We start from the raw sequence: 72,089 nt of genomic DNA, 5'->3' as shown, positions 1-72,089 counted from the left end.
TCAGTATTAAAACCCATGGTGCTATCATACCCGAGGATCAACAGAGTAGGGGTTAGTTCTAGTCTATGACCAGTCAGTCAGTCAGTCAAAGCACTTTATTCTATTACTTAAAAACATAAAAGAGAATATAAACACTTCATAACAAATATATACATCCAATCATAATTACAATTGTCATACGATGTACAGAGTATAATAAAATTCCATGATAAAAAATTGGCATAATATCTTAATAACGAATAAAAGTCAGACAAGGAAATTATGAACAGCTAGTCTTTTTGGCCTTATTCCGTACAGCAGCCACCAAGAAGCTAGCAACACCAAAAATGTCACGAGTACAGCTTAGCAACTGCAGATAAATAGGAGCGGGCCTAACTTGTAAAAAAACACGCCTCTCTCAATATTGGAACTAAAAACTTTTTCCTAATATCCGCATAGTACTCACAAAACATAATAAAGTGCATTGTGTCTTGGGTAGAAAAGTTGTCACAACTGCAAGGGTTAGAAGTTTCAGGTTTGCCCCAGACTGGAAAAAGAACCAAGAGACAAATGAATTATATTAAATAGGAATTTAATTAAAAGATGACGATGAAAAGGGATTGTAAGAATTTTTAGGTACGGCTCAAGTGAGGGAGAAGTAAGTAACACATAATTAGCTCTTACACAAGGTTTCTTCAACTCCAATTCCTCACGATTCAATGATAGCATAACCAAATAGTTTTTCGTTGTCCAACTTAAATCCTTTTAATAAGATCAGGTGATGTGTAAATCTCAGGGCGCCCGAATTTTGTAAACATTTCTTTATTATAAGTTAACCAGGGCACCCTATCAACCTTCTCCATCGAAATACAATCATTTAAAATAAGGTAATTTAATGTTATTTCTCTGTTTATCCAGGTCTTTATCCAACAAATCAATGGGGCAACTTTCAACTGATCAGTAACATACCCCAGCCCTAATTCTGTGTGCAATGAATATGTGGGAGTGGATTGCGGTACCGTCAAAAGGGATCTTAAAAATGTGTTTTCTGCGACCTGTATCTTCTCTTGTGGTGTAAAGCCCCATATAAAAGCACCATACTTGGCAATAGCCAGGCATTTGGATTCATAAACATTCAGGATTGTCTCCATGGGTCTTGCCCCCAACCGCTTTGCAAAGCCCATCAGTGCTGCCGTGGAACCTAGCTACAGCGTTACTTTGGATCTTATGTTGAGGACCCCATGTACCCCTTTCATCGAAGAGGACCCCAAGGTATGTGAAGACGGGTACCCTTGTTACCTCTTCACCTTTGCATTAAAAGGGTTTTAGTTTTAGTCCCGTGGGGCGTTTACCAACAACCATCACATGTGATTTTTTGTTATTAATCTGCAGGTCCAAAGATCCCATAAAGTCTCCAAAGGAGTCCAGCAACCTCTGGAGACCAAGGCAAGTACGGGCCAATAAAACTGCATCGTCCGCGTATAGAAGATCAGGGATTACAGAATCTCCTATACGCGGAACATCCAGAGAGGCCCCCTCTAAAGACTTGTCAAGAGCATTGATATATAGAGTAAAAAAAAGGGGCACCAGGATGCAGCCCTGCCTAACACCCTGCTTAGAACTGAAGTGACTGGTGCATCTACATTCCCTTGTAACCCTGACTGACGCTTAAAGACCCTGATGAAGAGCAGCTAAAAAGTTTACCAAAGATGGGTCAATCCCTATACTCAGCAAAATTGATCAAAGCTTTGCCCGGTTGACCAGGTCAAAGGCATAGGAAAGGTCCAAAAAGCCCATATAGAGCAGCCCATCCTTGGCCAAAGTGAATTTGCTTATCAAAAGATACAAGTTCAAACATTTGTTGAGGGTACTTCACTTCTCCCTAAAGCCCTATTGAAGGTTGGAGAGGACCCCTCTATCCTCCAGCCAATCCTAAGTTTCTGCAAGATGACTCTGCCCAAGATTTTAATCGCAGTCTATCAAAGAGATAGGTCTGTAGCAGGAGGGGTCCCCCTTAAACCTTTTTTAAAAACTGGGATTATTATTGAAGTAGCCCATGATGCAGGGAACCCATTTATATTGGAAGCGTTAAAAACATTAGTTAAAATCTTAGCCCAAAATTTGGGTAAAGTGCCGTATAGGTCCGCTGGGACGCCATCCGGGCCAGGGGCTTTATTTTTAGACATCTCGAGGATTGCTCTTTGTACCTCGTCCTCCTTGAATATTAGGGGTAGTAATGACTGTGTGAGCGTATTATCATTCTCTTGGTGGGTAAGGCCCTCACTGCCATAGATCTCACTGAAGTGTGAGAGCCATTTCTCATCAGAGTTGTGATCTTTTGTCCTGTAATGAAAGGATGGTTGATGGTTGCCCAGAATTTACTACTATCCCTTAGGACGTCTGAAGACAAAAGATTATTCCATGCCTCTGTTTTAATATCTTGCTTACGGTTAGCAATAGCCAACTTGTATGTCTTTCTTAATCTAGAGACTAACACCCTGTCTCTGGGTTTTTGCTTTAGTGCTTGGAGAAGAGCGCCGTGAGCTTTGGTGTAACTGCAATCAAACCATCTATATAGCTGATTTGGTCTTTCATTATTTTTAACCTTCAAGTCCGTTGAGATCTGGGTACAAATGGAGATGAAGGCTCCAATGATCTCACTACTAGGAGCAGAACTATCTAGACATATGGCCAGATTTACGTCAGCCTTATTGAAAAAGTCCTCCATGAAGGCTTCGGGGACCACCCTAGCCCAATTTAGCCTACTACCTTGGTCTTTTGGAATTAATTAGTTAATCTCAGTAGTTACCCTGTTCCTTAGATCACTAACCTCCCCCAGATCCAATTCCAGAGGAACTGGGTTATGATCACTATAAACAGATGGAACTACTTTATAAAGAATGGCCCTAGCTAGCACATAAGAGGATAAAAAAATATAATCAATGACAGTATCAGAATCTTTACCCTTAAATGTGGGGACCCTCTCTTCCCCCAGACCGGATGCTACCTCAAAATGGTTCAGGTTAGCTAAAAGGTCCTCCAGGGCCTCTCCCTGCCTGCTATGTTCAAAATGCGGGACAACAGAGCCTGGAGGTCCTTGATGGCTATCTAAAGTACAATCCCAGCTACATGGACGAATATTAAAATCACCCAAAATAATAATATTGAATAAAGTGTCATGTGCTAATTTATAAACTGACAGAATACCAGCCAGAGCATCTAAATGGTAATTGATCAAATCCTTCTCACTGGCAGTATAAAAATTAATTATTAAAATATTAGAAAGATCTGAAACGGCCCACTCGAGAATTAATATATTATTAGAGCCAGACTGCAGCATTTTCAGGAGTCCTCTCAGTTTTAACGAGATAAGGAGGATTAACCCACCTTTTGGCCTACCCCCTAACCCAGGGATTGCTGGAATAACAAAGCTTGTATACCCATCCAGGCTAAAAGTTTTAGATGTAGCCCTGTTTCCTGGAGGGCAATAATGTCATGTTGCTTTACAAAATCAACCCAGAGTTCATTGTTTCTTTTATGTCTAATTCCTGCCAAGTTCCAACTAAGTATTTTACATGTAGGTACGTGGCTTGACACCCTGGGTTGTTCCATTAGATGTTGGCTTGGATCATATAGTCATTCATTGTCCTCCATACTTGATAATGGGGAAAGTGATTTAGAAGAGCTATATCTGTATCCCATTGGATTGGTGGATTACAGGTATTGGGGGAGAATTGGTTCCGAACTCTCCTCTCTCTGGGAGGACCCTCTTACTGGGTTACCTTGGGGGGCATCATACAACTGATTCAAACCAGAAGATTATTCCTCTGGGAAGGCAATGAGGGTTGTGTGGCATGCACCTTTATATGTGTGTTTTCCGGAGGATAAAAATAGCCCAAAGGTAGTGGCCTGATACCAGAACAACCAATGTCTGAGGCATCCCAAAACAATCTGTTCCCCACATTGCACTTGTTAAAATTGACCACCACACAGTCCCCCTTTATACTCTTGGTGCGCCTCCCAACCCATCCAAACCGTCTAGCCATGATGATCTGTGATGAAATATCTAAACCACCACTACTAAGCTGGGTACACCAGATTTTAGAGTTCCTGAGAAGATCTTGGGTAGACTCTGCCATGTCGTTATTAAGGGGGGGAACCCCAGTTAAGACAGCCACCAGAGGGGCGGCTTCTGGTGGAAGATCTAGGGCAGGGGTCTCCAAATCGGTCCTGGAGGGCCGGATCCATGCCAGATTTTTAAAATTACTACATGTATCTCAATGGGGATATCCAAAAAATCTGGCATGGATCCGGCCCTCCAGGACCGGTTTGGAGACCCCTGATCTAGGGTAAAGCCACTTGGAGTAATAGACCTGTTACTACTAAGGGCTCTCCTAAAAGATTTCACTCCGCCGACCTCAGTAAGTCTTGCCCCTTGATTGTTATTTAGGGGCCGGCTTCCCCTTATTTGCTGAGGAGTATTTCTAGTAACCCCTGATCTTTCCGGGTTAGGTGCACTAATAAGACACTCTTGGGGTAAAGTCATTGTAGTACTATCCTTTTGACTCTTCTCAGCCCTAATATGATTGTGATCTTCCTGTGAATGTTTAACCAGACTTTGCCGCCCTCTATACTCTTTTATAAATTCATCAATATATTCACATTTCTTTAATAAGCCAGCAACACAAGTGTTAAGAGTGTCCACAATGTCCTTGGCTGTACCTACGAGAACGGGTTCCAGGCAGGAATCGAACAATTCTTCCACTAGTACCGCCAATTGTTTGCGTCCGTACCTTGTGGCATACTCCTGATTTTGGCCATTTGATGGACTTTTTTGGCCGCCTTTGTTTCTCCCCATTACATGATGCAACTTGGGCTGGGGGATTCCCCCCATTGTCAGAGGCCAAACCCTTGCTTACAGGTTCGACACATTTGTTCACACGTGCTGACATGGGGTTCTTAATGACAACTACAGGGCCCAAGGGGATAACAGACTCCGGGACGGGCGAACTAGTTAACTCATCACCTACTGTAGTGGGGAGGTCCAGGCTCAGTTCCTTCTCGGCGTTGGCAATTTCAACACTTAAAACCCCCACTGCTGAAATTAGATATGAATTGATCGACTCAGATTTCCTCTGAACTTTTTCCTTTTTACCCTCCTTTTCCCCACTATTATCTTGCTTTCGCTTACCCATCGATGGAACCTTAAGGGGCGGCCCAGCCCGGCCTCTTCTGGCCCCTGTCGGCCACAGACGGCCTGTCCATTGCCCGGGCTTACCCCGGCGCCCGCCCGCATGCATCCGGTGAGGCGGGACCAGGTAATATGTTAAATCTCCCCCGGTGTCGGGGGGGAGGGGCCGCTTGTCCTCCGCTCACCCCGCAGCCTCCTGGGTCGCGTAGTCCTGGGTGTACGCGCTTGCCCCCAAACGGCACTGGTGCGATGCGTCTCCCGCGAAGCGGGAGGCTCGAGAAGTTTATCAATGCCCCCTGTGACAGGGGGAGGGGCCGCTTGTCTTCCATTCAACCCACAGCCTCCTGGGTCCCGTAGTACTGGGTGTACGCGCTTGCCCCCAAACAGCGCCGGTGCGATGCATCTCCCGCAAAGCGGGAGGCGCGAGAAGTTTATCAATTCCCCCGGTGACGGGGGAGGGGCCGTTTGTCCTCCGTTCACCCCGCAGCCTCCTGGGTCGCGTAGTCCTGGGTGTACGCACTTGCCCCCAAACAGCGCGGTGCGATGCACTCCCCGCGCCGGTGCAATGCGTCTTCCCTGTCTCATGACCAAATAGTTCCTCCCAAAAACCTAGCAGCCATTCTTTTAATAGAGCCAATTTGTTGCAGTTATACAGCAAATGGATCAGGGTGGCAGGTCCTAACCCACATCTGGGGCATTTATCATCTATCCTTTTCCCCCATGTGTACAGTTTGGAAGGTATAAAATAAAGATTAAATATAGTTGTGTACAGTTGAGCTTTTAAGCTCGAAGATAAAAGTATTTTGGCAGTTAAAGAAAGGCTCATATAGATCTGGGATATTGTCAAGAAACAGACTATAACAATTCCTAATTCTGCTAGACTTCCTAGTTATAGCTTCAAAGAGTGGTATCTTATCGAGCTAAATCTTAGGACTATATAGGGTGAGGATGCTCCTAATCTGAATAAATATAAAGTATTGGTTATCCGGTATACCAAAGACCTGCTGTAGCCTAGAAAATTGAAAATCTTGCTCTCCCCCGCAGAAGTCCCCAATTGTTCCTACCTCATACCTTTCCCACTACTTCCCCATACCGTCAATAACCTGGGATGGAAATAACGATGAACGCCATAGGGGGTTATATTTACAAACTTTCGGAATTGCCATAAATTTAGAGACCTTGAACTATAGATTACTTTAAACCGTACCTTCTTGTAATAGCTCGGTTCCAGTTCTCTTAGTAGCAGCCCTGAAGCTTCCTTCCCAATAGAAAGTTTGTATAGTGTGGGTATTTTTGGGCCTCGCTCTAGTTCATTATTATTATCCATGCCAATGCCCTCCATATACTATCTTTCAGAGCCAGCGGTATTGCACAAAACAAATACAGTATTTTCTGTAACATGGTCATTTGAAAGAAAAATCCCCCCTACCTATGATAGACAGATGTAGCCTGTTAACTCTCCTTAAGTTATTCCCTATAGATTTGATCAGAGGTTTGAAATTGCATTTACTAATTTCATCCACCTTACCGCTTATTCGGACCACTGTATCTGCTTTCCTATTGTCGTTGAAATCTATGTTATCTGTGCATAGCACAATCATTTTCCCTTTGTTCAATGCGTATCCAGAGAGGAGCCCATAACTCTCAGCAATCTTCCTTATTTCTTCAATTGCCTCAGCTTGATTCGAAGTTAACACCGCTGCATCATCAGCGTACACCAATACTTTCGTCTCATACCCACCATTGATTATTGGTTTAATCTTCCAAGTCTGTAGAAGCTTAACCACTAGGGGATTAATATATATAAAGCAAATAAAATTGGGGAGCAAGGGCATCCCTGTTTGGTCCCTCTTGATATATTAATATTATTGGATTACTTCCCCATAAGTTGTAGTTGGTCTCTTGGTTGACAGTACATTGCCTTAAATGCCTTTATAAACTGCAACCCAAAACCATTTAGCTCCAGTATCCCCCATAAAAACTCCTGATCATAGGCCTTTTTGGCGTTGAGGAGGATCATAGCCATCGGGCCCCCATCCCGGTTATGATGTCAAAGAGAGAAATACCTCTACGGGTATGATCAGTTGTTCCTTTGCCAGGGATAAAGCTGTGTTGCCAAGGGGAGACCAGATGTTCTATAACCCTCCATAGCCTATTGGCCAGGATTTTAGAATACATTTCTGTGTCTGAGTTGATCAGAGAGATCGGCTGATATGAAGATGGACTATCTACTGATTTTCCTTTTTTAGGAAATATTATGATATCTGTCTCTTTCCAAGACTCAAGGGGGGTTCCATTATACTGTATGCCCCTGAACAAGTCAAGAAAAAGAGGTGTTATAGCTGTTTCAAGGATCTTATAGACCTCCAGCCAAATCCTGTCGGGACCAGCAGCCTTCCCCAATGCCATTCCTAACAGCGCTAAATGAACTTCCGCTAAAGTGATTTCTTCTTCTAGCTCTTCTCTAATTGGCCTAACCAAGCCCCCTCCAGCTTCGGTGCCAGCTACCAGCCCTGCTATGACCTGTACAACTTCTGTTCGATCTTTGTTAGTATCATCCTGGTACAGGACTTGATAATAGTTTTGAAACCCTTTGATGATGTCTTCTGGATCTGTATATGCTTGTCCGTCTATTGTAATTGAAAATATTGAGTTTAAAGATATACTTTCTGCTTGATACGAAGTGCTAACCTCCTACCGACTTGCTCACTGTTTTCATAGGTGCTATTTCGATGGGCTGGATATTCCTCTGCTGATCTCTGTGTTAACCAGTTATTTAATTCCGCTTTTAAAGTGACTATTCGATACTGGATTTGATCCCCCTCTTGTCCCAGTATTATTGTCAAGACATGCTCCTCTTCAGCCCTGGCCAAGTCCCACGATAGTTGTTGGTTCTTAATCTCCTGCTGCTTCTTAGCCCTGGCAACAAAGCTAACAGTATTGCCTCTAATAGCGGCCTTAAAAGATTCCAACACAACCCCCCTGCTAGCCTATATCTGTTAATATCAAAACATTCTTGCACCCACTTTTTTAATAAATTCAATATATTCACTGTTCACTAGCAGTTTCCTATCAAACTTGCATTTACTCCATGGTCGCTTAAAGCTAGCTGTTTCAAATTCTAAGTTCAGAGGGTTGTAATTGAATATTATTTTAGGAAGTTTCCTCATCCCAGCTCGATCTAATAGATTCCTTGTACCATAGAAGTAATCAATCCTGACATATTTTTTGTGCGGACAGGAAAAATACGTGTAGCCAGGGTTAGTTGGTTTTTTTGTAGCCCAGATGTCCACTAGGCCATGGCTACTTTTAGGGGAGTTTAATGCCCTGTAAAGTCTAGGTTTTTGACCAAAATATCCCCCTTGCCTCTGCCTCCCGGATCCAATATCCAGAGAGATGTTAAGATCTCCACACAAATTTAAGGGTTTCGCCATGTAGCAAGTTCTACTTCCAAATCTTCAAATATCTGGGGATCTTCTTGGTTTGATCCATAGACCAAGCATACTATACCTCCCACTGCAAGTTCTAGTATAGCCTACTTCCCCAGAGCATCCACTGCGTTGCGTTTGGCCAAACCTAAAGATGTCTTTGCTAAAATGGCCACCCCTCAAAAATTCTGAGTTGTACATCCCAGGATGTTATACCCTCCAACCCTCAGTACTTTTCTTTTTCCCCAGGGAATGTGTGTCTCCTGTAAACATACTACATTCATGGAATTCAACCTCATGAGCTCAGCACATCTTATCCTCTTTGCCCTATCATTCAATCCTGCAACATTCCATGAGCAGATAGTTATCTACACCATCTTGGTTTTGCTTCTGATTCCCGGATTCCTCCTATTGGTAGTCTCTTGCTGGTTCCCCCTCCATTTTTCATCTCTCATTTTGCCTCTTATCTTTCTCTTTTGGCTGTTTCTTTGTTTTGTTGTTATTACTAGATATGCATTTTTATCCCACATTTTACCCACCACCCTTCCCTTTCCCACACCTTGCTTCTGTATCCCCCAACTCCCCCCACCCAATACCCCAACACCCCACCTCCCCACACGAGGCGTGCAGACTCAATCTTGAGTCTTTTCATGATTGGTGTGTTACACAGAGCGAGAGCACAGATGCTAAGACCTTCCTATGCTATTTAGTTACATGCTGCTTTCCAAAAACCCAAGCTCCCAAGTTCACCTGTACCTTAAACAAACATTTTATTTATTTTGTATTCATTGTAATACATACATTCTTTTTCCTTTTTTTTAATTCTGTGTCCCCCACTTAATTCCCCCTTGTGAGTGATCATGGTCTGTTTAGTACATTGAAAGCTGATCCGCATCTAGCCGGACATCAGCCCCCTTAACTCCCTCAGGAACCCCAAGCACCCAGAGGTTGTTTCTCTGCTGGGGGTTCTCAGACTACTCCAGCTTTCACTTGACGTCAGCTAGCTGTGCCTCATGACAATCTACTAGCGTTTGATTCGTTGCAAGGTCAGATTCAGTAGAGACTATCCTAGACTCGAGTCAGTCAGCCATTCCCCAAATGCACTGCAAGTCTTGATCAGTTTTCGCACAACCCCTTGCATCTTATGCAAGGCAACCTGGGCCTTGCATCCATCTTGGCGCATTTCTTCACATTGTATTGAACTCGCCTGGAAGATAGCCTCTAATGTTGGAGGAGTTGGCCCGGATGGATCGGAATCCTGTTGGACGATAGGCATAGGATTGGTACATTGATTTGTGGGAGTATAATCCCAGGCCAGCTCCTCCCCTCCCTGTCTCCTTTTTTTTCCTCAGAACAGTTTTAGATTTACAACCTTCTGCCTCCTCCAAATCGCTATATCTCAAATCTGTAGTGTCTACAGATGAGTCCTCAGACCATTCCCCACCATCCAATACGGAAAAGAAAACTTCACTAGGCTCCTTATCCAGTTCCACATGCCCAATATTATCTTTACTAGCCTTAGAAACTTCTTGAGGCTGACTTGTATAAACAGTGTTGAGGTCGGTGCAAGATGGTTGCTCTTGGGGTGGTGTGGTTGAAGTGTCTTGCATGTAGGCTTGCTCCCCCTCAGCCCCCCAACCATATCAGCCTTTCCTGAATCATCTGAGTTAGAGACTTACACAGCCTTCTCAGCAATTGGCATATTGGTCGGTACAATCGGAAAAGTACACTCTACACCCCCAGTAATAGTCAGAGTCAGAGGTTGAGGGGGGTAGCCCCCAGGCCTACCTTCAGTGTTAGCCGGCCCCCAGTCCTGACCATCTGTCTCCATAGAGATGAGATTCTCTCCCTCACTCCGCTCTTCTTGCTCATCTTGCTCCTCGCTCGGGACGTCCCCAGCGTTCAGTGCATTCACAGTCGCTTCCCTTGTGACTGGGAGCTGTTTTCCCGGCCAGCCCTCTCAGCAGATCAACCACAGTAGGGCCTGCTGGGTGTCCTTTCAGAGCCACCCGCCTCTTCCTCTTTTTTCCGGGTCGTCCACCATCCTCCGATGCCCTCGTCTCCTCCCCCCCCCCGCCGCTGAAGCCGCAGTCTCCATGCCTGCATTGCCAGTCTCCGACATTCCCCTCAGCGGCAGCTGGGCCGTTCTTGCCTTAACAGCCCCCGCCGCCGTCTTAGGATCAATCTCAGCAGTCCCAGCAGTCTCCACAAGCCCAGCTTCAGCTCCGGATGCCGCTGCCTGGTAGGATCCTTTATGGTGGATTGTAGCAACCTCAGAGATTATTCTGGCAAAATGCCATAGCACCGCCAGTCTAATTGCAGTTCCAGTAAATGTAGCAAACTCTTGCTGGACGTTTGGGAATAATGTACCTCTGTGCTCCAAATTGCTGGATTCATCCCTCCGAATTCCTTGGTGCAGCATCATAGATCTCTCTGACTCTCTGTGCTCTATGTGCACCTACTGTCTCAAGCGAAAGCCATCTTGCCTCGGTGCCCACTGGAAAATATTTCAATGAATTGCACTACAGCTTTAAGACAGTAATAAACATTAAATACATTCTACAGATACAAATATATTATACATTGTAAAAACACTATGACAAAAACCCTGTAGAAAAACTTGAAGATATATCTAATTATAACATTTATAATTATTTAAATTGTATTAAAAGAGAGGCATCATTTGATAGGGGGAGCCATCATCCTAACCAACATGGTTCAGGTATAGCGCAGGAGCTAGCGCTAAAGCCCACTCCCTAGTGTGTGAATTTTTAACTGTGTCTCGGACAAGATCAGAGAAAGCAGATGCATTTACAGTTTCTCCCTCGGGATAGTCCTTGACAAATTCTGGTGGCCAATCCCATTCAGCAAAGAGAATGTCATATCGAATGACAAGTTCTCCTAAAAGAAAACATTAAGGGTACATGGTATAGCCCGTTCCATTTGGAGTTGCATCTCGTATAATCGATGCAGTACACTCACTTTCATATCAGGTCTTTCCACCTGCACATAGTCATTTAATGCTGATGATGCCAGATAATTCATCAGGCTCTGGCTAACTAACGTGACTTCTGCTGCGCTGTCCAGCATGGTCAGAGCCAACTTCCCTCTCAGAAGAAGTGCCCTCATTATCTGTGGCATGCATACATGTAATGCCAGCCACTTTCTTAATTTTGTTTCAAATTATTTTTATTAGAATTTTTATTAGAGAGTGAAACAGAAACATGACAAATACAACATTAGTCAAGTAAGAAAAAGAGAAAAAAAAGCAGCCCAGAGTTACAGATCTCACATGTCGGTATCAGCTTCTTCACTAGGTCTGAGGCGATAAGCTTTTAAAATCCACACAATCACTACATGTTGCAATCAGTCTATTTCTTATGAACGTCTATCAACTCTTGTAAGAGGGTAACCTGAAAAGGAAACTTACATATAATTAAAAAAGAACAAAACTATGATGTCATGGTGCAAACCATAATACTGTTATCCAGAGTATGGGGAAGCCGGGAGTGCCACTCAGGTAGCTTTTGCACTGCATATCTATAGAATTATTAGATATGGAACAAGTTGAGCGCCCTGAGGCATGGGGCGCAGGCTGTCAGTGGGATCCCCTCTGAAAGGTAGCTCACTAACGGAGACCAAATATAGTTGAAGCCTTTTCAGATGTCATCAACAAAGTCAGCCATGCTCTCCAACGTCAGCACCCGCCACAGCCTTGCATGCCATCGGGCTAGAGATGGTGCATCCTGTTTTTTTCTATGCAGCAGCAACTGCCATTTTTGCTGCCCTCAGATAAACTCACATGAAAGATCTATCACCCTGTGTTGTGCGTTTCAAGGAAGGATCCCGTAAACCGAACAACGTGTGCTCCAGAGAGCTGGGAATCAGAGAGCCCAGAATAAGTTTAATTTGGGATAGGACTTCCTTCCAGAAAGGCTGAATGGAGGGACAGTCCCACCAAATGTGCCTGAAGTCGGATGCATGCCGCAACTCCGCCAGCCCCGACGCAGTGGGAAAGATCTTGTGCAGTTTCTGAGGGTAGAGATACCAATCGTACATAAGCCTATAATGCGCTCCCCTGAGGAAAATGGAGCAATTATGTTTCACTATATCCCTACTGACATGTTCCCATTGCTTATCCGCTAAGGAGCGCGGGGTCGGTCTAGGGCTCAGGGTTTGATTAAGAGCGTATAAGAAGGAAATGCATCCCTTGGAGGTGGGCCCAGACTGGGCGAATTTCTCAATGGGGAGCACAGCCCTGGTAGCAGCCAGCCCCACCAGGGGTTGCTGAACCCAATGTTTCATCTGCAAGTAATGATATTCTTCTTTGGCAGTCACTGCGAATTGTGACTTGCATTCTTGGAAGGTAAGGAGTTCACCGGTGTCAAATAGATGAGAAATCATAATCACAAGGCACCCACCAACCCTTCAGGCCTAAAAAGGTCCTTCCTTAAGTGCAGGGGGGAGCAGAGCATTAAAATGGATAGGTGTGTAGGGGAGGGGAAGGTCGTAAGTTGTAACCTTTTAGTAAGGACATCCCAAACCCTCAAAGTGGTAGAAGTGGGTGTACTGATGTAAGCTTTGAGTTGTCTATCCTGCTTTGGTTTCCATGAAAGATCTCAGATAGTATGCCCCATTACCTGTCTGTCTATGTGAAGCCAATGCTTCTCCAAGACTCACAGTGACCATTCCGTGATTACCTGCAGTTGGGCCGCCTTTTGAATATGCCTGAAAGTCCATTAATGCCAGGCTCCCCTCTTTGCGTGGTCTCGTGAGCAGGCCATAGGGCAGGCGTGCCCTTTTTCCTTGCCAGATATATGTAGTAACCATGTGTCGAAGCTCCCTGTAGAGACCGTTCTCCACTGCGATAGGCAACCCCTGAAAGAGGTAGAGAAAGAGGGGGAGAGCATTTATTTTGATGGCATTATTCCTGCTAAGCCAGGTAATGTATGCCACACTACAATTACTGATATCAGATTTTAGCTGACGGAGGAGGGTTGGGGGGAATTAGCTTTATACAGGTCTTGAATGCAAGGGGTGAGCTTAACCCCTAGGTAGGTGATCTCTTCAGTGGTGCAACAAAATGGCGACATCTCTTGTACCCATCTCCATGCTTCTTTGGGGAGGGTCAAATTCAGAAGGAAAGACTTAGATAGATTCATCTTATATCCTGCAATTCTCTTGAACCTCAATAGTTCGTCTTGAATAGCCGGAAGTGAGATCCAGGGTTCTGAGACTGGGAGAAGCACGTCATCAGCAAATAGCGAAATCTTATGATCGTCTGTGCCAAAACATATCCCTCTTATGTACAGATTCCCCCTAATCCTGTCGGCCAGGGGCTCTATGCTCCACTTTCTTAATTTTTAATTGAGGCTTGGACTGATTAAGTTTATCTTCCTTTTTTATTATTAAGAAGTCAGAAGAGCATTGTGAGCCCTTCTTTGGTTTCACATACTCCTCATATTGCGCTCTGATTATTCACCTCTCTCTGAAAATTTTTTCAGATGACTCCTGAAAGTACCAAGATGAACATGTATCAGTATCCTGATTCCTGTCAGGCATTTTAATATTAACACGGTTACACAAATTCTAGCACTTTTCAGTCGCTTCCTATTGAGGAGATCCGCCAGTCGATTTAGTCTTTTCTTTATATTTCTTATTATCCGTGTTCTTCTTAGAGGAAGAATTTGATGTCTGCTTTGAGGTTTTTTTTTTCAGAATTACTCTTAATTTGTGGCTTACTATGTCTGGCTCTGAAATTATCTCTACCTATTGTGCATAGGTTTCCTCAATGCTTTTTGATAGCTCTGCTCCTGTTCTCTCTGTGTCAAGCTTGTGAGTCGTTGACGTACAGCCAATGCAGTTGCTTCCCCTTTAATGTTACTTAACTTTCTAACAGATACTGCGGAAAAGTAGCCCATCAGTTTCATCTCCAAATCCAGGGCAGGGGGTGCTCCTTACTCATTTTGAATCTGATTAAGCATTCACAACAAGTGATTCTCAAAAGCAGTCTGCTGTTTGCCACTGGAGTATAAGAACAGCCCAGGGCTATTTTCAGTCGGGGTTACAGAATTTTTAAAAGAAAATGATGACAAAGCTTTGTCCTATATCGTAACATATACCTAATGAATGATGACCTTTCAACTTTTTTTGGATAGAATAAATATCATAGCTTTGGTATTTGATTACTTGTGCTACCAGTTCAATAAAAAAAAAATAGCCCACCCCAATGTCCTGTTTCTAGGATACGAGTTATCATACGTAGGCAGAAACCTAGCAATACATTTCCGTGGGAAGTGTGTGCTTCTACAACCACCAAATACCAGTAGCGGCTCATGGAAGGAGTGCAGCGTGGCAGTGAGGTGGGGAGGGGCAGGGTGGGGGGGGGTAGTAAACTCTGGCTCACGGCCGACCAGAGTAATGTAAAGATATAAATAAATCAAATTAATTTAATTGCGCATGCAGAAACGCCAAAAGGTTAAAAACACTTATACACATGTGTAAACACTACCGACCTGGCGCAGGGTCAAGACAGATTTGCATATGGCTGGGTACAAACTGGAATGGCATGGTGAGCAAAAAAACCGATGGATTTATTCCCAGATCTCTCTACTGGGGTGAATGTATGACATTGTTCTGCATTCTCTCCATTAATTGTTCTTCTTGCATCTGTATAATTGCAAAGGCATCATGATATACATATGTCACATTCAATGACAGAAAAGTTTCTGAAGACAGTCTAAACTGCTGTAGTGAGACAACGACCCTTGGCTCAGTGTAAAGGCATTATTGTCATGACTCCAGTTCCAGCCTTAGGAGCTGTCACAAAAGTCTCTATTCCAAGTGCGAAAGCTCTACATCCACGATTAATACAGTGAGCCAACTCACAAATTTGACTCTACACTACAAACACAAGCATACATACAATATGATAATGAATATCCTCTGCCAAATGAAGTCATGCCACTAAACCAGTATGATTACATCATCTATACTGATGGTTCAGCACCGCCTGCCATAGGGGCAAAGCACTACTACTCTACAACATCTGAGCTATTAAGGGTAGAAAGGAGGATGGTGCATTCTGCCCTCAAAAAACCTACACACATTCACTAGGGGATTGCATAGTGCAGATGGCTTAACTTAAAGCTCTAAATCTGACACTTGAGAAAATGGATCACTAAATCCCCACACTTATAGTGGATGATTTTTATTATTGTGTCCAGTCTTACAATGACTACTTACAGAATGGATTAAGAGATTTCAAAGGGTACACCATAAAGCACAAGCTGTTTTGGGAACAGGTGGCAAAACTCAAACACTGTTTGTCTCAGACTTGTGTCATACACACACCGAGTCATCAGCTTGAAGAAATGCATATTGTAGGCAATTCCATAGCTGAGGAAGCTGCAAAGGCAACAGTGCAAACTGCTGCAGTCTATGCATTTACTGATTCAAGTATGAGGATAGATCGAGGCATCACACACGTGCTGAAAGATCTCCAACACAATACTCCTACCAGTTCAGTGCAAAAAACATTATATCAGATTCTTGGACTGGGGGATCGAGTGATACCTAATTCAGATCACATGTGTGGGGGCCCAGAACTCTCCAAGATGGTTCAATCTCAACATGCACCCACTTCAAATTTTGCTGTGGAGAATCCTTGTGTTTTCACCAATAGCAAATTAGAGCTCTGTCGCTATCCAATGAGAATAGTTTACTAGGTGGTGTCATCAGTCATAATATATTTCTTCTTCCAATTCTAACTGTCTGTAATCTCGCTGCCATGATCAATACAATTGTTACCACATTTGTTACATGAGGATAGGTTCTCATTAGTACCCTCTTACCTAAGTTAAAGGATGAGCAATGAACTCAATGTGTGAACAATGGTTAGTCAGCAATATGAAAGCAACTATCCCACAAAAGTCTCTAAATCATCTTTTAACATTTCTCTTTGTATATACATTTGACCCACTTCCACTACTGCCTGAGGTAGGCTACATTCATTTTACATTTGACCGAAAAAGACATACTTATTCCCTCCATGGATATACATTTGGATTACAATTGCGTCACTTATCGTGTTTATTTGGATTGCTTTTATGACAGTTGAACTGGTTAACTTGGTTTTAACGTCCCATTCCTCATCACACAAAGTATGAAGAGACCTTTCCATGGTGAACATTTCTGCTGTTGTGGTTCCTGATGCAATAGTTTGGGATAAAGTATCCTATAATATCTATGGACCTACAGAAGCAATTTAGATTTCATATGTATCAACAATTTGTTGCTTGACTTTATCACTCCTTGTGCTATCTCTGATGATTGGGACATCAATACAGTATGTAAAATAGTTGATGATCTACAGCATTCAATAGTTTTTAATGGAAATGAAATGTATGATAGTATGGTTAATTATGATGAAATGTTCTGTTCTCACCATCATGGTCACCATTTCCTGCACAAAGCAAGTACTCTGTGTGCAGTATTTAATTACACACAATGAGGACACTGTCCTACAACACTACGTGGTAGCTCAAAAGCATTTGCACAGAACTGTGTACATTGTTCGAGTCAAAATCCAGCTGACCAAGAGCCTCATTATTATAAATTGATGCCCTCCCAGGCTAAGAAAACTATGCTTACTGGCACCAAGCTTATTATTCTGCTTCTTTCATTTCCAGCAGTCTGTATAAGGGTTTGACTTTTGGAACGACAATGTTGATAAAAAAAGTCCATTTGAGGAACTAAGGATTTGCAGGTTCAGTGGAACAAGGTTTTATTTAGATTATGCCTTATACAGCTACAAGGGTTTTTCCTGGACAAGAGTGTGCAGCAAACATCCTGTTGTGGACTTGCCAAGATAAAAGATTTAAATGCACCAAACATTCCCACATTTGCACTGTTAACAACCTGGCAACAATTCAAAAGGTACACAGAGGAAACATCAGACAGCATGCTTCGCACTGGAACATAAATTTCTTTATCAACCAATCAAGAGGGATAGTTAGTGTAGCTGGTAGAAACTAATAGATGTCAGGCCTCTTTTTGACAACACCAAAGGATTGCGGATTAATAGACCAGACTCACGTTACGTGCAGACACACCACTCGAGTGGTAAAAACTTAGTGTTAGGCAGTTATGACTAGATTACTTTTCTTTCTTTAATAAATGTATTCAGAAGCATAAAACATCCATAAAAACGTTGCACAATGGGAACAAACATCAATATGCAATTCATACCATAGGACAAAAGAGCATGCATAAAAGAAAATACAGTATAAAAACTGGTAACCTGGTAAAATTATTAGATCATATTGCTGCCAAATTTCAGAGGGCCGAGGCTTGAATGCATGTCCCATCCAGATATTCCAAAGGGCTCACTATATAAAACGCTTTCCTAATTAATTAGTTGCTAATCACCCTGGGCGAAGCACTACGCTACGCTCGCCTAGTTTGCGAAGTTTGCACAACTTCGCACTACGCGAGCTGCACGTAGCACAGTGCGAACACGCGTAGTGTAGCGTAGCGTAGTGCAGCGGTCATTTATTGCTTGTTCGCGGTCCTCAACGTCATGTTCGCGACCGCGAGCAAGCAAAATGACATCCCAGTGAGATTCTCAACGTGGGGAGGTAAGGTCTCTCATTGAGAAACTACCAGTTCGCATTGAGAAAGCTGCCGCTTGAGTAAAAATCTACTCGAACAGCAGAAAACTACAGCTCGCACTGTGCAGATGCAGTTTTCAATGATTGCACAGTGCCGGATGCTTGTCCGCACTGTGCAATCATTGAAAACGCATCTTGCACAGTGCGAACATGCTACTACCCAGCTCGCTACGTGAAGTTTGCGTAGTGCAAAGTGCACTTCGCGTAGCTTCGCGTAGGGCTACTTCGCGAACTACGCCCACCCTTAGTTGCTAAGAAAAAGGTATTAAAACCAGTCTCCATCAGTCAGCGTTAGAAACATATGAAATCTATTACAGATTTCACCAAGTATCAGTAATGTAGGAATTAATGTACAACTATTAAGGAAAAAATAAAAAAATAATACAAGATACATTCATGTTTAGGTAAACTGATTCATCAATTTCACTTGTATTCAACATAAGAAAACAAAGCAGCACAAATTCCCATGGCACTGTTGGCCTATGCTTAAGCAGAACCAGTGCACAAGAGGAGGACAAAAACCTCATTTCAGGTCCACCACGCCCTCCATCTTATCTGGTCCTAAGGTGCATAGATCTGGTACACTTAACACCTTAAGTGCTGTGCCCGTTCAGCCGCCGACGGCACCACTACCTCCGTAGTGCTGCCGTCGGCCGTTGAACGTTCGAACTGCACCTGCGCAATGGAATGTCCAGCACTGGAGCTGGACGTTCCATAGCTGCTAAGGTGTTAAAAGAGCGCAAAGATGCAATGTATTACACATTCAATACCAATTTCTTTTAGTCACGTAGATCTCACTACCTGGATCCCTAAAGAGTTTGCACCCAATGCCCTATTAAAATCAAGGGATAAATAAATATTCTTCCTGGCATAAAAAATAGCCCATAAAAAAGATGACATTCCACAACTAATCTCCTACCGGCAGGGCGCTCCTGAGGTCTCACTGCACGCTGCTCCCGCTCCTGGGTGGGGAACGCTGTGTGTCTCGCCGCCGCTGCTCCATCCCGGCGGCTGGAGACTACAGCTCCCAGTGAGCTTAGCGGGCACTTCCTGCCTCCCGCCTTCTTCGTGCCCGGAGGCGCTTCAAAGCAGGGACGCTCCCTCCGCGTCGCGGATGCGCGCGGGCGGTGCCGGGCGGAGCCCGGGCAGAGGGCGGGCCGTCTGTGGCCGTCTGTGGTCTACAGTGGTCGGGCGGGCCACCCCTCTAACAACAACATCATGACTGTGGTGAGTCTAATACCCGTTATCATGGAGTCAGTAGATAAAGCTGTTTCCCAGGATGATTTTCCATTTCTCCCTCCTACTTTTGAGTCCCTACTTGAAAATGCTCTTAATTTGGTTACCAACGAAATCGCCGATACAGAAAGAAGAATGTACCTGAGCTGTACCAACAACATTACACAGCCAATATCCTCGTTAACAAGCCCAAGAATTCCCCTATCGCCAACTGTTGTAATCACAAAACCTGCATTGGCACCCATATTCCCTGAGGTTCTGTTGGCAGAGGCGGCCTCCACTATAACAATTTCCTCTCAGGAAGATGTAATTGCTATTGGATCTCTGGAAGCAAACAACAAACTGGGAGGGGAAAAGCGTAAAAGAGGTACAGCCAAGCCAAGCGCAAACAAAAGAAAACAACCGTTAATTAACAAGAGTCAACCTACGCCGCAGAGCCTGTGGAACAAACAAAAATCCTCTGGGGCACAAACTATTCACATTAATGATAAAGGTCCCGATTCACAGAGCTTACTTAAGACAAAATCCTAAACTTACTACTTTTGGTATTCACAGAAGTTAGGATTTTGTCTTAAGACAGACTTAAGACAGACTTAAGACAGACTTAAGTTAGGATTCTGTCTTAAGTCTGTCTTAAGACAAAATCCTAACTTCTGCGAATACCAAAAGTAGTAAGTTTAGGATTTTGTCTTAAGTTAGTTCTGTGAATCAGCCCCAAAGACTCAGTGGATGCAGATGACATTCCCACCGTAACCACTAGTAACCCAAGGGGGAACTCTAATACGATATGGACACAAACCACATTAATGGGAGATAACATTACCATATCCAAACAAAATGGAAATCTTATAGAAACCATAGTTGATACTATTTTTAATCATCTAGAGAAGCAAATGATCAAACAGTTTAATAATGTTTTTAAAAGACTTGACAGATTAGAAAACCTGGTAAAAAATGAAGAGGTAAAAAGAAAGGGGACGATCACCCTGGATCAAATTATGGAAGATCGCCTGTTAAAAGAGCTTGAGTCTGTTAGCAACACTCTATCGCATGGAAAGCCCGAAGTCTCCGCCAAATTAGGTGGGGGCCCTAGTATCCCCGGATCACAACCACCTACTGTACCATCTACTACCCAACCCAGACACACCAATGGCGGGAACAACTCGGCGAAATCCAACCCACCACCCAAACCCGTACCCCCGCCTGCACCCCCAAAAGCAGCTCGTCCTGCCACTGTTAACCCAAATATCACCAATCAGAACAAAGGTTCTATCCAGCCAACTATAGCAGTGAGGTCAACCTCTGATAACAACAAGGGCACGGGGCAATCTGGGAATGGCAGGCCATTCAAACATCAAGGGCCTGCCCTGCATCTACCACCTGATGCCTGCCCTTTTGTCCTGGTCCTAGCAGGTGTACCACCACTGAGGGAGGAACAGGGGGAATCATGGGTCCAACTACGTAATAAATGCATTGATTGGCTAACCAAGCACAAAGGGGTCGGATATGATATCTCTAGAGAGATCTTATCAGCTTGTAGGGTGTCTTGGGTTGGGCCATTATTTAAAGACAAAGAAGGTGATTGTATAGTTCTTAATTTTAAAAATCCGGGTACTGTAAGACTCCTACTCAATAGAAACAACAACTGCTCTGGTATTTCCACTGTTGCAACCTTACTACCTCTAAGCTTTTTTTACAGACCACCTCTAATGCAATTTCAGCCAGCTCCCCTTCCCACTCAAGATGTTTAACAGGTTTAAACCTTTATCAGATTTGGACATGCTAGACTGACCATCAGTGACCAATCCGGACACCATGAGTCCAGATGAACTTTCTTTGGTACCCAATCTTGAAATATCGGACGTTTCGCTACTTTCCCCGCTAACTGCAGCCAGACAACAATCTTCAAACCCAAGAACTATTGTCAGGACTCCGAACTATCCCTTGTTAGCTGGAACATAGCGGGTCTTAGCTAGAAATTGAAAATTAAAGAGTGGTCAGATTGGGTCATTGCAAACTGTGATATACTGATGCTACAAGAGACTTGGTGCACGACCATGCCCACACTGGAGGGCTTTAGCTGCTACAATTTAATGGCATCCGCTTCATCTATGGGTCGGCCTAGTGGGGGCCTATCCATCTGGGCCAGAATAAAAACCGGGGTACAAACTAAAATGATCCCTACTCAGGGTAAATGTTTTATGGCCATAAAATACACTAATAGGTTGAAACTATGTTTAATTAATTTTTATAATAATGATTTTGTCACCCGCCCTAATATTAATTTTTTGATTTTGTTTAATTTCATTGATGAAATCATAGAGGGGCAGAAGCATGGGACCTTTGATAGCATTTGTATTGGAGGAGATTTTAACACCCACATGTACCGTAACAACCCACCCTGTAGAAATGGTGAGGAACTGAGAGATTACTTAGCCTCCCATGATTTAATGAATGACATGGAAATTGCGGGCATAGGGGCAAACAATATGTTGACACCCACATATATTGGCCAGGGTTGTGCCTCTACAATAGAATATATGTTTATCTCTCCTTCACTAAGTGACATAATTTTGAAAGCGGAGGTCATCGGTTCCGTATATAGTGATCACTACCCACTCAGAATACACCTAAAAAATCTGCAGAACACAAAGGATGTGTCGAGAGTAGAAACTGGGGTGCAAAATCTGGTAGTATCCACTGACAGATTAAGATTGATATGGAAAGGGGTTGACAATAAAGATATTTTAGCAAGAGTCATCAATAAACACCCAACGCTAATTGAGATTTGTCTGTCCCACGATAGATCAGGCCATGATGTGGTCGTTTCCTTTAGCAATCTCTGTTTGGCTATTAAAAGAGAAACCTCGAAACCAGCTCGGCCCAATAAAGACCATGGCCCTCGCTGGTTTGATTCTTCATGCTCTAGGGCTAACAGAGAACTGAGGGAGGCTCTAAAAACCAAACCAAGGGATACTCTACTCATAAGAGAATTAAGATCAAAGTACAAAACTACGTTACGTACTCGATCTGAGGCCCTAGTGATAGACCATTGGGAATTTCTTGCTCGCACTGCTACATTAAAAGATACCACGGGTTTCTGGAGAGAGGTCAAGTCCCTGAGATCCTTTGGTTCAAATATCAAATCAATTAATTGTAATATAACTGGAGAGGCGTGGGTGGAGCATTTCTCTAAAATCTACGCTACATCTGGGCTCCTCCCAGATATAGTCCCCCTACCCAAGACTGCCAGACCCCTGAACATTTTACTATCCGAGGTCGAGGATGCCATAGTTGAAAGTGCGAGTAATAAAGCACCCGGCCCGGACGGTCTCTCGATAGATCAAATTAAATCCGAAATCAACTTTTGGGCCCCCCTACTATGCAATCTATTTAACAACTTGTCTGATAGTTCAATTCCTGAATCATGGTCAAATAGTGTCATCGTACCCATATTCAAAAAAGGCGACAGGATGGACCCTGCCTGTTATCGCCCGATTTCACTGATTGACAATACACTAAAGGTCCTTGGGAGGGTAATTTTTAATAGGATTAGGAACTGGGCAGAGGATAATAATGTTTTACATTGCAGTCAATTCGGATTTAGAAGTCATGTGGGCACCATTGAACAATGTCTAAATTTGAATCTGATTATGGCCAAGTACACTATTGTAAAAAAATCCCCGTTGTACCTAGGATTCATGGATTTAAGTTCTGCATTTGATTTTGTTAATCGTTCTAGTTTGTGGTCACTTTTGCTTAATTATGGTTTGGATGATTCTTTCGTGTATTTTCTTTCTTATTTACACAGGGACCTAAAGGCCAGAGTACATATTAATAATGAGGGCGAAGTCTCAAATGATATTTTAATTAGCAGGGGAGTTAGACAGGGCTGCGTACTCGCTCCACTGCTTTTTATTTTATATATTAATGGGTTGAGCAGCAGCTTGAGTAAGATCACAAGAGATGTACCAATCATAAATGGCTCCCCCATTACTGCCCTGATGTATGCGGACGACGCAGTATTAATGGAGCGTACACCTAACGCTTTGCGTACCTTAATTTCTGGGTTTGTTGTTTTTATGTCTGATTTGGGTCTTAACACTAATTTTAAAAAATCATTCATTATGAATTGCGGACCCAAAAAATATAACATTACCTCAATTAAGTCAGGTGAAAACATTCTAAAATGCACTAGCACTTTTTCCTACTTAGGGTTGTTATTTTCTAATACAGGTTCGTGGCAGCCACATGTGACCTATGCGAGAAATAAAATTGGCAAATCCATTATTAAATCCTATCTCTCCGGCAACCCAAGCAGGCTGATGTTACTACCCCTCTGCTAAACATTTACCGTACTCAATGTCAACCAACGGGGACTTATGGAGCAGAAGTGTGGGGTTATTCTAACAGTACGCCTGGTCAGTTAGAGAAAAACAGATTCTGCAGGAAGGTTCTGGGGGGTGTCCCCTGTGCCCCTACATTTATCTGTCATAATGAGCTTAAGCTACTGTATATTAAGGATTTTATTCGATCTAGGCCCGCTCTCTTTTGGTTAAAAATATGGCTAAACCCAGCGGTAAATCTAACCCGCAGCATAATATCTGACTGCTTATAAAGTGAAAGATTTCACCTTGTACCCTGGTTAAAAGCCGTTGAGAATAGTCTGCTGAGCGTGGGCCAGGGCTCTTTGTTTAGCTCCCCTAATACTATTGTTCATGCTCACAAGAACATTGTCAAACGGGCACTGCTTGATTCATATAAGGAGGAACGGATAAGATCTGAATTCCCTAAATCCGCAGTCACCAAATACTTGTCCTATGCTGAAGTTGGCAATGATAATCCAAATACACCTTGTAGATATCTGTCACTAACAATAGGAAGATGGAATCGGAGCCTTCTGTTCCGATTCCGGGATGGAAGCATTATAAACCTATTAAGCTTCCCCCTCGGCTATAATAAAAACATAGAACAGTTGGATTGTCCCTGCTCTGAGGGAGGAAAACAAAGTTTGCTACACTATTTCTTTTTTTGTGGTTATTATAAACTTTATACTCGCCAATATTTAATGCCGTACTTCCGTAAATATGACCAACGGTATTTTACCCAGGCAATGAGAACTTTACAAATGTTGCCCACAGATGAGGTGATATTTATTGTGAGCTGTTTTCTTAAAGCCAGTGTGAGATCAAGGGCGAGTATGGAACATGCCTGACGAACTACAGTATTTTGTTACTCAATGCACATTTGCACTTTGTATACTATGATATATTTTGCACATAGTCTTTTCTACATGCATGGCTGGATGCAATTGATCACTCTACGGAAAATATAAATTGTAATTTGTAATCAAAACACCCGTATATTGGGATTTTCTTGTACTATGCATTTTGCACTTTCTTGATATACATGTTGCTTCAACTACATTGGAAAAGATTGTTTTTTAAATGTATGTTTTTATCAGATTCTATTGTGCTTCAACCTGTGTGTACTTTTATGGGTGTATTAATTCCGAATAAAGATCATTTGACTTGACTTGACTTGACTAATCTCAAAGGTAGTCAGTGATTGTAAATATAAATATGCAGGGGGACATCGTGTAAAGCAGAGTGGTCTAGTTATCGGCAGGATGTAACGTTTCCTAACTTGACTATAGAATTTATAGAAAAGAACAACATTCATAGTGTTCTGGGGACAGAGTCATCACAGGGCCAATTGGCCGAAATAATAGACCAGTCGTTAATTTTTGGGAAGCTAATTAGTCGATAAAATATATCCAGTGTTAGGCGGCTCAAGACAAACCTTTGCCTTGCTTTTAGTACAATTTTAAGGTAAGCTTGCATGTCAAAAATGGTTAAAATCAATTGATCTTTTTAAAACACTAGGTTTATGAACTTCAGTTACCAACTAAGGTATTCCAGGTGTGTTGTTCCTTTCTTTTTCAAGATACTTCAACTAATAATATCTAATGTTTCTTACCAAAATATTTGGGCTGGCCCATTTCACAGAAAAAGTGTTGGACATGGGCCATCCACGATATACACAAATATGAGCTTGATTTGAGACAATCCCTGATTATAGCTCGATTTAGGCCTGTGTGTTCTGAAGTCCAGATTTCATACCAAAGTAAAATTGGCTGCAGCCTTATTAACTTTGTAAGGAATGTCCAGTCAGTCAAACCACGTTATTCGGTTACTCAAAACCATAAAAGTACAGAATGTACAATGTATTACACAACACCATAAAACATCTAAAATACAAATCATCATTGAATATGGGTGACCTAAAATACATTACAAAGTCAGAGTTCATTGATACACATAAAAATCAGAAATACCATTAATACATCTATACTTAATAAATAGCTCCGATAAAAATATTTCAGAGTTAAATATGCCAGCATAAAAACTGTAATGATTTAATCATAGCGGGTAATCCTAAAATGTTTGTCATAGGATACCGTTTTCTTCTAAGTCTAACGGCAGCCACTAGGTAACTCGCAATATTAAATATCACCCATTGGTCATTTAGCATCTGAAGATAGAGTAAGGCAGGCATAACCTGAGTAAAAGCTTTCCCTCTCATAATTGGGAGTAAAAATCTCCTATGGATATCACTGTAATGATCACAAAACATTATAAAGTGCATAGTGTCCTGAGATGAAAAATTGTCACATCTGCAGGGGCCTTAGTCACATTCCCTGCTCCAACCTTATGTATCGCTAAAAGAAAATGAATCAAGTTAAATCAAAACCTAGTTAAAAGCAGGCGATGAAAGGGATTAGTGACAAGTCATGTAGGGTTCAATCTTGGGAGAAGTTTTTAGCAAGAAATAGGCTTTTACTGAGGGTTTTGTTAGCTCATTCGCCTCTCTCTCTCTACCGACATTAAAGTAAGTAAATGTTTTTAGCCCACAACAGACCCTCTTTTCCTTTTTTTATACGGGGAGTCAAATAGTTCTGGGTGCCCTAGTTTATATAATGTTTGCTTAACATAGTGTAGCCAAAAAGCACAACTAGCTCGGTCCATAGGGACACAATCCCTAATGATCTAATGGTTCAAAGTTAGTTCTGGGATGATCCACGTCATAAGCCAAAAAACCACTGGGGCCAACCTTAACCAATCAGAAAGATAACTAACACCTAGCTCTTGGTGTGGTATGAAAGTAGAGGTAAATTGGGGGACCAACAAAAGGGTATGTAAAAACTTATTTTCAACTGTCTGTAACCCCTCCACTGTCTTATAGCTCAAGATGGCAGCTCCATATGTTGCAATGACTATGCATTTGGACCTATACATTTTAAGCATAGCTGCGATTGGCCTGGGCCCCAATAACTGCACAAAACCATGAACAGCAGCCGTAGACCTTGCCATCACATTTTTTACCGCTTTTTGTTGAGGCACCCACGAACCCTTTTTGTCGAATAAAACTCCCAAATAGGTGAAAGAGGCCACACTAGACAACTCTGAACCTTCACAATAGAATGTTTTTGGCTTTCTTGGCCTCTGACCCATAGTCATATGTGATTTGGTTATGTTAACTACTAGGTCCTGTGATTTCATGAAGGCCCCACAGGAGTCCAAAAGCCCTACAGCTGTACGGGCCAGTAATACAGCGTCATCAGCGTATAGCAGCACAGGGATAACCCTGTCTCCTACTCGCAGAATATCTAAACTAGCTGAGTCTAAAAACTTTCCTAAGTTATTTATATATCGGGTAAAAAGCAGTGGTGCTAAAATGCAGCCCTGACGGACACCTCTTCCGGACCTAAAGTGCTTTGTGCAATTACCTTCTTGGTTGACACACACCCTTGTGGAGAGATCCCTGTGTAAGTCAGCCAAGAAGTGAACTAATCATTGATCTATTCCCATCTCTTTCAAAATGGACCATAACTTTGATCTATTTACCAGATCAAAAGCAGAGGAAAGGTCCATGAAGGCCAGCTGTAGTGTCCCTGCTTTGGCCAATATGTATTTCCCTGCTAATAAGTGTAAATTTAAGCACTGATCCAATGTATATCTTGCTTGCCTTAATCTTATTGGAGGATTGTTAAAACACCATTCTCATCCGGCCAGTCCATTAGCTTATTTAAGATTACTCTCCCCAAAACTTTAACAGCAGAGTCAATTAAAGATATTGGCCTATAACAACATGGGTCTCCTCTCTGGCCTTTGTTTAAAAATAGGATAATAAAGGAAGATGCCCACGATGGGGGGAAACCCTGTTGACTTGACACATTATTATTATTTGTCAAAAGTTTGGCCCAAAAAATTGGATTTTGTTTATATAAATTGGCGGGATGCTGTCCGGGCCAGGGGCCTTGTTGCTGGTCATTTGCTTTGTAGCCAGTTCCACTACATCTTCACTAAAAAACATTTTGGAAGGGTTCCTTATATGATCTAAATTATCAGGTGAGCCCAAGATAGCAGGGTCCTGGTGTGTGGATTCGAAATGAGAGAGCCATTGTGCTTCTGTGATGTTACATTCTAACGGGGCATTCTCTATTCAAGAAAAAAAGGGTTTATTAACGATAGCCCAGAATCTAGAGCTATCCTTTAGGACCTCCAGTGCTAAAAATTCATCCTCTTTGATTTCATTTTTTCGGGTATTTAGGGCAGATTTATACAGCTTTCTTAGTGAGGCTATATAAACCTTGTCGTGTTTCAGTGCAACTACGAGCTTACAATGTGCTTCAGCACAACTACCATCGAACCAGCCCTCACCCAGATATATTTGAGTCCTAATGGGCAAGAAGAGGCTTAACGCTACATGAGCGCAAATGTTTCCAAAGGCTGTGAGTATCTCAATTCTCTGTTTAGATTTATCAAGGCAGGTTGCTAACTGTTCGTCAACCTTCTCGCAGAGATCCTGAAAGAAAACATCTGGTATTACTTTGTCCCATTTTAACCTCCATCCCTAGTCTGGTGGTTTTAAACAGATATTGATACGCTATATTGTCTGCTTACCCTTTAAGCGGCAGCCCCTGCCGAGCACCAGAAGGACTGGGTTATGATTACAAAAATGGGACCACCTAGCATTATAGAGGATTGTATAAAATTGCAAAAGGGAAACTAATAAACAACACGCCAGACCGCCTGGGACCATTACGAGAGGCATGGGAATCAGACATAGGCCTCCTCGAGGATGACGACTGAGTGGAGGCCATATAGAGCCCCAGAGAAATAGTGGTAAGGGCACGGTTACGCCTAGTTCAGCTCTGAATTCTTCATCATTCCTATGTTCCTAAGACAGTGCAGTATCGCATTGGCTACTGTGGGTCTGGCAAGTGCATGAGGGGATGTAACAAGACTGGGACGTTCTTTCACATCCGGTGGGCGTGTCCTGTGATGCAAAGGTACTGGGAAGCCATAGCGTAGGTCATGTCCGAGGTGGTGGGCTCCAGTGGCGTCACTAGGTTTGGTGTCACCCGGTGCGGGTAACTCATGGTGTCACCCCCTCACAACTTACCGGATGGACCAACTCACCCTCTGCCTGCACCATGTCCCCTCTGCCTGCACCATGTCCCCTCTGCCCGCACCATCTCACCTCCGCCTGCACCATTTCACCCCCTGGCTGCACCATCTAACCTCTGGGTGCACCATCTCTCCCTGTGCCCACACCATCTCCCCTCCACCTGCACCATCTCTCCCTCTGCCTGCACCATCTCTCCCTCTGCCTGCACCATCTCCCCTCTGACTGCACCATCTCTCCCTCTGCCTGCACCATCTCCCCTCAGCCTACACCATCTCTCCCTCTGCCTGCACATCTCCCCCTCAGCCTGCTCCATCTCACACTATGCCTGCACCATCTCCCTCTCTGCCTGCACCATCTCACCCTCTGCCTGCACCATCTCCCTCTCTGCCAACACCATCTCCCTCTCTGCCTGCACCATCTTCCCCTCTGCCTGCACCATCTCCCCTCCTCCTGCACCATCTCTTCCTCTGTCTGTACCATCTCTCCTTCGCTACACCATCTCACCCCTGCCTGCACCATCTCTCTCTCTGCCCGCACCATCTCACCCTCTGCCTGCACCATCTTCCCTCTGTCTGCACCATCTCTCCCTCTGCCTGCACCATCTCACTTCCGCCTGCACCATCTCACCCCCAGCCTGCACCATCTCCCTCTCTGCCTGCACCATCCCTCCAACTCTGCTTGCACCCCCTCCCCCGCCTGCTGCTCTTTTAACCCTTACCTCGTCGCCTTCTTAACTACCGCCCCACCCATGGTTTCTCTCTCACAGTTCTCGGCTTTTCTCAAAGTGACTGAAATAAACACATGAAATGTACTTTGAATTTGTGCGTGCGCCGCTGAGGATACGTTTAAATAGTTAGACACAGAGCAGAGGCGAGGCTGCATAGCTCCGACCAGTCATTCTGGACCTTGGTAGCTCCATGGCCAACTCCATCCCGTAGAAACATTGCACGATCTTTCATTACATGTTTTAAGGAAGGGTACGCAGTTCCAGGGCTGTTTCTAGGTCTTTTGCTGCCCTAGGCGAGAATTGAGAAATGCCGCCCCCTCCCTTTTACTACCATCACTCTCTCCCCCTGTCATCCAGGCTAGAAGAAAACCCCATCAAACATTAAATACAACTGAAATTCACAACAAAATAAACACTGCAAACTGGACCGGCTGTTGGATGGCTCAGCTTGTGCTCTGACTCTCAACCAGACTGCATTGGCATTGCCTATCCTCATTAATTTTCTGACCCCTCTCACCCAAGACTGAATTGAAAATGGCTGGAGTGGCTTAGTGGGTGAAAAAAGGATGAATTTGGATGATGCACCATTTAGTTACCAGTGGCTGAATTTAATAGAAATATCCCATCCCTGCCTTTTTTGTCTTTCCCTGTGAGATTTTCTGAGTATGATGGGTATTCCCAGACCTAGAACTCATGCTCAGGTTGCAGTATGACTTATGCTGCTTCTCACTGAGGAAGAAGGCCCTTTAACCCCTTCGCTGCGGCAGCTATTCTGCTGCAGCGCTAAGGGGGTGGGGCGGGCGCGCAGCGGTTCTTTGCTTGTGACGGAACCGCTACGTCACGGCTCGCGGGTGAGCTGTGCTTGTTACTGGACGGTTCCGTCACGAACCCTCCCGCCCATTAATTGGTCATCGCAGGCGCGGAATTCGCGCCGCGCAGGCGCGGCAAGCGGGCCGTGATGGAACCGTTCCGTCACAAGCACAGCTCACCCGAGGCTTGTGACTGAACGGTTCCATCACAAGCATGCAAGGGGTTAAGGCCGACACCAGTGCGGGGTTACTTGTGTTCTCATATAGGTGGGATCTGACCTATTAGTTCAGACTGGACTGCTCCTATTAGAACATGACTATGTATGTTTTGAATACGTCTGGCCTCAATATGAATGGGCATTTTGGGCTATTTGATCAATTGGTTTCAAACCCAGATTTGTTTCCAGCGGATGAGAATAATTCAAACATTTCATTCATAAACTTTTTCTTTAATGATGGCTTGGCTATGATTAAATAAATATACTCTTGAAAACTGGGTAATGTTTCTGCTGGAAGGAGAATTGCTTTGTTGGATGTCTATATTTTTAAAGGCATTATTAGTACCTGTGGAGAGTGAAAAATAGTTACCCGAGGAAATTGTCTTTATGAAGACCGTGCAGAAAATACGTTCCTTTTAGTACTTGCACCTCGAGGCATGGGCGTCCACAAAGGTACAAAGATTCGGAATACAGATTGTCACTCCCACTCACGCCTTTCAGTCTACCTTAATGAGATTATAAGGGAAAGGTTTCAAAGACATGTTTTTCTCTTTCACTAGTTGAAAGGGAATCATTGACCCAGTTTGGTATTTAAGCGATTTGTGTTCACTTTTATCATGCACTTATCAAATGCAATAACTTGTAAAAACAAATTTGTACTCAGAATTATGCCCAAGTCTGAAATTCTTTCACGGGCGTGTGCATTTAATATACTCGCTTGTGTTTATTTTCGTTTTCATTTTTAGATTGATAATATATATTTTTTAGAATGTGAATTATGGAAGCATTTTCAACAGAAAATGCCACGTCTACCTTATCTAGATTCAACAAAAGACGAGGAGAACATCACACTCCCTGTGACCCCAATAGCATCACAGGGTTGATCTCTTGTACAACTCTTCACCTCCCAGCATCTTCCTATTGGCTACAGAGGAGCTAAGGTAAGTACAATGGCTGGAACCTATAGAAAGTAAACAAGATTTTAGGGGCGGCATTAGGAGTGTTCATTCGAAAGAAGCTTGCAATTCCTGTTACTGTCAAGTCCACTGGGAGGTCCTCTGTGCCTCAGGATTGGTTGGCTACTAGCCAAATCAGGGTTGCCTGAAGGTACCCCTGACTCGGCTAGCTATTAAAGCTCAGAGTTAGTACCAAGGGCCTGATACAAGGAAGGTGACAGGGAAAGGACAGGTGAAAGGAGACTCGAAATAATTAGTTTGAAAGTTACTACTATTTCCAGCCCATCTCCAGCTCCCAAGAAGCTCTGTATATTAGTGCTAAATAGTCCATATTTTCCTCAGCAACTGACATAAACTCATAAATAGCAAGTTCTGCATGTTCAAAAGGCATCCTCGCTTACGAAATAAACAGATATAAAAATTAATTTATGCTGATTGTCCCTCACAGCAGTTTTTCAGACCTTTACTTTTTTGGAACTATATTGCTGCCCTTTTAACACCTCATCATGAATTAAATTGAGAGCTTGCTTTATTGGATTGCATCTAAAGATAAACGTGTATTTAAGCAGTGCACATATATTATAGAGTAGTTGGTGATTTGATGCTGTCGATCTAGTCCTTCTCATTTCAACATGCAGCCCTGACTCTCCATTTATACTCAAACCTACGCTGATGAATATACCAACACCTGTAGGCCGAAAGAACATGGAATTTTCATCTATATTTAACCTCGTGCATATATCTGTATAATGAATAGCTGGCTATGTTTTTTCCAGAATTATTCAACTGATATCACTGTATCCTATGTACATAAAACAGGCAATCAAAGTGCTCAGGAAGCAGACAAAACAAGAGAACTGCATCGATTAACTAAAGCCAGTTAGTTACGTACTTGAATGGCCAGTTTCTGCATATCATGATTTCAAGTAAAACAGTTGTGCAATCTGCCGGTTTGAGAGCAATTAGCACGTGCTGAAGGAGGGAAACGTTAATGCCTGCAGGAACACATAGGTGACAGGGTCATGTTTAATATGTGACGGTATTCTGTTGCCAGGGTATCTCGGTTAATTAACAAAGTAAATTTGACGAGATTGCGTGTTTTTTTTCTTGAACGGTAGATTAAACCCACTTGCTGAATGTACTGGGGATTCCCAAACTCGTCTTTTTGCTGCCCTCCCCCTTTTGCCGCCCTAGGCAGCCACCTAGTCCTGCCTAATGGGAGAAACGGCCCTGCGCAGTTCCCTGGGGGGAAGTGGTGGAGGGGCTGGAGAGGAAGGTATGTACTGAGAGACCAAGCTAAATCAAGGGTACCCAGAGAGCAGGCAAAGAGTAACCAAGGGAGAAAGGGAGAGGTCCTCCCTTTCGGGACTTAAAAACTCATATGATGAAGCATGACACCTAGCTTGCTGGGTGTGTGAGGGTTTTAAGTCCCAAAAGGGAGGACCCCTCCCCTTCTCCCTTGGTTACTCTTTGCTTGCTCTCTGGGTACCCTTGATTTAGCTTGGTCTCTCAGTGCATACCTTCCTCTCCCGCCTCCCCCCCCTTTTCCCCCTAGGGAACTGCGTACCCTTCTTTGTCCTCACTCCTTCGGGCACTTACGCAGGACCCTCTTGAAAAGCCCGCCTTGTCCCTCTTCTTTGTTTAAAATGTTTTAAGGAAGGCAATGTGCACATACAACAGAACACACAAGTTATTTTTCGTACAAAACCGGTATCTTGATACAGAGCTGCCTTTCACAATTTCCAATGTGGGAGGCAGGACCTGGGGTGCTGCAGCCATTCTAGTGACTTCATGGAGACCACTGCACCCTTTTTTATGGCTACCATACGACCTTTAGTAATGACTTGAGATAAGATATAATTGTCGCCTACTTCAGATGGACCTCTAATAATGATGGGCTTCAGGAAGATTGGCATTATGCAAGCTAGGAAAATGGGTCTCGTGCCTCGGTTTGGTTGCAAAAAAGCTAAAGCTGGGGTGCAGTGAGCCCCTCGCACCCAGAAGCACCAGTGCCATGCACCTGCTACACTGCAGATAATAACGTTGTTTCACACAGAACATGTCTTGCAAGCGATTGGGTTGGCGCTTAAGCCAAATGCACTTTCTGCAATACTCCTCCAAAGGGTGCCAGAAAGGCAGCACTGGTGGGTTTTTAATATATCCGAAGCAGCATATTGTTTGTTCTTCAGAGAAAATAAAGGATGACAATATTTTACCCCCCTTTCCAAAAAGCATATCTGAAAATGTGTGCTAGATCTGAAAGCTACAAATGTCATGTTTTGTGATAGTAATGCACATGTGGTATATAGCTGGTGATCTGTTTTTCAGTTTTACGCGAATATCAGACTCTTTTTTTGTGCCACTGAACAAAGGGCAGGCGTGTCATGAATCCGTGCCAACATCTTTAAAACAACACTCACCTTGTCTGGTTTGTTCAGCCCCTTACGGGTCACTCTTGCTGTAAACCTAGAAGACCTAAAATGTGTTTGCCTTTTATGTCTGTAACAGCGGAGCCGTCCACTACCTTCCCTCGGCTCGAGATATTACTGCCATAAAGCCTCACGTCTGCCGTGGATGCGTGCGTACGTATTGTCGTTGCTGTGTGACTGGGTCCCCGGAGAGTCCCGGCATCATTAAGCTCCTGCCGGCTGCAGACTGAGCTGTGTTACATACACAGCGTTACCAGATGGATGGTGTCAACCCATGTGAGGGTGTCACCCGGTGCGGTCCACACCCCCCGCACCCCACTAGTGACACCACTGGGGGGCTCCACGGTCCCAGTAGACGCCAGGTGGCTTATCCTGGGAGTGACAAGGGAGGTAGTGTGGCCCAAATGGGCTACAACCTGGCTTGCGATAGCGGGCGTGGTGGCGAAACAAAATATAGCCAGACTTTGGGGGCTGGTGGGGTTCAATCGATAGTGGGTTGGAAAAAGGATCTTGACTGGTATCAAAGGGCATAACGCGCTGTGTATCAGAGTAGAGGGTGCCCAGGTAAGTGGGAAAAGATCTGGGAGGCATGGATGACATACCGGGGGATTTACTGACCGATTGAGGGATATTGCCCACTATGGTGCGGAAGGGCTCTGGGATAAACTGGGAGTGCTACGGGCTATTAGAAAACTAAAGTAACTGTACAGTATGAATAATGCTATATAACTGTTTTGACTGATCCATTACTAAGTATATTTTCTCATTGAACGGAAAGCATTTCGTTTTTTGTTATTAATATGATGTTTAAAAAAAAGAAAATTTTGCAAAATGGGAGAGGTGAATATATAATCTATTATAGTATCCCACCCTCGCGCTTTGAAAGTGTGTATTCTTGCCTCTATCACATTAGAGCTAGGTTTGATAAGGTCTACTACAGCCAAAACATCCTCCAGACAATCCCCATACTGTGTATGCTCAATATGAGGAATGGAAGAATTCGTCAACCCTAAAAAGACTTCAACCAGACAATTCATGTCACATAAATGAATATTAAAAATGACCATAAATATGATAGAATGATAAATTGTTTGCTTCAGTCTGTACTCCTCTAAAAAAACATTCCAGAATACATAAATGTTCCTTTTAAAAATCTATTCTCACTGGAATTATAAAAATTGACCACCAACATTTTGGATGTATTGTTCAATATGAATTCAATTGCCAAACAGTTATGAGAAGCAACATCCACCCTTCTATGAGTTCCTGAAAATTTAAGTGAGATTAACATTAGGAGACCCCTTTCTGTTTTGCCTGACTAGTAAGGCAGTGCGGGCACATCATGGGAGTTAAACCTATTCACCCAGAAATTGCTCTCCTGATCCCAGGTCTCCCGTAAGCTCACTATGTCATATTCTTTTATACAATCCAGCCAACTGGAGTCATCTTTTTTGCTTCTTAGTCCTGCTATATTTCAACTAATAAACTTGCAGTTAGAGTAATCATTCTCGCCAGTCCCCTGTCCAATAACTGTATCACTAATGGGGCTCCGATAACTAGGAGGCTGCTCCAGTCAATCATTTTCACCTAGGAGAGTAAATGGCAGAAATCTATTTTTGAAAAACTACATTGTTTTCACCTTCAACCATATCGTGGACATAGTAGGCAATTTATGTGAGGTCAATGACCAGCGGGCAAGCGTATCAGGCAACTGGGTACTAGGACGAGGAGAAAAACTCCCACATCTATCTACTGTAGGCCAGATCCCCTGGTGAAATCTGCCCCATAGCTATACCCCCTCGGTGGTGGATAAAAAAACTCAGGTGTAGGACTGTAATGCCCCCTCACCTTCCTTAGGGCCTTCATGAAATAGCTGCCCAGCTATGTCTGCACTATCAAAGTTGACTATAATACAGTTACCTACTACCTGTTTAGGCCTATGGCCAACCCAACCCACTCTCCTAGCCATTATAATATGGGAGGACATCCTGGCCCTACTATTGGAATGTTGATCACACCAGTGTTTAGTTTTATGTAACAACTCAGTGGTAGATTCTCGACAGTGCTCTCTAAGCGGGAGGACCCCTGTAAGAATCGCAACTAAGGGTGTTGCTTTTGGTGGCAATTTGAGTCTACAGCTATTTGTTACCTTGTTGGCCTCTCGGTGACCGTGACTCTTACCCTTAGACGGTGGCTCATAGTTGGGCGCAGGCCTTTGAACTTACTGAATATAATTAGGTTTAATACCCACTGCATGTCTCCCAGAGGGTGCAACTGAGCTGTTGAGGGGATAGAGTCCAAACTAAACTTGGTCAAAGTTTTATTCACAGAACCCTCTTCCATTTTATTTCCTATGGATTGCATTTCTTTCTGGGTGTGGTCATAATTGTTAAGTGGCACGTAGCTGTTTTTTGGGCCTCCTAACTGAGTCTCGAGGTGCTCTAGTTACCCAATTACCCCCTCTACTAGAGTGTTGACCGAGTCCAGGATGCTTTTAGCAGTGGTCAAGAAGACAGGCTCCAGCCTTTGAATAAAGGGTTCCTCCATCACTTTCTGAATAGCTGATTGAATGAGTAAGTCTAAATCAACAACATGATTAATGGGTGCATCAGCAGGAAAGCGTCTGTGTTTTGTGGGCCTCTTTTTCCCCTTATTCTTCCCTGGATGTAGCAATTGGGCCTTCTGCAGAGGTGCATCCACTCTCATAGTCTCATCCCGTGACATACCCTCTTCACCCTGTTGCACTCTATCACTAACTGAGGGGTCCTCCCCCGTTGTTGGCAGCAAGCTGTCCGGTACTCCTGACTCTATGGTAGCAGAGTATTGAGTGGCAACAACTAATAGGGTTTTTGTCCCTGGACAGTTAGAGCTCAATCCCAATTCAACATCAGCGTTTTAATATCCCCACTGCGGAGGTTAGATAGGATATTATGGAAGCTGACTTTCTGGGCACCTTGACTCTTGCACTCCCCTGATCCAGGCTGCAGGGTTGTTTACACTTACCCATGTTGATGGTGGATGGCGAAAGCCTCAATGTGAGCTCCTCTGGGCTCTGACTGGTGCATAAGGGCCCGCCCTTGGCCCAGGAAACCTGGCCTGATCTTGAGCACCTCCTGGCAAGTGAATTCTCCGTTGGCGGCTTGCGCGCCGCTGGGCAGCATGGGTAGTGTTGTCCCAGCTCTCCCAGTCACTCCCAGGTCTCTGGCGGCAAGAAGCAGCAGAGTTACGGCCTGTAAGGAATGGAGCACCCAGTTTGGCATGGCATGCATATTTATGGGTAGCAAGAAGATATCTAAAAACTCTTTTTCTACAGTATACAACGTTTAGCACGCATTTTTTACAACGCACTACCATTACAACGCAGGCATTACCACGCATACCATTACAACGCATTGCGCTGGGGGGCGCTCTAGGATAGGGAATATGTTTAATTTTATATCCAACACCTTCCCTAGTGTCCACGGGGACTGGAGTTGGAATATAAAATTATACTTACCACTATCCAGCACCTCAAAGCGCTATGCGTTGTAACGGTATTCGTTGTAAATACCACGTTGTAAAGGTATGCGTGGTAATAGTATGCATGCTAACATCATACAGGTATACAACGTTTAGCACGCATTTTTTACAACGCACTACCATTACAACGCAGGCATTACCACGCATACCATTACAACGCATTGCGCTGGGGGGCGCTCTAGGATAGGGAATACGTTTAATTTTATATCCAACACCTTCCCTAGTGTCCACGGGGACTGGAGTTGGAATATAAAATTATACTTACCACTATCCAGCACCTCAAAGCGCTATGCGTTGTAACGGTATTCGTTGTAAATACCGCGTTGTAAAGGTATGCGTGGTAATAGTATGCGTGCTAACGTCATACATCCGTTTTCTACCAGTTGCATATCTGTACATTTTTTGTGTTACCATACTTTTGCTCCATAAAGTACTATGCCAAGGCATTTGGCTTTGCAAAATGTCATCATCACCTCGAGTGGGTTAGAGCCCAATCGTCTTGCAAAGCTTCCAAGAGCTATGCAGGCCTTGCTAAATTGTAACTACTTGTCGCAGCGGCCTTGTTCAATACACCATCCTTGTTGAATAAAATCCCCAAATAAGAAAAGGTATTAGTAAAACCAATATTCATACCATTTATTTTTCGGGCACACAATATTTTTTCAGGTGAAACAACACTTATCCCTTCTTTTCAATGACATGGGATTACAGGACTTTTTAGTAGGTCCGAGAAGACCAGGTCTAAATTGTGTTCTGTATGCAATATACAATGAAGTGCGGACCATTTCACAGCAGGAATCTGCTGAGACACTGTGCGAAATTGACAGAGCAAATTTAAAAAAGGCTCTGGCAGTAGGTAATAATGATATGATTACTTTATGCACCAGGATTTAGTCTCTGGGTATCATTGTCTTGTCTGCAATCAACATAATACAGAGTGATATCTCTTCTTTACAATATGGACAGTCACAGCTGGGAGCTATAATGTTACTTAAGGAGTAGACATCTGGACACCTGGCTTGCCATTTGCCTGTGTCCTCCGGTTCCTGCTTGTTCCAGACTGATCCAGTGACACCACATCTGCCCGGGTTTTCCCACTGGAGTTTTCCCAACTGGATTTTCCCACTCACTGTTCTTTCAGCCAAAAGAAACCGCGCCCACCCCAGGAGCTACTTAATGCAGGACACAGCATGATCACATCAGAAGGCACCTGGTCACCTAGCTTGTCACTTAAATGTGGCGTCCAGTTCCTGCCTGCTCCAGACTTATCCAGTGACACTGCAGCTGCCTGGGATTTTCCACTGTGGTTTTCCTGACTGGGTTTTCACAGTCACTGTTCTACCTGCCAAGAGAAGACCCACCCACCCACCCTGGGACCTACCTAATGCAGGCTGCAACGCGACCACATCAGTAGGCACCTGGATATGTATCTTGCCACTTGCCTGTGGCCTCCAGTTTCTGCTTGTTCCAGATTGATCCAGTGACACTGCAGCTGCCCAGGTTTTTCTGTTGGGGTTTTCCCAACCAGGTTTTCCCACGCACCATTCTTTCCACCAACAGAAGCCCGCCCACCCCAGGACCTCCATAATGCAGGAGGAAGTGCGACCATAGAGCAGATGCACGCAGCGGACGCACCTCTGTCACACCAACGGCACACCAATGGCATGCCAAAGACAATCCCATCTGTGCCCATCCTACCTGGACTGCACCCAGCATCATGACGCATGACCCTCCCAAAGTAACACCATCATCAAGGTCTATACTCTTGACCCTGGATGCTACAACAAACACCGCCACTGCATCTTCTCACGTGCTAAGGTTGGACCTTTCACTTGCACCCACTGCGCCTTCATCTACCACTGCACACACACCAGCCCAATGACCAGACCCACCCTGAAAACACCACAGACACCACATGAACATAAACACCAACTTGCATGCACCCTTCTCAACACATGCTCACTATATAACCATTCCACTGAATTATGGAACATCATCTCCACCCCCTTGCACTTGACATAGTCTTCGTCACTGAGGCCTGGCTCAACACCATATCCACCCCAGACATTCCTACAGCTATCCCAGATGGATAAAAATCACTCACCAGGACTGCACGAACATTCCAAGATGAGCAACAGCCATCATCCACAAAGAGACCATAGAGTGTACCACCACCATCAACAATGCCACCACCCCCATGGACATCTCATCTTTAAGCGCCAAACTGACAAGAAGACAACCATCAGGGGCACCTTCACATTACGACCACCAGGCCCTCAGACCAGCTTATGGAATACCATTGCAGACTTCATTGAGCCACTGGCCTTAGACTCCAAGGCTACATCTTCCTGGGCGACCTACATTTCCACATCTACAACCTGAATGAAAAAAACACTGCACACCTCCTCAACATTCTTGGATTGACCCAGATTATCTATTACCCTTTACACAATGCAGGACACTCACTGGACCCAATTTGTACCTCCAGCAACTACGTCAAATACAGCTGTGTCACAGAACTCACATGGACCAATCATTTCATTGTCCACTTCAGCATTACCAGCCCTGCACCACTACCTCCGAGATGACGAACAACACCACCAGAGGTGGAATAAAATATCAGAGACCAGCTGGGTGAAATCACTCAACACCTCCAACCCTGCTACCACCACCGGCCTCAAAAAGGTAATGAAAAATTTAAATTCCTGGATCACCAATTGCACAGACAGCAAAGTCCCTATCAAGAGCAACATCCAGAGAAAATGCACTAAAAGGTCCAGCTGGTATACCCTAGTACTCAGAACAGTGAAACAAAACATTAACCATCGCCTGCAATTACACTGACCATTGAGAAAACTACGCTCCACCTCCCGTTCACTTGCCCATGCTCCCCATCTACCACCGCAGAAGTAGAGGAGGCTCCTTCTCTCACATCACAGCAAAGACCAGGAACAGCCCACCCCACACACGTCGAGACCATCACCTCACTTCCAGAATTCCAAATGGCCCTTAAGACCTGGCTGTTCAAATAAGCCTCCAGGGTCTACAAGCACCTGGATACCCTATGGAGTGATTAGCCGCGCTTTATAAATCCTTATTGATTGATTACTCTGTTGGACTCTAAAGACACATCAAGCTGGTCACATTTGATGGAAATACCTGAATGCCACAGGTTTGTTTCTACCAAACAATCTCACAAAACAACAAACCCTCATGGCGCAGAAGGACGCAACATATACCATGGTACATATGTAGAAGTTAGAGAAATTCCCATTCATTATTGCAGAAACAATTCGTTGGTTTGGATAATCCATGGATTTATTTCTCTGCCAATGTCAGCATTTCACTCTCAGTACTTCTTACAACACTATCAAGTGGACAGATATGTTGTGTTAGGAGATGGGTATTTACACAAAACATGAAACTTACCTTTCAAATTCCAATGGAGGAATATGTAAACTGAGGTTTTCCTTAGCGGGACTGACTGCAAGAGTACCTTGGGACATTCCTTATTTTGCAGGGAAGTTTTGCGTCATGGTGCCTGTAATGCATATAAGGCAACCTTGTTATGTTATTTGAAAGGTCATCCAGCTGCTGTGATCTGTCCAGCATTCAGATTAATCTCCAATGGGAGTTCTTGATGCTGAATGATTGAGGCTTCTGTGGCATTAGACCAGGCATTGCCTATCTTGTGATGGTCTCTGCAATTGTGAGCTGTTTACACAAGTACAGTTTCCACCTGCATGCACAGTTAGGGATGAGATGCCTTGGCCTTTGGTAAAGCTTAGATGCTTTAAGCAGACTCAAAGACTTATTGCCTCTGAAAGATGTGGACTTAACATCTGCAAGGGAGACGTTTGGTCTTCAAGTTTCAGTCACTACTCCACACATATTTCCCACACCATTTATAGGAGCTTTTGCACCACATTTTTTACATGTCGGGTGCTGGTAGGTGGCTCTGGGTTGGTCAGCAGCTCCCATCATTCATACACTCTGTGCTTGGAAGCATTTTTGGAGGCTTAACACTTGTCCTCTTCCTAGTTGTCAGGACTTTGCTTTTATTTTTTCAGCTCCACAACGGATGTCCGGTCATGAGGCCAAATGGAGATAGCACTACCATATGTGTTCCTGTCTCGTGAATGCATGATACAGTGATTTGGGCTCCTTTGCTTCAGAAACTTACTGACCAATGGCTCTTAACCTTTCAGACCTGTCTGGCTACATGGCCTGCAGCTAATTTTCCACTGTGTGTGTACTTTCAAGTGTTGCCTGGACATATGCTTGGGTATACGACTGATTCAATCTCTGTTCACTGTCCTACTAGTAAGTCTCTTAATGATTCACATGTACCATTGTAATGTAATGTAATGTAATGTAGTCTTGTAAAGCGCACTGCTGCCCTGAGGCGTCGTGGCGCTGTAGACCGCTGGGGAACCCGTCCTGGCTATCTCTGTGAGATGGTCCCCACTGGGTATCTCCAAGGTGAAACCAGGCATCCCCGGCGTCTGTGGGGGGCCGTTGTGGAGATGAGGCAAGCTAATGCCCAGAGTTGCCGAGTGTGATTCTTGGTTAGAGTAGGCACCGAGTCGAGAATTATCGAGTCCGCTGACCCTGGTCCACGACCCTGCCGCGTCGGGAATTGAACCCTGGTCCCGGGCCGTTCTCTGCTTCCGGGTCTGCCGCCTCTAACCAGTGAGCCACACCACTCCACTCTTTCATGCTTGCCATTGCTCCTAAATGCATATTATCAATTTTCCTGGGATGTGTCGGCTCCTGGTGATTTGTATCCTGGCTTGGCTTCTGTGGATTCAGCAGTGGCTGTTTCTCCCTTGGCAGATGCTGAGGGAGGTGGACTAGGACCTGTTGTATTGGGTGCCTTTGTAAATATCATCTGCAGTTGCTGAGAACAGAAATGTTTCATCTACTAGTCGAAACACATAAACAATCTGGCAGTATTGAGTTGTAGGAACTTTTTGATGTTTTTACCATCCTAAATCATTTTTGAGAAATTGCAGCACTTTTAAATTTACATGTTATACTTTTAAATTTGGCTTTCGAAATGCTTTTACCTTCAAACTAGCAGATTGCCTTTTTATACCTTTAAGGCTTTATGTTTTTACATATATGTTTAGTGTTGTTTTCAGATAGGTTTTAAGTCATCTCATGTCCAAGGAGTGGGTGGCACGTGGTTACATTAGGTAGAAATGCAATTTTTACATACTCAAGTTTTTTCGCTAAACACAATGACATTTAACACACATTGATTTGCATGAACATACAGGATTAGATTCTTCTAAGTTACGGCCTGATTATGTTGCAGGTCCAACTCTTGTCTGACCGGCACCATGGCAGAAGCAGGACTGCCTGACTAGAAGCCAGCGGTCCTGCTGCCTGTATTACGATGCAACTGCCGCCATTGCAGTTGAAATGTGTATATTATGGGCTGCAGCCGATGCTGCTAAATGCTGCAGGGACGTTTAGGGGGAACCATAGGTCCATATCGGAGGACCAGGTGTAAAGGGGGGCCCACTAGGGGCCCCCAATGTCACAGTATGCCTGCCTGTTCATGGCGGGCTTACCGTCATGAAAAGGGCAGGAGGTAACAGACATTGTAATACCGATGCCAATGCCTGAACAGGCACCGTCCCTATTGAAGGGAGTACTGTCCCTCTAACTGTCTGACTGGCTCCTTGAGCCAGTTGGAACCGCAGCGGATGGTCCCTTCGCCAGATGCCTCCACCCGCTGCATCGTAATGTTGTGCGCAGACATACAGGGGCCTGTGGCGGTGGGTCTGCCAATAACAGCCTGACAGTGGCGGTCCCACCACCATCATAATCAGGCCCTTTGTTAGCTTACTCTGCAACCTTGTAGGTACCCTCTCAAAATACCTTGAAAATTCTGTACAAGATATACGTTCGTCACACAAGATGATGGTATTTCTTTTGGCTGCTCGGCAACAGAGCTATCACAATAGAATAAACAATAGTATCCTGACTGTGACTTCGGCATGGTAATGTAGATGATGGTATTATATACACAACATTGATCCTTTGGTTAGACACAGGAGTACTTTGCTGGCACTGAGAGGTCACCTACATGCCAGACTTCCAGCCCATCTGATTCCTGTTTACCTAATGTGAGGGATGCGGCCCAGCTCTCTACAAAGGTGGGAAGCATGATCACGTTTAAGGCAATGAGAGTTAGCTCAACGCACATGGATCTGGCAGATTCACTTCCCCTAGACATGATAGGTTAGAGTGCATAAGGTAGGCGTACAAAATATTGCAGTACTTGTTTGCAACCATATATTCTCTGTAATCAGCGAAATGGTTGAACTGTTTATTTTTTTACCATTCGAGTAATGATTATCACATTTTTCAGTTTCATTCTACTGATTATTGCAGCACAAGTATTTTACTGAATAATCACAATTCTTCAATAAATGTTGAAACGCTTTACTGTGTATTTCTTTGGGTATGCATAAATAACAAGGAAAAAGGGTTCTAGATCGGTTATGATGATTTCCTTGGGGAGTCAGAGTTGTAATGTTCTGAGGTTGCACATCCATTTGTTGCCATATGAGGTTAGGGATACAGATGGTGCTCTGTGAGCTAGAGGGACTTAGGCCAACATATCCGAATGGTGATCATGGAGTTAGTCTCGCACATTTCTGATGGTTATGTTGCCCAACAAATGTACAGTTTTACTGGGGAAAGAATACGCCATATGATAGGTCTTGCTGTGCCTCTTCTCCAGGACTCCAAATCACCAATCCCCAATTTACTAGTAGAGGTATTCGGTGTCCTGAAGCCCACAGGATTCCATGGTGCCATTTCCACCTTTCTCTTCACTCCAGTGATCCTGCAGTACAGCAGATATTTAGTGGTGGTGGTTCTCCTTCTCCCCTGATAGACACAAAATTACACATGCCCTTCTCCTTGTGTTGACATTTTCTTTTGCAACTGACCCTTTTTGGTACATCTGCTAGTTGTCTGATAGTTGCTTAAAGTTATGGCCTACATCATAAGAGTTTTCAGGAGTATTGTAGTTCATCCAGCAATCAGGAAGTCTTTCCATAGGCATATCCTATCAATTGGGTTTATTAAGTTATTGATGTAGGACACATCCAATAATCCATAAAGAAATTAGGTTTTTTAATGTAAGGGTTCCGTTGATGCTTGCAGTCTACACAAGGTTCAACTAGCATCCATTAGGCCATTTAAGTCACACAGGAGGTTTAGAATCCATGGAATCCTCTGTATTTTACAAGGCTGCAATCAAGCACAGCTTATGGTGCCAGCTCTTGTACGTACCTAGTTTAATACCCTGGTAGTTAAAGTCCTGTGACATCCTCCATTTGAACTTCTTTGGGCGGTATGGCACTAGAATGAAATTGCCTTAATATCGCCCGTCAAAAATATTCTGTCCTAAATATCTTTTATAAAAATATTTACCTATCAGAGTTAATAATAGAAAACCTATGCTCAGTAAAGTCATCTTTTTTGCAAACAACATTGAGGACACAATATTTACATTAGGCAACATTTCCGCTATAAAAATTATGACCTTCAACTTTTTGGAAAGGACTAACTCAGCTTGTTTAATGTCAAAATCATGTTTTGTCGTTAGTGAAAATTATAGTACATTTATAAGAGAAAAGTTTGCAACTTTCCATTCCCCTAATCAACATCCATGAAATATGCAAATATGTTTTCCTTGTCTGTTTATTCCAAGCTACATTTCAAACATTTAGGGCCCTATTATTAGTTGCCTCCGACCGATCCCATCTCAGTTTGGGAACCGACCGACCATAGGTCGGGGTTCCAAACACCTGATTTCAATGCAAAACTCTCATTTGGCCACAGGGTGCAGGGATTTTCCAGCCCACAACCGTAGGCCCCGGAGGGATGGCGGCTCTGCTGGGGGCCACCAAAGTCAGTTTACGAGAGCCTTTCCATCTCAGAAAGCTCGACATTGAAAGGCTGTTGGAAATGAACATCATAGTCCTGATGGAGAAAACGCTGTCCTTAAGGGATTTTGATAGAAATCTGACTGGCCTACAGGCTCCTTCAGCTCATCATATTGACCAGCCGTTTTACACTCTGACTGCTCACGTTGAAATAAGCCGTCAAACTGTAAGCCAACAATGTCGGTCAGATGCGCCTCCGATGAGCAGTCAGAGGCTTACCGACCAACACCGTAATGAGGCCCTTAATTTCACCCAAACAGTGCTTTGCAGTATAATACACCAACCTGTATACCTTTAAAAAGGTAATTGTTAGAAATGGGATCTCTGGTTAGCTAAGGCTTGTGCCAAAGCCAGGCAGAGACCACCACTCTAGTCAGGGCAAGAGTTACACGCCAAAGATAACCCCTGCTCACCCCCTTGGTAGCTTGGCACGAGCAGTCAGGCCCTGTGTAAACAATTTGTACACGCACACAGCAACAACATCCCAGGCACACTACAAAAGAAACTTCACACAAGGTTATATCAAAAATAGCCTTTGTATTCTCACAACACATTAGAATAGTAAAGACATAATATACAAGGTGCCACCTGGCACTGGGTCATATTTACAAGGGATTATTTACACCTGACAGGGCCCACTGGACCCCTTTCAGAACCATCACAAAGCGAACTTAGTAAAAGTAAAACAGATTCTAAACGTACAACCAAAAACCACTGATAATCACTGTGCTTAGCATCAGCCTGTAACATAAACTACATTATGCACAGTATCACATCAGGCGCGAATTACATTCTGTGCCAGCCTCACCAGCATAAACACATTATGCAATCCTCTCACAAGTCTAAACACATTAGAACTTAACCTCCTAAGCATAAGTCACATTAGGGGCATAAATCATGCAGGGAAACATAATCTCACTAACATGAACTATGATATGCAAAACAACCTCATAATCATAGAAACACATTTAGAGGTATCAAACAGGGTGCGTAAATCATACTACATACATTACATTTCCTAGCACCCTATAAATTGCATTAGGGCCTGGCGCCCTACATACCTAATAGTCCCTCTGGCCATCTCAAAAAGGCTCAAATGCCCCAGGCAGTGGAAGTCAAGGATGCACAATATGCGCAGGCCAAAACGTGTCAGCTGGCACTAAGTGTTGCGCAGCTGTGAATGGATGGGGGCGAGGAGTACATCTACCTCCTAACTTCCAACACATGCTCTAAAAGAAAGAATAGCCTAAACAGTGCAGCTGCCCAATTCTTGCTGGGCAGCTGTAAATATCAAATGAGGGCCTGGGCTTTTAATATGCCCGCCGAATCAATGCAACATGTTGCAACTGACTGCGCTCTAGCAGGGCAGCTGAGACTCATATCAAGGGCCCTGGCAAGGCTTGCCCTCGGGCCTCACTGGGGCTTTTAAATACACTTTCCCCCCTATCGTTGCAGTTGTCCCCTGTCAAGCGGGGCAATTGTGAGAAAGTGGCCAACATGGGGAAAGAACAAATATCCCCCCTCCTTGGAGCACCCTGGCACTTTAAACAAACATGCCCTCTTCGTTGGAGCCACGCACAGGCTCTAAAAATAAACATCTGTGCCCCTTGTTGGAGCAGCCCTCTGTCAAGCAGGGCTGCTTGGGAAATAGGCACCGGTGTGGTGCCTCGACTTTGCTCCCCCCAGCCATCTCCACTCGACTGCTCTCCTGGTCTGCAGGCATGACGTGGGGCTCTCTCCTCGGTCATGGGAACCCTGCACTGCTATCTGCTGCTCTTCACCCGGGCCCCCTCCTGGGAACCGGGACTTGAAAACCGCACTTCCTCTCTGGCGCCGGGGCTTCGTCTTCACCACGGGAGCCCCAGAGGGGACAAGGAACAAGCGCTGCCTGCTCCAGCCTCCTCTCTTCACCCGGGCCTCCTCCTGGAACCCGGGACTCGGCGATTCCGTGGGTGCCGGGCTTCTCCCTTCAAAGCGGAAGTCTCGCCCCACATCAGGCAACACATTGCCTGACTTCCGGTTTCGATCGAGCTGGCAGCAGTGATCTTCTTCGGGCACAATGCAGGTGGGCACTCGCTCAATTAATTATCACAAAATAGGCAGGGTGGGCACCCGTGTTTATTAAAGTAAAACTTGACATCACAGCAGGGTGGGCACCCGCTCGATAGGACAAAAATGTAGGTGGGCTCCCGCCAAGATTAGACAAATGCGTCAATGCTGGGTGGTCTCTGGCTTCGCAAAACAGCATCGATGCGGCTGCATCTGCGGGGTGGGCACCCGCAAGAACCCAACAATGAGGGGAAATTCTATGCCGGGGATTCCCTCTACACGGGACAGAAGTGCTTCTCCTCAGCTGCAGGGAGCACGGCGTTATGAAAAGCGCTCCTAAGAAACAAAAGTAAAATGCTCACAGGCGCTTGAGGTAAAACACAAAGTCCTTAGGGATAAATAAAATAGGCACAAGGTCCCTATAGTCCTTTAGGTATCCAGGGAGAATGCAGGGCCCAGAGGCCAGCACACAAGGCCCTTCAGCAGGGAGGCAGCCCCCATGGCCGTCTTTTCTGGGCCCCACCAGCAGCAAGTCCCCCTTTGTCAGGTACAGAACAAGAACTGAACATTTATCTGGGGTCACAGACCCTATATTTATATTAGGAAATCCCTTTGTGTAAAGTTGCAGGGCATGGGGGAACCAGATGAAACTGGTTCAGGGGAGCTTGTGAGCACTTTGTTTTGCTCAGCTTCTCTCTCCTTTGTCAGGTGGGGGCTCAGGGATTAGATGCACCACAGGGGGCGGAGCCGCATTGTGGAGGAAAGGCACAGTCCTCTTCAGGTCCCAGGTGCAACTCCTCCCTCCCATCTACATGTAGATCTCTCTATTCATCACTGGGCAGACCCATCCTGGCTCCTAGAGCCACCCACATCATCCAGCACCTGTCAAACACAGGCCAGACATACAATTCACATCAGGCAGGCAGACACACAGCACACATAAATGCCATCTTTTGAAAGCGGCCTTTCTCCACCAGTCACCATAAATCTGCGCACACCATTGCACAGCATTTATTCTCACGAGTTCACACATACTAGACTCGCACCTGCACTCCTCTCATATCAGGAATTACCATGGACAGACATATACCCATGCATTCATATGGAAGGGCAGGCCAATCTCACTCCACACACTCAGAGAGCGCACACACCTTACACTGGGCCACAGTGCTAAAGTGCACAGAGGCAAAAAATCACTATCACTAAATCAGAGCTTAAGGCAAAACATTCAGGGGTGAACTTGCCAAAAGGGCCAAGTCCAACAGTCATTATAGTGAAAGAGTTTTTAAACATTGTGTTAGAAATTGGGTTTCTGGTTGGCAGAGGTATACACTCTGTCCAAGCAGGAGCCACAATCCTTGTCAGGGTAAGTGTAGTACACACTTAAGGTTTACCTGTGCTCACCTTACGGAAGCTTGGAACAGAGCAATTAGGCTAAACTTTAGAGGCAAGTATTTGGACATACAATAACACAGTGAAAACACCTCAAAAGTACTCCACACCAGCTTAGAAAAATAGCAAATATTTATCTAAGTAAACAAAGACCAAAACAATAACAATGCAACATACACAAGTCGAGTTATGAATTTTGTAAGATGAAACCAAAATGCAGATCTCTATCAGGGGCTATCTGGTCGCTCCTGACGGGTGCAAATCCTAAAGTTCAGCCCAACTTCAATTGAGTGTGGTCCGGGCTCTGGAATCATGCATACTCGCTGACAGTACCTTGGTTGTGTTGTTGCTCACAGACGATGCATAGAACAAAATGGGGGATGCATCGCTGTTGAAGGCGAGTCTTCATTTAGAAAGTCAGGCAACTTCATACAAGCATCATTATCAAGAAGTTAAATGCATTGGGCTGATGTGTCGAAGGTGAACTATTGTGCTGTAGCAATGCATATTGCCCACAAGACAAAGGAAACAGATGAGCAGAACACATCTAGTTCTGAGCCATATCTCATACCAGGCACTTCTGATGAAATAAAAAGAAATAGCCACAATATAATTTGAACAAGTGCTGTAGAACAATTTTGAGATTATTGGAAAATATAAATATCATAATTGTAGGAGATGAGGTAGACAATTATATTTTGAATGTGAGGTAGATGGTGTGAAGGGCGGCGAGGAGGCGAGTGTATCGGTTTAACCCCTTATACGCAGTATGGAAAATGTGAGTTTTTTAGTTTGGATGGGGCGTGAGTTCCTTCTTGTCCTGGGGTTGGGCAGTTGAGGAGTTGGTTCAGGGTGGGTAGGTTAGGAAATCCAATGGTCCATTATGCAAAAGAGATGAAAAAGATCAGTATTCTGACAAGTTCTACAATTTTATGAGTTGGAATGTGCGGGACTGAACAACATGACTAAGAGCTATAGAGTCCATGCATATTTGAAAAGACAGGGTGAGCATGTTGCATTACTGTAGGAGACCCATCTCTCAGCCTCGGAAAGGGAAGTATTACATAAGAGATAGGTGGGGGCCAGTTTGCTGCAGCATACTCTGCTTTCACAAGGGTTTTTTGATATGGTTTTAGTTTTTGACATGGGTTTTCAGAAAACAGGTGAATCAATTGATCCAGAAGGAATGTGTGTGGTACTGTTGGGGTGCTCTGCTGGGTGAGAGTTGGCTATAGTGGGGGTCTATGCTCCTAACGCGGGAAAGGATGGTTTGTTCAGGGACTGTCAAGGATATTGGCACCGTACATGACACAGAATATCCTCATCGGAGGAGAGTTTAATTGTGTTGCTGACCCAGACCGAGATAGATCACACCCAGCCCTGATGGATTGATTAGTGCATTGGGTGGCTAGGCAATGTAGAAAATAGTAATACATATGGGGTTTAGTGGACTCCTGGAGGTGTACCCAGAAAAAAAGATAATTCATACTTTTCAGGGCTGCATGATGTATATGTAATTGGATACATTATTATGTCATCCTGCAGTGCACAGTGAAGTCGGAAATGTGGAGTATTTATGCAGAATAATCTCTGACCATAATCCTGTTTTACTATCAGTGTAGTGGAATAGAGAATGGACACGATTACCAGACTGACGTTTGCGGGTGGAGGCTTTGGAAGATCCAGTGTTCCACGATGTTATTGGAAAGGCAGTGGTGAATTATTTAAGGAAAATAAGGCTACTACTATGTTCCCTCTGGCAGAGTGGGGTGCATTTAAGGTTGTTATATGTGGGTGCTGTTTAGTGGAGATAGCGGGGGTTGGACCTACCCTTGTGAAAGTGATTAATAAACATGAGAAAGAGCTGCAAGAGCTAGAGTTGGCAAGACCAGATGAACCAGAGTTGAAACAACAGCTTTTAGATGCCGGGGAGCAGTAGGGTGTAGATGTAGAGAAATTGTCTAGTTTTGATTATAGAGAGTATCTGAAAAGGATGCATTTAGAACATGGCAAGGCGGGGAGTTTGTTGGCCTGGTTCACACACACGTGTCTATAAATGAAAAGCCATCAATAGAAAAAATTAGTAAATTCTATACAGGTTAAATGCTATGCCATTGGAGCTTCCACCAAATTTTATAATGAGTGTTTAGAGCCAGTAGAATTTACCAAGATTACTGGGGCAGAAGAAATATACCTAAAAGGGGAAGTAACAATTAGAAGTGAAGGCTGCCATAAAATGTATGGCAAGAGGAAAAGTCCCTGGAAAGGAATGGCTCTCTGTCAAATTTTATTTGACATATATGGAATAATTGGCACCATGACTAGTTAATCTTTACATGGCAGCCCGTAAGGCAGGGTGATTGCCCCACACAACTGCAAAAGCAAGAGTGATTCCACAGTTAAAGCCAGGAAGGGCCTCTGAGGATATACAGCCATATTTGCCACTTGCAATGCAAAATATGGATTACAACATATGGAGTAGAGTATTGGCAGTGCGCCTAACCATTAATGTCTATGTTTATACTTACAGAGCAGTATGAGTTAATTCAGTGATGAAAATGGCTCATAATATTAGCAGGCTATTGGCAATCATGGAATCTGATTTTGCAGAGTAGGAAACCAATTGCGCCAATTGACATTGAAAAGACTTCTGATAGTTTACATTGGGATTTCCTTTATGAAGTGCTCAATAAGATAGGTTTGGGAAACCAATTTATTGCATGGGTTAGCCTTCTGTGTACAGAACCTACAGCTAGTGTCAAAATGGGTAGGCATATTTCAGACAAATATGCAGAGCGGAATAGGGGCTAGACAAGGATGCCTGCTCTCACCATTATTATATGCAATTGCTATGGAGGCACTTGCTAGTTGGGTGATGAGAGGGAGGACTTTACAGGTGTCTAAAAGTGTGGGCTGTGCAACATTATTCAGCATTATATGCAGATGATATGTTGTTATTTCTCAAAGATGCTAATGTTGATTTGCTGCTTTGCATAAACCCTTTAGATCAGTTTGAGCAAGCCTCAGGGTTTATTTATGTATTTATTTATTATTTATGTATTAAATGTATTAAGCGCGCGGCTACTCCCAACATGGGAGTCCCGGCGCTGAGGACAGCAGCGACCTAGAACCTAGAAGTTAGTAGCTGGAGAACAGCCATGTCTTCAGTTTACATCTGAACTGAGATTCTGATTCGCTCAGTCAAATATTTAACGGGAGGGAATTCCATAGTTTTGCCGTGACCACCGCACAAAAGCTCTGCCTCCTTTTCTGGATTGATGGAAGCGGGGGGAGCAGGAGACGGAGGTGGTTGGATCTGAGAGCTCGAGATGAAAGGACTAGCTTCAGCCTACGTCTGGGATACCCTTGACCTTTCCCATTCAGAGCCCTGAAAGTAAGAACCAGGGCTTTAAACTGGATGCGGGAGGATATCGGGAGCCAGTGCAGGTTCTTTAAGTTGGGGGAGATAGAATGGCGGTAGGGAACCTAGTCGCAGCATTCTGAACAATCTGCAACCATTGTAGGAGATATGCTGGAGCTCCCACATATAGGCTATTAGAGTAGTTTAGATGGGAGGTAATGAGGTTATGCAAATGGAGAGATTTTTATTTACTATAATTTGTATGTGGTTTTCTACTATGTTTCTCTGTAGGTAAGGATCACATTATCCAAACATCCCTGGAAACATTGGGGCTCCAAGGTCCGGGTAGGATGTTCTTATTCTTGTTGCATATAATCACTTTTCACATGTAACTTTCTGTGCAGTAGTATTTTCATCTCATTTTTGGTCCTCAAGAAAGCCGGATATATTTCCTTTGGCTGAAACATGTCGACCGTCTTGCACAGCCTTACTCAGTAGTCATACTGTCAGACTACTAGACGTAGTTTTTATAGTTGATACCAGAGCAATACTCATTAAACATACTTTTTGTTCTGGTAATCAATTTTAATTCACACTCTTTCACTAACACTGCACCTCATCAGCAACCTATTGAGAATAAACCTTGGATGGAGATAACTACTGGTATCCGCAACTATACCGTCACATGATGGTCAGGATGTTGCCTGGATCCATATCCCATCTCATATGAGGACACTCCGCCATCTTGGGTGGTCTGATGAGAATCTTTCGCCCACCGATTATTCTCTTGGGTTAGCTTTTTTTGATTTCTTAGTTTGCCAATCACTCTGCCTTGGGACATACCAATACATCTCATTCTATGACCCAGATATTCCGTTTTGTAGTATACATATGCACGATAGTCTTCATAGAGTCCATGGGCAAGTATGGGGAGATCTTTTTTATCATACGCAATTTGCCAAAGCAGGCAGAGGTTAGTTTGTGAATTTGGGTTTTATATAATAGCTCGTTTTCAATTTGGAAGCCCAGATTTCGAGCACCTTTCATATTAGATGAGTAAGGGTTCAGCTCGGACGGCCACCACATAGACGGCGGCAAAGGAGATTTTTGGTTGAAGAATTGCTCCTCGGTTTTGTAGGTGTTTAGCTTCAAGGTGTTAAAAGTCATCCATGATAAAATGTTGGAAAGGCAGGCATTGAAATTCTCGAGTCTTTTGTCAGAGTGGTCTCTAAAAGAAAGAATTAGCTGTGTATCATCAGCATAAGAGACCACGCTGACTCCATATGCCGCTATTATCTTTGCCAAAGGTGACAGGTAATCATTAAAGAAGAGGGGGATAAGAGCCGACCCCTGAGGGACTCCACAACTAAGAGTTTTTTTAACCTTGGACAGATAGGGTCGACACCACACCTGTTGTGTTCTATCAGTTAGGAATGATCTTATCCAGGCCAAAGAAGTGTCTCATATCCCTATATTATGGAGTCTATCGAGGGGTAGGGAGTGAGAGACGTTATCAAAAGCCGCGGACAGATCGAGGAGCACCAACAAGGCTACCTCGCCTCTGTCCACGCTCTCCCTAATCGTCTCTGTAACCTCCAGTAGTGCTGTCTCCATACTATCTCCGGATCTAAATCTGGAATGCGAATCATGGAGGAGATTTCTGGTCTCCAAATAGTCGGCCAGCTGTTCTTGCATAACCTTTTCCAGTATCTTTGCTGGTTTGGGAAGGAGCGATATGGGCCGATAATAACTGTATACTCACGGATCAGCCTCTGGCTTTTTTAGAATAGGGATCAATGTGGCCTGTTTCCATGCTGAGGGGAAGTAGCCGGAGAGAAGGGAGGAAGTCCAGCTTGCAATTAGTGGTTTAATGATGACTGGAGCAAAGGAAGTGAACACCTGGGCGGGAACCGGGTCAAGAGGTGAAACTGATTTGCACAGTTGCATTTTCAGAAGGGCCGTGTCCAGAGAGATTGCCTTTAAGGTACAGAGCATCTTTTCACTAGAGGGGTAAGGTGCTGGGATAAGGTCTGCTCACCGGACCTCTTAGAGGGATTAAAGGAGGAGAAAACATCAATAACTTTATTATGGAAAAGTCAGAGAGGCCATCACAGAGCTCTTGACTGGGTTTAGTAAGACGAGTAAGAGCCTCCGGGTTAAAGGTGAAGTCCTTCACAATTTGATACAGTGTTTTGGCCGAATTGTCAGCTGCGTTAATTTTATTGGCAAAATATTCTTTCATGGTGGCCTGTTTGAGTTTGTGGAATTTTTTTAAGGCATTTCTGTATATGACTTTAGCAGAAGGGTCATAGGTGAGTCGCTATAGACGTTCAAGCCTCTTACATTTGCTTCATTCTTCACGTATGGTCGGAGAGAACCAAGGGGCGGAACATTTAGTTTGGGCCGATGAAAGGGATTGTAGGGGGGCAATGGTGTCTATAGCTGTGGAGAGGTACATATTAAACTTCTTAACATCGGTGTTCAAGTCGTCCGAAAGTTGCCAATTCAGGTTGGCCATTGTGGGTTCAAGCGTGTCACAAGTAACTTTGTACCATTTTCTCCACAAGTTCTCAGTCCTACTGTGAAAAGTCGGAGTGGGGGTGGTGGTCAGGTTAAAAGGGATTAAGAAGTGGTCTGACCAGGTCAAGGGAAGTGGCAACAAGGTAGTAAGGACCAGAAAATTCGAAAATACAAGGTCCAGGGTATGACCCGCTTTGTGAGTAGGGCCATGTACTCTCTGGTCTAGGTCCATGCCTGCTAGAGTTTCCACCAGGGACCTTGCTTTTGCACAAGACATGTCATCAACATTTAGATTAAAATCACCCAAGATGGTAAAATGGGGGTGTTTCAAGGATAAGTCTGCCATGGTCACTAATAGCTCTGAGGGATAAGAAGGCTGAGTGCCTGGCGGGTTGTAGATCAGTGCACCTGCAAGAATCAGATGCGTTGAATCTGAAATACTGAAATAAATTGCTTCAATAGGGCCCGTGTTAACTAATTTCCTAGAAGTTATCTTCCATTGTGACCGTAATATTATGGCGATCCCTCCTCCTACTTTAGTGCCTGGCCGACTGATCCCGACAAATTGGTAGTCCGGAGGAATTGCTAGGGTAATATCTGGGTTGGAAGTACCTTTAATCCAAGTTTCGGTGAGGAAAATCATGTCCTAAGAATGCAAAGTTAGGGATAGGCAGATATCGCCCGGGTGCCGTGGGAGGGACCGGCAGTTAAGAAGACAGTCTTTTATCTCTCTCAGTGGCACTTGATGTGGCTCCTCTTTGTTACATACTCGCGGGCTATCAGGAAAAGGGGCAAGAGAGAAGGAGCAGTCATTGCACACAAAGTGCTTGCTAAGCAGCCAAGAGGGGTTGCATTTGGTGTTGCTACAGCCTATCTCAGGCCTCAAAGCTAATAGTTGAGACCTCGACCAGCAGGTTCTCCGAGTTGGAGGGCCACCGGCAGCATGGCTGGTGCTGGTCGCGGCACAGGCGCGGATGGGACCAGACGGGCTTTCCTTCGGCGCGCCAGCAGGCCGCCCGCTGTGCGCGTCCGGAAGTGCATCTCCTTAAGAGGCTGACGCGCTGACCCCTGACTTCACCCTCCCAGCATTGTAAGTGGCGAATGGCCACCCTACCCTCCACATCAATCGGGGCGAGCCCATGGTGGACCGGGGTAGGGACGGAGTAGCTGGCATTACGAGTGAACAGCAGCTCAGGCACACAAAAGGTAATTACACAGTAAAAACTATTTATTTTAAAAATATCAGGGCGAGAGTAAAAGGAAGCACAACCTGCAGCAGCTAGTGCAACAAAATTCCAGCGCGTGTCCACAGCGAACAGGTAGCAGCCTTGCCTTAAGTGGCTGACGCACTGACCCCTAACTCCACCCTCCCAGCATTGTAAGTGGCGATTGGCCGCCCTACCCTCCACATAAATCGGGGCGAGCCCGTGGTGGACCGGGGTAGGGGCGGAGTAGCTGGCATTACGAGTGAGCAGCGGCTCAGGCATACAAAAGGTATTTACACAGTAAAATCTATTTATTTTACAAATATCAGGGCGAGAGTAAAAGGAAGCACAACCTGCAGCAGCTAGCGCAACAAAATTATAGCGTGCGTCCTGGGTTATGCATCAACTGGAATAAATCAAATTTGTTCCTATTACAGAAGGATGTGCCACGGGAAGCTTAATTAGGGGGGAACTATCTAAAATATCTGGGGGTAAGATTATACTGAGCTCCCATTGATTTAATGGACGGTAACATTGGTGCGGCAATTAGAAGTTTACAGAAAAGTGTAAATTTTTGGAGAACGCTTCTGCTTTCAGTTTTAGGATGAATAGCTGTAGCAAAAATGGTGGTGTTGCCCCAATTACTTTAAATCTTCACAACATTGCCCATGGTGATACCTTGTAAAGTATTTAGGGGAATGTACTTTTTGTTGGTTTATCTTATCTGGGGAACAGGTAGGTGAAGAGTGGATTTGGCAAAGTTACAACAGTGGACTAGTCAGGTAGGACTAGCTGCCCCAGATATGGAAACCGATTTCCTAGCAGCACAGTTGCAATGGGTTACACAATGGATTACTTCACAAGGTATTTTAGGGGAGGAGAATATGGAGAGAAAATCAGATTTGTATGTGATGTATAGAATACTCCTGGCCCCCATCAGAGGACCAGTGCAAGGAAAACCCACTATGTGGAAGGTTGTGTAGCACTGTTGGCGTTGTGTACTTCAATAAGCGAATTCTCAGAGGACCCATGCCCCAGGCATTCCATTGAGAAATTTGGAACAAACCATTCTGGGGGGCAGCTTGTAGGGCTTAGCAGAGTGGATAAACCATGATGTGCATACGCTAGGCGATTTGTAAAGTGACAGGTTGATATTATCACTTGAGGAATTTTCAGACACTTTTAAGATCCTGAGAGGGCAATTTTTGTTGCATCGAGTGGTAATTGCTACAATGCGCAACCATTGGAGTATGGGATTAGTAGAGTTACAAGAATATAGTGCTTGTTAAATATTGCGTACCACAACAGGTCATATAAAGATGGTGACATGCCTTTATCAGTCAATCAGAAGTCATGTGATAATGCCTCTTGTTGGTCTAAGAGAAAAGTGGAAGGAGGATTTGACACAACCAATACCATAGTTGGAATGGTGTAAAGATCTTGGAAATTCATACACTGGATCTAGAAATGTGAGATTTAAAATGATAAATCTTTTTTTCTTGCACAGAGCACATCTAACCAGGAACATTAGCTCAAATTTATCAGACAAATGTGGCATGATTGAGATGTGGTGAACATGGTGCAGAAATATTGGACATGGTGTGGTCATGCACAATATTAGTGGAATACTGGAAGGGAAGTAATATTCTGCATAAACAAGGCAACAAAGAGATCAATTGAGTGTGCTCCTGCTGAGTGGATTTCCAAGACTTACAAAGTGTAAAAATACTACAGGATTTATTGATTTCGCTTTGGTGCTTTCAAGACGAGAAATAACTTTGAACTGGAAGGTGCGCAGAGCCCCTAGGTTAGCAAAATGGAAAGAGGAGTTGGGTTATTGGGCGATGTATGAGAGTTCAGTACTGTATAGTGATATGAGGAAAGGAAAATTATCAATTTACAACGTTTGTGCATGGGATCATTTACTAGATTCCCTTAAAGAGTTTGAAAAGAGTGATGATACTGGGGAAGACAATGGGTTAAAAATGAAATTTGGAAAATAAATAGTTGCTGTGTACATACTGTAATGGGGACTGGACTTAAGGGAGGGAGGCGGTAGTGGAGGTAAGTTGTTTAATATTGTTATGCATGTCCTATTATAAATGTTAATGAAAATTTGTTTATAAAAAAAGCAATGCATCAGCATGGAGCTGTGCAGGACTGGGGATGCGTAGGAGTCTGGGTGCGATGCGTTGCAGACGTTGACAATGTTGTGACCAAGACTCGAACAGTGGTGATGCAGAGACACTGCATTGGCAAAGTTGAGGATGCATTGTAAGTCATGATCATTGCTTTGCACAGTTGGTGAACGGTGTCCACATCTTAAGTGCAGGCAGCGACAATGCGTTAATATCGCAGAGAAATTAGATGGTTCCGATCAATGCATTGGTGTTGATGCATTGGTTTCTTGGGTTGCAGCTCTAACCACTCACTTTCAAGGGCCCAGGACTGCATTCGGCATCACTTGCCAGAGAAGGGTTCGCAGCAGAGGTGCCCAGGTGCTATTAGCAAGATGCAAGTGAAGGAGTTGATGTCCCTGAGAATTTAGAAACAGGAGGCAAGCCCAGCAAGCCCTTGGAGAACCTTTGGAGATGCAATATGTAGAAAGTCAAATCCAGTCTTCTCACTCACAGGCAAGTAGCAGCAGTAGGCAACGGGCCTACACACCAAAGCTAGCATGAAAGTGGCAGTCGCTCCTGGCAACACAGCAGCTCTTCATCCTGGTAGAATGTCCTCAGTTCCAGATTAAGCCTGGGCAGAGTTTGCAAAGCCACATTACATGGAATTCTGCACAGTTGCAAAAAAACTGAGCGAGCTATGTGGAAATCCGCGAGCGCACAGAGTTGCTTGCTCCGTCTGTTCGCGATGCGTTTTGTCGGTCAACAACGCGGATTGTGTGTTATGGGATGCTTATTGCGTGCTCGGGGGAAATATCTTGCAAACTTTACCACGCAGTCGCCAATGGGCGAGGCCATACTGTTTTTCACTTTTTGCTATGGTTCTTGGCCTGTCTTTCCTCCCTATACCTTTTCAATCCTTTGTTTCTAGAAACTTTTTTTCTGATCTTTTATATTTATTATCTATCCTCTCTATTCCTGATTGTATATCTTGTGTTTTTTCTACTTTTTTTGTGTTTTAGTGCATTTTTCACTCTTTATTTCTTGTATTTTTATTTTCTTTTACCTACTTTCTACATTTTTCTTTTCCGCCCCGCGTACCCAGAACCATGGTGAAGTGCCTTAAAAAAACTAAGGGCCAGGGGAAGAGGCTGAGGAGTGAGAGACGCGGCTGTCTACCTTGCGGATGGAGGTGCCCACAAGGGGTGCAGCCACGGGCCTTATTCAGTGAGGTGGAGGTAGCCACACTGTTTTTTTATCCAGCCCCATCTCCCCTTACCCCTGGCAGCAGGCGGCAGGCCTGGGTCTGGTTACAGGCTCCAGGAGCGCCACCGGCAGTGGGTGAGGGTGCATCGAGCCGTGTTTCGCTGCTCTGAGGTCCGGCCCACCCATAACCAATTGAGGCACCGGAGGTCCAACATCCTGGACCAGGAGCAGAACCTGCTAGGTGTTGAGGTCCTGGGGTTTGGTGAGTAGCTAATTATATTACTATTTTGTTCTTCTGTTCTGTGTTTTGCGTATATTATTTTTTTTGCCAATAGCTAACATGCTGCTGCTGCTTACATGCAGGTAACTTATGTTTAAAAATCTTATATTATGTGATTGTTACTTCCAGACAGGTGCTCACGCTCTGCTCTAATAACAAGTCTTACTTGTTAGCAACTTTGTGCTCTCTTGGATGGTTATGTAAGAGAGGTTAGAGAATTTAAGTTAGGTAATGCAGATAGGAACGACTCCAGTCCTTTCCTTTGTCCTGTCAGGCTGTCCTATCTCCAGTCACTAAGGAAGTGGTAGTAGTTAGTTAGTTAGTATTATTTGTTAATATAGTGGCCTGCATGATGCGTCTTCTCACATGACTTCAGTCCTTGTAGCACGTTTTGTAGTTTGTATAGTGCTATACATAGTAGTCAACTACTACTAGTCAAATAAGTAGATCTGATTTAGAATAGGTAAATTTCATTGCAATTGCTTTTTCCTGTCTAAAAATATTGTTTGAGCAATTATATTTATTTATTTACCACAAATCATTTTTTGTCTCTTTAATTATGTCCTACATGATCAGCATCCAGGAGCAAAAAGAAGACTGGGTCTGCTGGCAGGGCTGAGGCTGGTGCGGGAGCTGGAGGGGCCTCCCAGGAGCAGCAGGAAGCAGACTCAGGTGCAGATGGCTCTGCTGCTGGCCTCAGTAAGTCCTCCTGGTGTTGTTATATATTAATATTCCCCTAACATTTGCAGCTCTATTATTTCCATGTCCTAAATTTAATTTTTCCAATATGTTCTGCAAACTATCTGTTTCTAAATTCTGGTTTTTGCTACATTACCTACTGCAAAGTACTACAAACATTGATTCTAGTGTCTGTTTTTTTTGTTCATCAAATCAAACTGCATCTGACTAACCTCTGCTCTGACTCTGTATTAGTCTTTCTGTAGCTTTCTTTCTTCTGTGTTTCTTTCCACTCAACTTTCACTCTCTCTATATGTGGATTGCCTATTAGTGGTTCTGTAAGACTCAGAGAACCCCTTGATCCTAGGCTACTACTAGTACTAGTAGTAGTTAGGACTCCTTACCACTACTAGTACTAGTAGTACTAATCTGCTGTGCAGATTGCATGCCCAAGTAAGGTATTTTATGCAAGTTTGTGAGATGAGAAGGCTTTCATTTTTTCTACTGTCTCTTCGTGCTCAACCAGTTAATGGTGGCCACTCATGTTGGACACCCCAAAGTGGTGTATTTTACTTTTTCTAATCCAGGCCTAGTACTTTTCTATTAGCTGCAGTTGATGGTGAACACTGAACTGATTACTGTGCGCTATGGCTGGAAGGAAACATGAGGAGTAGGAGGACGGCACCATTATTTTCCAACTAAGAGAGACCTCCTGTCCGATTTCTTCTTTTCAAAAAGTTTGATGCACCAATAGCTCTAACCACTGAGTCCAGTATTTTGGGTTGTCCTCTTCTTAAGAGGCTTTTCAAAAATTGACACAAACAAAATGCCCAACTGGATATTATTTTGTTATTATTGATAGGACAATAATGTCTACTCTACTCTAGTATCCAAATTGTAGATAGTGATGTGTCTGTTGTATGTATTATTAATTATGTATTTTCAATCTTGCTAATGAAATAAATGATTACGGGAGGTGTATATGGCATCTAAAAAATTGTGAAATGTGAAATGTTTTTCCAGGCGTGCCGCCCACCCGTGCCTGGTCCAGCGGTGAGGGCCATGCCTTTCCGGAGGTAGCAGATGTGGCAGCTGCAAGGGGTGAACCGGCAGCAGTGGTGGACGGTGGTAAGTCATATTCCTTATGTATTGAAAATGATGAATACACTTGCTGCAAGGGTGTACAGTCAGTAGCACACTGTACGTCTGCTGGGACTAAGTTGTTGTAAACACTGAACAGTTGAAGAAAACACCCTTTACTTAACATTGGCATTAGCGGCAGGAGTTGAGTAACTAATGGCCTATTCTATTCAATCTTCAAATCAACAGAGAAAGTTTTATGTTCAAGACAATGAGTCAGACAGCATGTAATACTTGACTGGCAGAGAAGGATGCGTGGGTTAAGGAAGGGGCCCCAGGTGCATATAGGTGGCCGATGAAGATGATAGGATGCATGGGTAGTCAAAGGATGGGTGAAAGGTAAAAGAAAGCAGAAAGGATGCCTGCCTGGCTGGGTGAAACTGTATTGGTGAAAGGAATCCTCTGGGGGATTTGAGGGGTCAAGGACGCATGGGTGGTGGTTGGTCATATATATCTATGACAAATGTATGTTGCCGGTTAAAGATGTATGATAGCCATGTTTAGATGGATGGATGGCTGGATGGTATCATAGATAGTAGGTGAATAAAGATTCAGACTAGATGAAGAGAATGTTAAAGAAAATTAAACCGTGCCGGAGCACTAAAGCCAAGGGTGACAAATAAAATATTAATGCTAGAAGAGCAATGCAATGATAAAGGAAAAAATCCCTAGGAAGAAGAAGGACTGCTTTTTTCAATATTTTTGATTCAAAGGTTTATGGTTGTATTTCAGAATGGAATACTTCCTTGATTCACAGTAGTTTGCATGCACAACATATATTGTGGATGACTAGTATTATGTACCCTACCCACCCATAATAATTCGTCTCCCTACGACTCCGAGTCGGAGGGTGACAAATTCCGCTCCAGTACCTGTCCATGTCAGGGACAGGAGCGGGGACTCCAGTCCCTGACATGTGTTAGCCATGGGTGGCCTATCGACTGCATGGTAACTAGTACTTACAATTCAGTATGTCATCATCATCATCATATGAGTGACATGATGTCGTGAAAATGTGATACCAGTGGGTCACTGGGACCATCCCCTTGGGAACACCTTTTACTCCTCTTGGCAACAGAGGATTCCACACAGTTAGTTTGTATATTTCAAGTGTTTTTCATTTATTTGTCAAGGTTCACTGAATATTAATATGTAGCATATTCAATAGATGTAACTTTATCCACATTAGTGTACATATATGGTTCAATCATTCATGAGGCATCATTATTTTTGAAATGTCCAATGCATTTCGGGCTACCAGATGAGCCCTTCATCAGGGAATAACGCTATGGAAAGAAACATAAAACAATGCATTCAAGAAAAGTAATCATCCTAGGTTAGAGTTATATATGTATGCATGCTGTTTTCACTGAGATAAAGTGAAAAGTAAACGAAAACGGTAACTTACATGCCTTTAGCATTCAGGTAGATCAAAAAGCTCGCTTGTTATGTTACACTGAAATAAAAGGAAAACGCGGGTCTTGTTAAGTATCGCAGCGCTGTTTGAAATGGATAGACATGATGTCGTGCCACCGTATATCATTGTTCAGAGTATGTCATCATCATCATTTGCCTTATTGCAGTAGTCAGGGTGAAAGTGAAATTGTCTGAGCATTTTCCATTGATTTGAGTATGGCTGTAATAGAAAAATATATAATTGTGTAGTATGGCTGCCCCACTTGCAGAAAATAGTACAGTTACATGAGTCTGCGACACAAGTATGTCTGTCTAGGGCACAACACAAGCTGACTGAACTGGCATGGCTACAAGATTGATTGTGCTAAACAAGAGAGGGGAGAAGAATATGTCTACTCTACTCGATAGTGCCTAGTGCCTGAAAGTTTAATCATCATCACATCCAAATCTTAGTAGTAGAGGAAGTAAGGAGGATACCACAACTGCTGGTGCTACTGTGCCACTATAATTTGTATGTGTGTAATTTTGTGTAACTGTTTTGCTAAGAGTATTGGTTACAATTGTTTTTTTTCTTTCATGACATAGCTACTCCTTCCCAAACCAACAGGCAGGAGTTAGCTGTCGAGGCCCGGCAATGGAAACTGTAGGTGATCTGGGACGAATATCGCCGGCTGGTTGTCCTGATGGAGGAGGAACCGGCAGCTGCAGCTTCTTCCTCCAATGCGCTTGGCCCCAGCCAAGCCCCCAAGCCTCTGGTTCTGGCAGCGCCGTGTTCTGGCCGATGCCAGCTGCCTATCATCAGGTTCATCAACATCATCCACTGCTGCCCACCCCTGTTGTTCCTGCAGGAACGTTCGGCGTCGCATGCTTCTCCGGATGGCACGCCTAGAGGCCAAGCTGCAGAAGGTCCTGGAGAGCCCCCGCCGCTTGGCCTAAGTCTTCAACCCTTGCCCCTTTTTAAATCTTTTTTGGGTGGGTGGGATGTTGGGAGTTGGGTAAACCTCTGGTTTACTTTTCTTGATTTTCGACGTGGACATTGACAATCATGGATGGACATTTATTTAATTTACTCAGCATTGGTTGTGCCCTCTCACTGGCAACATTCTTGGTACTGGACCTGACACCTTTCTTTGGGGCCATCTTGAAGATGTCAGTAGCACACAGTTGCACAAGTTGAAGGGGTCCACGTCATGTGATGTCATGCGCAGTAGGACTTCTATCTGGCAGTACAATGGGTGATGTTATCTCCTCTTCTTTTGTGGACCGAAAAGCAAAGAAGCAAGAAGAACATCAGTGACACGTGGCATTCATTGTTGTGGTTCAATTACTAATAGTAGAAACAAACAAATAGTGTGTGGTTACACTTCTTTGTTTTATTAATATTAATAAATGCATTACCTCAGTTATAAAAAAACATAACAATACAGTGTGGCCATTTGTGAGACTTTGACAACATCAATGGTTTTCATGGTTGGTTTACTGTAGTGTACAGTACACTCAGGAAAAAGAAGAACAAAAATATAAATGTAAGGGACCCGGTTTGGCATTGTGTACCACGTGAGATACAGCATTAAGGGAGCAGTAGCTGACAATGGATGGAAGCAATAAGCCAAGAGGAACAAAGAAAAGACATGCAGGCCTATGACAAAAGTACACTAACTACCACCAAAAAATGCCCACAGGCACATTGTCACTCACAACAAGCAGGAGGCCTGGAAAACAATGAACTCAAGTAGGCCTATATGGCCACAGAATTTATAAAATGCCCCCTGGCCACATGAGAAGGCTCAGCCACGGCAAATGCTGGCCCACACACTATTACAAAAACACACTGGCCAGACAAAGGAGGCATGATAAAAACACAGCTTTAATATAACAATGCCAAAAAGGTGTGTGAGTTACACAACAACCACACACATCCAACAAAGGCATTTACTTAACACACATGAAAAAAGTGAAAACCCCAAAAAACACATTTTGCATTTCAATCCAATGTCATCCATGCCCTAAATGATGTTTAAATTCAACAGACGCCACAGAAATAGTTGTTTCATACTCCCATGAGTGGCTCTGAGCCTACTGGTTGGAAAACCCATTGGCAGAATAGGCCACATAGTGACTAAATATATTCAAATCAATAATATTGCACATTTACTAAAATGTAGTGAACTGTGCTACAATTTCTGCTGGATAAAAAAAGAAAACATTGCATGCAAAACAACAGCCAGCAAGAAGGCCTGGCCACCACAAAGAAGGCCTGGCCACCACAAAGAAGGCTTTCAGGTCTAATACAGAAGCACCCTGGCTTCCCCTTCACAAAATGGCCGCCAGCCACATGGACAGGCCACAACAACTAGAAAGTGAAGACAGACAATGCAGTCCTATGGTAAAAGCACACTGGTTGTATTCACAAAAATGGCTGCCAGCCACATGGCCAGGCAGGCCACAACAACAAGAAAGAGAAAACAGGTAATGCAGGCCTATGGGAAAAGGACACTTGATGCCTTCACAAAATGTCTGCCAGACAAATGGCCAGACAGGCCACAACAAGAATCAGTAAGCCAAGAGGAACAAGGGAAAGAAGACACGCAGGTCTAATGCAAAAGCACTTCCACCACCACAAAATGGCCACCAGCCACATGCTCACTCACAACAACAACAAGCAGGAGGCCAGGAAAACAATGACTTCAAGCATGCCTATATGGACACAGACTTTACAAAATGGCCCCGGGCCACACGGGGAGGCTCAGCCAAGGCAAATGCTGTCTCACTATTACAAACACACTCACACACTGGCCAGACAAAGGAAGGAGGCATGCTAAACAACACAGTTTTATTGCAACAATGCCAAAAACAAAATTCAAAAGGGCAAAAACAGGTTTGCAAGTTACAACCACACACATCCAACAAAGGCATTTATTTAACAGACATAGAATAAGTGAAATACCAAAAATAATACATTTTGCATTTCAATCCAATAGCATCCATGTCCCATATGATGTTTAAATTCAACAGACACCACAGAAACAGTTTTTTCATGAACCCACAAGTAGCTCTGGGCCTATTGGCTGAAAGACCTATTGGCAGACTACTGGGCTAATGAATTAAAAACAAATTGCTAAATGATTAAAGTTTCAAAAGTTGGATAAAATGTATTAAACTTTATAAACTTTATAAAGAAAAACTAGTAGAAAAATTACTTACAAAGAAAGAACTAGGCTCCTACTGAAACTACAGGCCACCCACAACAATACATTTTTTTAAAATGATGAACATTACAAAAAAATGTAGGTGCAATGCCCTAATCAAACAAACGGCACAAAAGGGGGTGGTGATGGACGGAGCATCTGAATCAATCAAACACTCACACCCAGTCAAAAGATCTGGGTTTGATCCATCACCATTCTTTAGCCCACTCTGTCACCCCAGTTCAGAAATGGCTATATGCAAATCAGTCTGACCCTGTGCCCCATGGGAACAGTCCAGCCCGAACTGCCAAGCCATGTCTTCCTTGGACCGGAAACAAGCTTCCGAGGACCGGTTTCTGGCATTCCAGCCGTCTTCAGCCCGACTGGGGTGGCAGAGTGGGCTAAAGAACGGTGATGGATTAAACCCAGATCTTCTGACTGGGTGTGAGTGTTTGATTGATTCAGATGCTCCGTCCATCACTACCCCCTTTTGTACCGCTTTTGGCCGACCATAAGTGTGGCAGGGTATGCTCAGACGTGAGTCCCTTGCTCACTTTGCCACTGGATTCAAGCAAGCCAGGCTGAAGACGGCTGGAATGCCAGAAAACGGTCCTCGGAAGCTTGTTTCCGGGCCAGGGAAAGACATGGCTTGGCAGTTCGGGCTGGACTGTTCCCATGAGGCACAGGGTCAGACTGATTTGCGTATAGCCATGTCTGAACTGGGGTGGCAGAGTGGGCTAAAGAACGGTGATGGATTAAACCCAGATCTTTTGTCTGGGTGTGAGTGTTTGATTGATTCAGATGCTCCGTTCATCACCACCCCCTTTTGTACCGCTAATCAAACAAGCAACACACATTTTCCAACTTAGTTGTGAAATCTCGAAAACAAAAGTCCTCAAATCCAATGATATATGATACAGAAGACACAAAGAGTGATCCTTCCAGCTCCAAATCCAAATGAAAAGTGAACAGAAGATGGACAAAACACTGGGAGGATCCTGCTGGACAGGAACAGGCAGTTGGAGTCTCTGGGGGACTTACTCCCTCTTCCCAAACATTTTTTATAAAATAAAAAGGACTCCTTGCACAAAACAGTACATCCAAATTTCAATCTGAGGAGTTTTTTCAATCCAAATCATCCTTTTGAGAAGGTTTTGAGGCGGCTTGAGAGAGATTCTTCTCCAGATTGCAAATTCTGCGTGTTCGCGATCTTCCAAATACTTCAGCTGGAAGTCCGATGGCTCACCCAAATTACCTGTTTACGATCGCATACTATTGCTTCACCGTGCGGGCGGCTACGAAATCTCGTGGCGGCTGCAAAGGGATGGAAAATCTCGTCAGCGCAAGCAGGCATCCCGGTAAGTCGCTCAGCTTGAGCGAAAATGCCTTTTGAGCAAGAATACACACAAAAAATCTCGATTGCCGAGCGTGGAGTTTTGGTAACTCCGCGTTCTATGTGGAAAGTAGAGTTGCAAAAAATCTGCAAATTTCACGAGCGGAGCGGATTTTACAAAAAGGCTTATTGCAGATCTGTACGAATATATGGTGTCAGAGGTCAAGAACTTATGCCCATTTTCGCCTTTGAAGTACGGAGCCTTCAAAGAAAGGTAGTTGTAGTGCACAAAGCCCCTTCCCTTTCCTGCCATGGCTCCAAACTCATGACAGGGGGTATGCAACCCTTTGTGCAGGAACAGTCCCAGCCCTATTTAGGTGCAAGTGTCAGCTCCTCCCTCTCACTTTAGCTGAGGTAGACCCATCAGCCTGGTGATGGCCTATCAGGATGTGAGTGGCGCACCTCAGCTCCCTTTGTGTGTGACTATCTAGAGAGAATGCAACAAGCCCAGTTGTCACCCAACCCAGATGTGCACTCCAGAGACAGGCAGAGTACACAGAATGGTTAGTCAGAAATTGCAACTTTCTAAAAGTGTAATTTTCAGACCTGCAATTTAAAAAACAACTTTCCTAAAAGATGTGTTTTAAATTGAGTCCAGAGACACCAAACTTACTTTTCCTATCATTACTCAATTGAAAGTCACATTTATAAAATGTTGCAAGGCAGCACCAATGTTAAGATGTAGGAGAGATAGGCTTTGCAGTAGTGAAAAAATATTTTAATGTTATTTTACTCAACAAATACTTTTCTACCTTTTAGGTACACTGTTTCCTGCCCAAGGGCTGTCCAGTGCCTGCTCTAGGGGTGATCTATGTGAAATTAAAAGGAAGGTTTAGGCCTGACAAGTAGGTAATCTTGTAAGGTCAATATGGCAGTTTAAAACTGCACACATAGAATATACAGTGGCAACCCTGAGACATGTTTGAAGGGCTACTCATGTGGTAGGGACAATCAGTGCTGCAGGCTCAATAGTAGCATTTGAGTTACAGACCCTAGGCACATGTAGTGTACTGTACTAGGGACTTATCAGTAAATCAAATATGGCAATCATGGAAAAAACAAATGCCATTACATTATAGACACAGAGCACATGCACTTTAGCAATGCTCAGTACTGATAAAAGTGTAGAGTCCTAAAGCCCAAAGAAAATTAAGTTCAGCACGTAGTCAAACACAGGAGGTCGGAAGACAGAAAGTCAGGTGAAACCACGCCAAAAGATGTCATGTCTAACACATTACATTACAAATCAAATGCTATTTCCCTTGTGTTTTGTGAGTTCAGCTTCACAAACACATCCATTCTGGTAGCATTCTTCCTTGGTAACATCAATCTGATGCTTATTTTTGTGCTCTTACTGACAATGGCTATATTAGTTCTTTGTGAATCCAGCATTTAAGCTGTATGTATGCAAAACTGCCAATTTCTGGATTTGTCTTGACTTTAAAGTATAACAATAGATCATTCTCAGTTTTCCATTAAGTGCCACAGTCTCATTGTCACTTCCCTGTTAAGAGCTTCACTAAGAGCACCTTTCAATTTCCTGCTGCATCTTGATAATCCCCAAAATGAAAGTACTCATTTAATGTGTGACATGTTCAAGAACCCTTCAGGTCATGCCATGATCTTAGTCGCAAAATGAGAAATGATCTTAAGACTGAATTGATTAAGAGTTTGGATTGTGAAAACTATCTTGCTGATGACTGGGCCTATCCTGGTTCAGCCAGTGATACTTGTGATTATTCTCTCTACCCTCTCTTTCGGAAATAATATTTCAAGCTTTCAAATACTACTGAGTAATGCAGTTTGACATCAGCTAGATACAAGTATCCTTATTTATACTCATTTACACACATTTTATTGATACTATCTACAAAGCAAATCATAAATGGGGAATAGCTTTGTGATGCTATTCACATAGGTAACTGAGGCTTGTGAGTAAGTAACACATGTATGCTTACACTTTTACACTTTTGAGTAACTTTTTTGTTATTCACTGTTGGACTTGACATCCTTGGAGTAGTTTCCCCAATAAGTTGCCTTAAATCCTCTATTTTTGCTGACTTAATTTGTGCTGGCCTTAGGACTCTGCACACTTCACCAGTGCTAACCAGTGCAAAAGTACTTGTGCTGTCTCCCTAAAATATTGGCTTACATCCAATTGGCACATTTGATTTTCTTGTACGTTCCTAGCAATGTGATACTACTTGTACCCAGGGCCTGTAAATTAAATTCTACTAGAGGGCCACCCACTTAAGTAGCTTTTTTAAACATGTCTCAGGAGTGACATTTCAGCCTGGGTGTGCACTTTAAACTACACATGAAATGTAACAATCTAGGCAATTCAGTACTTAATGCTCGAGAGTAAAGTGACAAGGGAGAGAACATAACAAAAAAGACATAAAGTCAGTGAAAAGATAAAAAACATTAGTTAAAAATTGATTGTCAAATGTAGTTAATCACATATAGAAATAGTTAAATCAACAATACATATCACAATCTAATTAAAAATTACAGTTTTTATAAATAAATTATAAAGAGAGAAAAAGTGGCATAAAATGTTTCTCTCCCTTGTCCCTTTTCTCTTGAGCATTAAGTTCTGAATTGCCTAGGTTGTTACATTTCATGTGTTGTTTAACCCTGACCTAGGAATTACTATATCCATTTATTCAGGGGGTCCTTGTTACCTACAAATAATGTGCACTTTAAACTGTCATTTCAACCTGGCAAAATTAACCTTTTTGGCAGCTCTAACCCTTCAGTTAGTTTTTCAATACATATATGTTGCCTTTATGGTAGGCCCAAAATAGCCCATAGGCAGGATGCAGTTTATTTAAATAGATGGACATATACTTTTACCTTTTCTTGTCCTCGTATTGAAAAATTCTTAAAATCATTTTTCATAGTTGCAAGGCATACCTCTCCCATAAAATAACATAGGGTTACCTTATTGCATTTAATGTGTGATAATTTTGAAAGGGGAACAAGTAGAAATGTCAAGTTTAGTTTCTAAAGAATTGTAACTAAAAACAGTTTCTAATGGTAAAGTTGGATTTTAAGTCATAATTCTGAAAATGCTACTTTTAGAATGTTGGCATTTCCTTATTTGGGACCGGCAGCTTGTATCCTGTGCCACATGACTAGGTGTAGCTGGCAGTTGGTCTTTGTGTATTGCTCTTAGACAGGGAGACAAAGGGGCTGTAGGTGTTCGTACGATGGGCCATCTCTAACTTGATAGAGGCACAGAGATTTCAACTATGACACATGCATCAAAAAGGATTCTCTGGGATTGGAACCCTCTAGTAACGACTTCTCCGTCAAAGCTGGCCACAAGTATAAATGGTAGACAATCAGAAACGACTACTCAGTACACCTCTGGACCTGTGGATACTGCAGAAGAAAGATTGTTGAGCAGCTCTGCTGCCAGAAGGACTACTTCTCTGATGCTCTGCATACTGAGAAGAAAGAAGGGACCTGCACCCTTCGTCCAAGGCTGAAGGTACTCCAAGGGTCAGCTGACTGATCCTCTGTTCTGAACTGGAGAGACATAACACATTCCAGAGGTCTCCCTGCATCTGGCCAGTTGACCTGCAGCTCAATCTGCAACTGGACCTGCTTGAGCCCTGCTGGCCTCTGATAGATTAAATACTTGAACCCCAAGATGTGTCAACCAGGTCTCTTGGTGTGGCATCAGTTGAGCTCTCTCTACAAGAAAAGGAGAAATTGTGAAGTTTTGTGTTCTTTATGACCACGAACATGCCTGTTTGTGCCCAGATCTACACTGACCGCCAATGTGAACCTCTGATGGACCCAATTCTTAAAGTACAGCAAGTACCATCAAAGTCATCCTACCTGCTCTTTGTGCTACAACAAATACTATTGATTATGCTCTCCCTGCTCCTTGTGGTCTCCTCCACCGTGAAGGGAAATCTTTGCACCGGGAAGTAACTCTTTCAGTGAGACTAACCTGGTCCCTGTACACCGCCCACGCTCCATTGTGGTTGGCCTGAACTTGTGATTTTTACCTGCCCTCGCACAACCAGATAACAACAAGTGGCACTTTGTACTTTTATGTACTATACTTCCCTTAAATCCATTCATTCTTGGAAATTGCATATCTCTGGCTCTACTGATTGGATTCATTTTTGTTTCGATCTCTAATAATGCTTTAAATAGTATTCAACTTCTCTAAATGTTTGTGGTATTTTTCCTGTGTTGTGTTTTCGCTTTATTATTGTTTGTGCTGCATAAATACTTTACACACTATCTCTGAGTTAAGCCGTACTGCTTTCGCGGCAAGCTACCAGAGGGTTAATCATATGTTAATTTGGGGTCACTAGTGACTTCACCTCCACAGGAATTGTGTTTTCTGTTGGAGTAGGATTTCACCCCCTTTACCAGTAGCCAAATGTCTTACATTCACAATTTAAAAGTGTCAAGTTACTCGAAAGTGTAGACTTACATGGGCCAGTGGTGGCCGACACGGCTCACCGGTGGTGCGGTGGGCGGGGGGGCAGGTGGGGAATGACAGGGAGCGGCT

Source organism: Lissotriton vulgaris, chromosome 1_1 (assembly GCF_964263255.1).
Source record: "Lissotriton vulgaris chromosome 1_1, aLisVul1.2, whole genome shotgun sequence".
Taxonomy (NCBI): Eukaryota; Metazoa; Chordata; class Amphibia; order Caudata; family Salamandridae; genus Lissotriton; species Lissotriton vulgaris.
Note: the sequence above shows the minus strand (reverse complement) of the source record.